Source organism: Humulus lupulus, chromosome 1 (genome assembly GCF_963169125.1).
Source record: "Humulus lupulus chromosome 1, drHumLupu1.1, whole genome shotgun sequence".
Taxonomy (NCBI): Eukaryota; Viridiplantae; Streptophyta; class Magnoliopsida; order Rosales; family Cannabaceae; genus Humulus; species Humulus lupulus.
This window is the reverse complement of record NC_084793.1, coordinates 307,303,815-307,375,903: the sequence shown is the minus strand read 5'-3', so window position 1 is coordinate 307,375,903 and position 72,089 is coordinate 307,303,815. Positions and strand designations below refer to the sequence as shown.

General features: G+C 32.9%; 4 protein-coding genes across 4 annotated transcripts; all 4 read left to right on the top strand.

Moving 5' to 3' along the window:
- Positions 1-7,667: 7,667 nt before the first annotated feature.
- Positions 7,668-9,092, top strand: LOC133781505 (protein rad9-like). Its single transcript, XM_062220536.1, has 4 exons — positions 7,668-8,013; positions 8,147-8,493; positions 8,565-8,642; positions 8,901-9,092. The coding sequence occupies exons 1-4, from the start codon at positions 7,668-7,670 to the stop codon at positions 9,090-9,092; spliced, it is 963 nt and encodes a 320-aa protein (XP_062076520.1).
- Positions 9,093-28,257: 19,165 nt separating this feature from the next.
- On the top strand, positions 28,258-29,322 carry LOC133812743 (histone H1). Its single transcript, XM_062246558.1, has 2 exons — positions 28,258-28,519; positions 28,657-29,322. The coding sequence occupies exons 1-2, from the start codon at positions 28,352-28,354 to the stop codon at positions 29,098-29,100; spliced, it is 612 nt and encodes a 203-aa protein (XP_062102542.1). The 5' UTR covers positions 28,258-28,351; the 3' UTR covers positions 29,101-29,322.
- Positions 29,323-52,181: 22,859 nt separating this feature from the next.
- On the top strand, positions 52,182-56,431 carry LOC133812742 (NAC domain-containing protein 37-like). Its single transcript, XM_062246557.1, has 4 exons — positions 52,182-52,415; positions 54,105-54,315; positions 54,444-54,715; positions 55,275-56,431. The coding sequence occupies exons 2-4, from the start codon at positions 54,150-54,152 to the stop codon at positions 55,992-55,994; spliced, it is 1,158 nt and encodes a 385-aa protein (XP_062102541.1). The 5' UTR covers positions 52,182-52,415; positions 54,105-54,149; the 3' UTR covers positions 55,995-56,431.
- Positions 56,432-67,809: 11,378 nt separating this feature from the next.
- LOC133812741 (V-type proton ATPase 16 kDa proteolipid subunit) lies at positions 67,810-70,391 on the top strand. The gene is made up of 3 exons (XM_062246556.1): positions 67,810-68,065; positions 68,176-68,461; positions 70,036-70,391. Exons 1-3 carry the CDS (start codon positions 67,987-67,989, stop codon positions 70,166-70,168), a joined length of 498 nt encoding a protein of 165 aa, XP_062102540.1. The 5' UTR covers positions 67,810-67,986; the 3' UTR covers positions 70,169-70,391.
- The last annotated feature ends 1,698 nt before the right edge of the window (positions 70,392-72,089 follow it).

Sequence of the window (72,089 nt, the reverse complement as noted above, 5' to 3'; positions counted from 1 at the left end):
CCCACTTAACCGGGTACTAGGTTCAACCCCGAGGCCTATGGCTTGAATCCCTAAGCTAAAAACATGATTTTGGTCAAAATGGCCTTAAGGGCCGCGGCCCTCCCCTGCTGCGCCGCGGCGCGCCCTCAAACAGAGACGGCTCCCCCTTGCCAGACGCCAAGGGCCGCGGCGCTCCCCTTCTGCGCCGCGGTGCCCAGCCCAAACCAGCCAAGTCGGCCACACGCACCAAAATTTTCCCCTGTGCGATATCTTCTCAAACCAGTCCTTCAAACCTTCATAAAACCTCTTCCTAACATACAATTAAACCCCTAGACAACACCCATAACCTCCCCTCATCAAAACCCAATCCTATAATCCATCAAAACCCCTTTGAATCCAAACTTTAAGTAAGAAATCAAAGCTGAAAAACCAAAGAAGAAAACAGAGCATCACCTGAGTTCAAAGGCTAAAACTCACCTCAAACACAGCTTTGAATCCCCTTTGATGGTTGTTACAGGTTCCCTAGTGCCACCTTTAATTCCCCTAGCTCAACACCTCCATTTGAGCTCTCAAAATTCAAAGAAGAGTGAGGGAAGAAGCTTGTACAGGATGGAAGGGAGAAAGAGAAGATAGGCTTTGTTTTAATATCAATCTACAGCCTTTATGTCATATATATCCTTAGGGTCAAAAGACCAAAATACCCCTAGGTCTTCTAAAGCTTCTAAAGCCACTTCAAGGGTAATTTTGGCACATTCCACTAATCCCGTTAATCATAATTAACGCTTCCCAGTTCCCGCTAATCTCAATATTCTCAAATACTAATAAATCATATCCCATTACCCTTTAATTCCCGGTAATGCTCTAATCATTAAATTCACCCCGAGACTCACCCCGAGCCCCGAACTTAAACCCGTTATGACTAGACCGAACACTTACATCTCATGATCGTCTCATGTCGAATAGCTCGAACCAATCCACCTTATAGTGTGGCTATATTAATTAATCACAATCATGCACCCAAAATATACAATTACGTCCACAATGGCCAAATTACCAAAATACCCTCACAATAATAAATTCTCCCATATGCATGCATTCACCATCATATAATAATATAATTCACGTAAATATGCATATAATCATTAAGTATTATAATAAATCAATAATGGCCCTCCCGGCCTCCTAATCAAGGTCCTAAACCTTATTAGGAAATTTGGGGCATTACAATATATCTGATACTCCCTTTGCTTTAATCCACATTAATATTTGGGGTCCATTTCAAGTCACTACTACTGAAGGGTATAGATATTTTCTCACCATTGTTGATGATCATACTAGATTTACATGGCTTTATATGTTAAAATTAAAATCTGATGTTCAAACAATAATTCCAGCCTTTTTTGCACTTATTTCCACTCAGTTTTCCACTACAATTAAAGCCACTCGTTCTGATAATGCTAAAGAATTCAATTTGACATCTTTTTATGCTACTAAGGGAATTCAACATTACCATTCATGTGTTGATAGACCTTAACAAAACTCAGTAGAAGAAAGAAAGCACCAACATAATTTGAATGTAGCTCGTGCCCTTGCTTTTCAATCAAATCTTCCACTATCATATTGGAATTATACTGTCATTACAGCTGCATATCTCATTAACAGGACACCATCTTTTCTTTTAAAATTCAAAACTCCATTTGAATTACTTCATAATAAAGTTCCTAACTATACACACCTTTGAAGTTTTGGTTGTCTTGCATATATGTCTACTCTTGACAGCAAAAGACAAATTCACCCCTCGATCTCAAGCTTGCATCTTCATCGGGTATCCTGCAGGTATGAAAGCTTACACTCTTCTTGGTATTGAAACAAAACAAGTTCACCATTCACGAGATGTTATTTTCAATGAGGATATTTTTCCTCTATATAAGTCTCACCATAATGTTGATATCACCAATTTTTTTCATAACTCCTTGCTGCCAAAATCAGAATCTGTTTCATACAGGCCTCCTCTCATGCCTTCCGCTTCATCTCCTCTGGCCAACAATAATCCTTCCCAGCAGGATGACACTTCACAAGCTTTACCTGTACACACAAAATCTGGCCGTCTTACTACTCGACCAAGTCATTTAAATGACTATATCTGTACTCATAGTGTTTCTACTTCATCTACTGCTCATCCATTACATAAATATCTCTCTTATGACAGATTTTCTCCTTCTTTTCGTGCAGCCATTCTTACTGCTCATACTACTCCATAACCCTCTACGTATGCCAAAGCTTCTACCATGCCTGAATGGTAACAAGCTATGATGGACGAACTTACTGCCCTTGAGCTTAATAATACTTGGCAAATAGTTTCTCTTCCTCACGGCAAACATACCATTGGAAGCAAATGGGTTTATAAAATAAAACATCAACCCAATGGAGCCATAGACAGATATAAAGCTAGACTCGTTGCAAAAGGATATACGCAACAACAAGGTATTGACTACATTGACACTTTTGCTCCTATTGCAAAATTCAATACTTTAAAACTTCTTCTAGCTCTTGCTGCCACTTTTAATTGGTCTTTACACCAAATGGATATTAATAATGCTTTTTTACATGGTGATTTAGAAGAGGAAATTTATATGAATATTCCCCAAGGATATATACCTAAGGTGAATCTTCCTTCTAATCCGGTATGTAAATTAAACAAAAGCCTATATGGCCTAAAACAAGCCTCTCGACAGTGGTATGCTAAACTCAGCTCCACTTTAATTGAAGATGGCTTCAAACAATCACATTCAGATCATTCTCTTTTCATTAAAAATATGTCAGGTGTTTTTATAGCAATTTTGATCTATGTTGATGACATTGTCATCGCCACTAACAATGATCAAGCTATTCATGACTTCAAAATTCACCTAGACTCAAAATACAAATTAAAAGACCTTGGTCCTCTTCGTTTTTTTCTTGGTCTTGAAATAGGCAGATCTAACTCTGGCATTTCTGTTTCTCAAAGACCCTTTCTCTTACAGCTCTTAAGTGATACAGGATATCTTGGCACTAAAGCTTCATCCACACCTATGGAGCCTAATCTAAAGTTAAGCAAAGATGAAGGAGATGCCCTTACCGATCCTACATCATACAGAAGCTTAATCGGCAAGTTGATTTATCTTACCATTACCCGGCCTGATATATCCTTTGATGTTAATCGGTTGAGTCAATTTTTATCTTTGCCTAGTGTTGACTGTGAATTTAGCCAACGACGTGAGAACGTCAACTACGACAACCTTCAAGAGAATTATAAACGACAACAGACAGTTTTTTATGAACGAAAGTAAATAACACGAGGTTTTTATAGTGGTTCAGCCCCGATGATCGGTAATAGCCTAATCCACTTAGAGATTTTATTACTGTATTCGCACTCAAGATCAGATGAACCGTGTCAACTGAGTTTCTTCAGTGTGAGATATTCCAGAACGCAAAAATGGGTTTTTCTCAAGAACAACACACTTTCTCTCTCCAGAATACAGATTCACTCTTGATTTTGCCAAAAGTCCTTTTACGATCCTCCCAAGTCCCTATTTATAGACCTGGGTTCTCAACTGATATCCCCTTTTGATAGGGATATTCTATTATTTACCTAATATTTATATTACAAAATAAACATTCAAAATATAACTGATCCCTAATTTCGAGTGAGGATTGAGTGATTCCCGGATGCTTGGACCAATTCTCACTGAAGTAGTTTCGGGCAGTTTGACGTAGCTTCTCATGCATGTTGACTATTCTTCAAGCTTTACGTAGGTCAAAGGTGGCATACGCATGGCTATCCTTGGACCAAAGGCCAACTACACTCGAGGTATACTTCTCCATTGTGTCCGATCGGACACAATGGTTGTCTTCTTTGGCTTAAGGTGGTTCAAACCATCTTATTTGACTCCTTCAATCAAGGTCCAATATGACCTTACACTTTGCTCCTCGGACCAAGATGGTCCGAGCCATCTTCTTCCTAGCATATCCTCGGACCAACATGGCCCAAGCGCTCCTGCAGGCGTCTTACGCGATCGGGGGAGGTCATGCGCGATCGGGGGAGGTCTTGTGCGATCGGGCATAATGCCCCTTGGACCTAAATGGTCCAAGCTTCCTTTGCTTAACCAAGGTCCGATCGAACCTTGGTTCTCTCTCTTCGGACCTAGGTGGTCTGAGCCACCACCTCTCCTTGGATCAAAATGGTCCAAGGTACTCATAAGTACCACGTCCGATCGGGCACACATCCTTCTCCTTGGGCCAACAAGGTTCGAACCTCTTCGCTCAACCAAACGCTCGATCGGGCATTAGGCTTTTCTCCTCGGACCAAGGTGGTCCGAGCCACCATCTACTTCTCCTTGACCTGAATGGTCCAAGGTACCTCCTATGTGTATGTTCGATCGGTCATAGTCATCCCTTTGGACCAAAATGGTCCAAAGTATCCACACGCATCATGTCCGATCGGACACCACCATTTCTACTCCTCACTTCATTCAAGCCCAAGTTCACTTCTTCCATATCATACCCGATCGGCCACTATGTGGCTTTCCCCTTGAGTAAAACTTGAGCCTTATTCTTTTTGAACTTATTCGAACCAAGCTTAACAAGAGGTCTCCTAAGCTTAGGTCCGATCGGACCTACTATTTTTATATCTTGAACTAAAATTCATACCTCCCCTTCACTTTCTTGGTCTTGGCACCAATTTAATTATATGGGTCTTTAAACTGAGGTCTGAGCCAAGCAACCCCCAGTCTAAATACTCTCTTCGATTGGGCGTATTTGGCTTGACTCTCTGTCCCATTCCTTAACTAATGTATTAGGCCATTACTAAGCCAGATCACCCTACTAACTCATGCCACGTGTCCATTTCACCGCCACGTCATTCTTTTCAAATTTTTGGGATAACATTTGCCCCCCAAGTTTATTATATGATTTATTCACGTAATAAACTTTTTCTCCGGCTGACGTCATTATAAAAAATAATAACTGTTCATCTTCATGCAGCAGACCCACGATCACTGCAAAAATCCACCCATGATCGTGGAGGAAAGATAACCCCAGAATACCAAAGGTCCAAAAGTAAATGAAAAATCCACTTTTTTCCCTTTAAATATCCCTACTCTACACTCTCTTCTTCACATATACAAAATCACTCTAAAAACCCTCCATATTCTCTCTTGGCCGAAATTCCCCACCTTGCCGACTTCACAAGCTTCAAAGGGAGTCCTTCATCTTCAAGCACCCTCCAAGCAAACTCAAAGTTCTCCAACCTTGGGTAAGCCTCCTTTCTCCATGCCTCTTAGATTGTTACATTTTTTTTTTTTAGAAATTCTAAAAAAAATCATGGCCGAAATGCTTGAGTGCCTTGAATGTTCTTGAAGTTCTTGAATATGTTTTGCCCAATGTGTTTGCTTATTGTTTTGATGAGGTTTGTGGCATGGGTAACCCGAATTTTCCCTTAATTTCATAGGAATTTCAAGACATTTTTGCTATTTTGACATGAACATGAACATGGGTTTTGAGGGTTTTGATATTGTAATGGGTTTTTAAGAACATGAAGAAAACCTTTCATTTTCATGTTTTGATCTTGTTTTTTGTTTGTGTAAATGATGGAATGTGTTTGAGGCTAGGGATTTTTAGGGCTGTCTATTTGGTTAGGATTCGGGGTAGGCAAAGTATGCCATTTAGGGACCATTTTTTACCTAGTTTTGCCCAGAAATTCTGGGCATAAGCGTGTGGTCCGATCGGACCACACTTTGTCTTCATCGTGAGCCCATGCTCGATCGGGGACGCTGGAGTGTGGTCGAGCTCGAGGTGTGCGTCCCTTCTGAACGAGGCGAGACAACCACCTCCGATCGGGCTCTGAAATACTTCAGATAAGTGTGTGGTCCGATCGGACCACACACTCTTCCCCTTGCTTTTTAGTGCCCAGATTTTTAATAGTTAAATCCGAACCTCCCTAGACACCAATGCCCGATCGAACCTAACTTGTTGCTGCTGGCTAGAAGCTTTGGAGGCACGAGGCACACCAGGCGAACTCTCGGGACCTGGGTGCACACCTCTCCTCGGGCACGCTACGCCCGATCGGACGTTCTGGAGGCTTGCGCGAGGCTCGTGCGGTGGCGAGGCAGGACGTCTCCTGGCTGGAATGTGTCCGATCGGACCAATTGTATTTTTTTTTCTGGGCTCGCGTGGATGCACGACTCTTTGACCCATAGGCTCTGAACATCTCTTTGGTCATGCCTCGTCCGATCGGGCGTGTCACAGGCGCTTTGGGGTTAGGCTCGCATGGAGGTAAGGTCGAATGCCCTCCCAGCCAAGCTATGTACGATCGGATGCATAGAACCTCCCTCCTGAGCTCAAAATGTGGTCCGATCGGACCATACATACTTTTCTTAGGCTTTGGCCTTTTTTCCTTCCAAACATGTAACCAACCTCTGTATGTTAACTGCGTACATAAGGAACCTAGCCTTATAGGAAAATCCCAAAAATGCCTCCTTCTACAAAGTTTAATAAGTTCAATACTTTAAGTGCCTTTTAGGCACTTTTGAGCATTAAAATTATTTTTTCCACATGCGCTATATTTTTATAACTTAGACAAAATTTTCCAAGTATAAAAATAAATCTTATTTTTGATGAATTTTTTCTGTTTGGTTACTCACCTCCCCATTTTTTATTCATTTTTGTAGATGAATCGCTCTGACTACAGGGGAGGTGACAATCATACGGACTCTGAATCATCTGCCCCGCAGACAATCGAAACTCCCTTGAATAGCGATTCCTCACCAGGCTCGTCTACCGGTTACACTCCAGAGGATCGTCTTCGCCGCTTCAAACAGATCCTCCCTCGCTCAGCCTTATATCTTCTCCACGAGGAACAGTTCCTTCGACAAACTTCTGAGTCGACGATGAGGGTGAAGCAATCTAACAGGCTCCCTCAGGAACACGATCCGCAGGTCGCCCGCAGAGCAGTATAGAAGGTGGTACAGCGCAATCAAACCCGCACTACCACAGCTTCAAGAAAGCCATCCCTGAAACTTGCTACCGCGATTCAGGATTTGGCTGTCCAGAAGCCACGTGATGAGGGAGAAGAAGAACCCTCCTGGTTCGTTGCCGAAGCTTCCAAACTTACTCCCGCGCTATTCCAGAAACATCTTGAAGCTTTAGGCTTGAGCGGGGCAAACGTGACATGTCCGGGCTCACATCAAAGAGCCAATAGGCCCGGTGGAAGGTACTGCGCCTGGTCCAGGCACCATGTACAAGCTGGAGCAACACTCCCGCTGCACATCTATTTCCGGTCCGTAGCAGACTACTTCAATATCTCCCCATTTCAGATCACGCCGAATGGGATACAGGCACTCTCTACGCTGTATATTCTTTATTTTCTGAATGGTTGGGATGAGCCCACCCCTCATGAGGTGCATTACCTGTTTGATCTTCGGACCAACCCTTCTCACAACAACTCAGGTTTCTTCCATTTCTATCACAGGCATAGGGGGGTTACATATCTCAATGGCATCTCCCATAAGTCAAACGCCGGGAAGTATCATAAGGAATACTTCCTCACATTGGATATTGAGGCCAACAACTTGGCTTTTACGCGCTCGGGTCCGTTTGAGCGACCATTGCCTACTGAAGGGATGTTTAGGCGGGCCAAGAAATTGGCTAACATGAGTCTTAAAGAGAAGGATGTAAAAAAGTTGGTCACGCTGGACCTTCTTCAGATGGTGAGTCTGGTGCCATGTGAGCAGGATCTGGTGGTGGAAAGTACCACCGGGGAGAACGACACGCCTGGTCAGTCTAACGAGGGCACAGAGCAAATGACTGATCGGCATTCTCTTGGGCCTTCTCCGCTTTCCCGTAGACCTGGCGACTTAGTCATTAGAGAGCCTGATCCTCAGCGTAGATCTACTATTCCCGCTCAACCTGGGAAAGGAAAAGCTATCCAGGTTGAAGGGGAACTTAGCTCATCCTCGGACGACGAGGATGAGTTCCTTGATCAGATCTTCAACGCAGGTAACACATGCCTAGTGAAAATAGGAATATTTTTGATAATTGGTAATTAGAGAGTATCACAATTGTAGTATACACTTGCATATGTTTCATTATGTTTATTTCTCTAACAATCTTGTTTTTTCATCCTTGGCAGATTCAGACATGTTCAGAGATTGCGTTGCTTCAAAGAGGAAAACTGGTGATGGAAGTGGCTCTATGCCTCCACAGAAGATTCAGAAGGTAGTACCGCCAAGTCAAGGGAGGCAACCTGGGGGACCGACTACACTTCCGCCATTGACCCCCTCTTCCCTTCCTCCTTCTGCGAGCCTAACTCCTACTCACCAGGGTAGTTCGAGTGAGCTTTTTCGTGCTGTTAGCGACCTGGGCAAGGGGCTTCTTGAGGATATTGGCCGTGATGCATCGACGCTTCAAAGCCTAGACTCCTACCCTCGACTTAGTGTCGAAGTTGTCTTGAAGAGAGGACTCGCTCAATTGATGAAGGTAAGCATTTTTCCTCGAGATACTTTGTTATTAGTATTTTTACTTGTATTAACTTTTTGTCTTCCATGCAGTCACTTGTCACCATTGGTCATGCTCAGCTTCGAGCCGTAGATTACAAGGAGCTGATCAAGGTGCAGGATGATCAACTGGTGGAGGCCAGGTCCAAGCTGGAGCAAGCAGAGAGAACTATAGCTGAACGGGACGAGTCTCTCAAAAAGCAGGCTCAAAACAATGCTTCCTTGACAACTCGATTGGAGAAGCAATCCCTTGATATTAAAGAGTTAGTTCGAGACAATGAGAGGTTGATTAGCGAGAACGAAAAGCTGAAGCAAGAAAAAGAGCTTGACTTGATTCGCTTTGAGGAGGCCAGTTTTGACTGCTTCTATAAGGTCTGGAAGCTGAACAAGCCTCTTAATCTTGATTATTTCCCCAAGGAGGCCCAAGCAGAGGATCTTGCCAGATGTGAAGCAAGAGCCGCTGAAGAAGCTGCCAACCCTCCTGCACTCGCCCCAACCTGCTCTGCTATATCATTTCGAGCGAGAGGAGCAGCTGATGCAGAGGAGGGAGTCGATCAACCCTCTAGAGGAGCTCGCCTGTGACTCCCTCTCATAGTTCATCACAGTCTACTTTACTTTGTATTTTGTTGCTCGAACTAGTGAGCTATTTTGACATTTAGCACTTTACTCTTTCCTTGCTGACAATTTCAAACTTTTAAGTTTTTATTGTGCATAGCAAAGTTTTTAGATGCCTTTAATTTCACATGAGAATTTAGTTTTTTAACTTAGAAATTTTTACCATTCCATAAGTTCACACCAAATATACTTCCTCATGCTCTTATTGCTCTAACTTTTTATGAGCGTAAATGTCTTGTTACACGAATATCAGTTTTTAACTTAGAATTTGAAAAATTCTAAGTTACTTAAGCTTTGTAAAACAAGTTAGCTTAACGGCTATTTTAGACTCCTAAACTTACAAGTCAGCCCAAAAACAAACATATTTGCTCGTGCTCTTATTGCCTGTGTTGAAATACATACCAGTATACCCTATGTGCCCCCCAAGTGATTGAGGGTGGATAAATCCTTGATCACTTACTACTTGATCGGATTTGTTCGAGTAGTTACTACTCGTGAAACACATGAAATATACGAAAATATATCAGTAGTTGACCACTACATAAATATTATCTAAACGTTGGTCCTCCATATTATGATACCGACCAGTTGAACACTGTCCAGTATATATTTACACTTAGTTTTTAAAAGACCTGTTTTGTTTAAATTATTATGACAGTTGAACACTGCCCAACAAAAATAATCAACACATATGCAAAGTTTGTAGCAAGGTACGACCACAATGCGTGTGGTCTCTTTTATTACTCGTAATAATAAATGACAAAACGTGTCTAACAACGAGTTCCAAACAAAATAACATTGTTCAAAATAATGCGACTGGGTAGCAAATAACCAGTTCACAAACAAAAAACTTAAATAACAAGTTAAGCACTTGATACAAAGCTACTACTCTGCAAGTAGTATTTATTGATAATATTTTCTCAAGTGCTCGCCATTCCAGTAGTTTCTGATCAGCTCCCCATTCAATCGAGCAAGCTTGTAAGTGCCGGGCGGTAAGACCTGTTCAATTTGATATGGTCCTTCCCAGTTCGGTCCTAGCACACCAGCTGCTGGGTCTCTAACAAACACCTTCCTTAGGACTAAATCTCCGACCTGGAACTTTCGATCTCGCACTCTGGAATTGAAGTAGCGTGCCACTTTTTGCTGATGAGCTGCTACTCTGAGGCTTGCCTCCTCTCTTCTCTCTTCGAGGAAGTCCAATGATTCTGCCAACAACTGATGGTTCTCCTCTTGGTTGTAAACGGTCCTTCTATGAGAGGGTGGATCTATCTCCACAGGTAACATGGCTTCATACCCATATGCTAAAGAGAATGGGGTATGGCCAGTTGCCGTCCGAGCGGTAGTCCTATACGACCAAAGGACCTCTGGTAACTCATCTGCCCAAGCACCCTTAGCTTGTTCCAGGCGCTTCTTCAAAGTGTCCTTCAATGTTTTGTTCACTGCTTCAACCTGCCCATTGGCCTGAGGATGGGCCACCGAGGAGAAACTTTTGGTGATGCCATGCCGAGTGCAAAAATCGGTAAATATGTCGCTGTCAAACTGGGTGCCATTGTCAGACACTATCTTTTTAGGTAGACCATAGCGACATATTATATTTTTAACAACAAAGTCCAACACTTTCTTCGATGTAATCGTGGCTAATGGTTCGGCCTCAGTCCATTTAGTAAAATAATCTACCGCGACCACAGCGAATTGCACTCCTCCCTTTCCTTTGGGTAACTTCCCGATCAAATCAATGCCCCATACTGCAAAAGGCCACGGACTTTGCATTTGCTTCAAAAGATTTGGTGGTGCTCTGGGTACCTTAGAAAATCTTTGGCATTTGTCACACCTTTTCACATATTCCATAGAGTCTTCGTTCATAGTAGGCCAGAAAAATCCTTGCCTCAAGATCTTTTTAGATAGACTCTGCCCCCCAGCATGATCTCCACAAAACCCCTCATGCACTTCAGCTAATAAGCTCTTTGACTGGTCGGGGGTTATGCACCTGAGGAGAGGTAAGGAGTATCCTCTCCTATATAACACTCCATCCACCATGGTGTACCTAGCAGCTTGCCTCATAACTTTCCTTGCTTCATTACGACCATCTGGGAGTGTCCCATGTTCAAGGTAAGCAATGATGGGAGTCATCCAGGTGTCGACTATCGTAATCGGCATGGCCTCTTCTCTATCAATACTTGGCTCTGCCAAGTACTCTACTGGAACTATATTCAGTGTTTCGGCATCTTTCGCACTTGCAAGCTTTGCCAGAGCATCAGCATTGGAATTCTGCTCCCTTGGTACTAGCTTGATGGTATACTCCTCGAACTGGGCTAGTAAATCTTTAGTTTTGTTTAAGTATGCCACCATGCGTAGGCCCCTCGCCTGGTACTCCCCTAATACTTGATAAACCACCAATTGGGAATCACTGTTTATCTCCACCGACCGGGCACGTACATCTCTAGCCAGTCGCAAGCCTGCTAAGAGGGCCTCATACTCTGCTTCGTTATTAGAAGCATTGAATCTGAACCTCAGTGCACAATGAATTCGGTGCTTCTCTGGTGTGACTAGTATAATCCCAGCTCCTGAATGGTGCTCGTTCGACGATCCATCAACGAAAAGTTGCCAAGCAGGAACTTCCTCTTTTAACCCAGTAACACTCTCCTATTGGTTAGGGACCTCAACGATTCCGGTACACTCAGCGATGAAATCCGCCAAGGCTTGACCCTTAATAGCAGTCCTTGGTTGGTACTTGATTTCAAACTGGCCTAGCTCGACCGCCCATTTAAGTAGCCGACCAGACAACTCCGGTTTTTGCAAAACTTGGCGAAGAGGCTGGTCAGTGAGGACCTTGATGGGGTGTGCTTGGAAATACGGCCTCAACTTTCGTGATGCAAGTACCAAGCAGTAAGCCAACTTCTCAATCATGGGGTATCGGGACTCCGCTCCTATCAAACGCTTGCTAACGTAATACACTGGGTGCTGCACCTTATCCTCCTCACGTACTAAAGCAGCACTAACAGCGTGTTCCGTGACTGCTAGATATACAAGTAGGTCCTCTCCATCAACTGGTTTAGAAAGAACAGGAGGTTGAGCCAAATGTTCCTTTATCGCCTGGAAAGCTTGTTCACACTCTGCGGTCCACTCGAACTTCTTGCCTCCTTTAAGCAGGTTAAAAAACGGGACGCACTTGTCCGTTGATTTTGAGACGAACCTGCTTAGAGCCGCAATCCGCCCAGTCAAGCTTTGCACATCCTTTATTCTTGTGGGAGACTTCATCTCTATGAGAGCCTTGATCTTTTCAGGGTTTGCTTCTATTCCTCGGGAGTTGACAATAAACCCAAGGAATTTCCCAGAACCCACTCCAAACGAACATTTGAGGGGGTTTAATTTCATGTTATACTTCCTCAAGATTGCAAAGCAATCCTCTAAGTCTCCCACGTGCCCCCCAGCTTCCTTCGACTTCACCAGCATATCATCTACGTATACCTCCATGCTTTTGCCGATTAAGTCACGAAACATGCCATTCACCAAGCGCTGGTAGGTAGCTCCTGCATTCTTTAACCCGAAGGGCATCACTCTATAGCAATAGAGCCCTATATCCGTTCGGAAGCTGGTATGTTCTTCATCAGGAGGATGCATGCTGATTTGGTTGTATCCCGAATATGCGTCCATGAAGGACAAGGTCTCGTGACCAGAGGTTGCATCCACCAACTGGTCTATTCTCGGTAAAGGGAAACAATCCTTCGGGCATGCTTTGTTTAGATCAGTAAAATCTACACAAGTCCTCCACTTTCCATTGGGTTTAGGCACCAAGACTGGGTTTGAAACCCAAGCTGGGTAGTATGCCTCTCTAATAAACCCGTTCTCCTTCAACCGCTCTACTTCCTCCTTAAGAGCCTTTGCTCGATCCTTGTCAAGTAACCTCCTCTTCTGCTGTACCGCTGGATACCTTTCATCTACGTTGAGCACGTGGCTGATCACAGTTGGTGAGATACCCACCATATCCTTGTGAGACCAGGCGAAGACATCCTGATTCCTTCGCAAGAACTCTATCAGCTGTGCTCTCACCTCAGCTTTCAATTTCTTCCCAATCTTGACCCCTCTTGTCGGGTCATTCTCATCTATAGGGACCTCCTCTAACTCCTCGGACGGTCCCACATCACTCTCATAATCCCCAAAGCGAGGATCAATATCTCTTTCCTCGCTTTGGGCAACGCCCTATTTGGTGACTTCATCACCTGATGGGGTCTTCTGCTCTTTCAAACTGGGAGTGCTCTCCTGGTCACACTCCTTCAACACCTCTTCATCGTTTACTACGACAAGACTCTGGTCTACGTCCATCTCATCCACTTCCCCTCCTTCAACACACACAACCATGTTGTTTTCCTTGGCACCTTTCTTTGCCTTAGCTATGGAGGCATTATAACACTCTCTAGCTTCCCTTTGGTCTCCTTGGACGCAGCCTACGCCAGCGCTGGTCGGGAACTTCATAGAGAGGTGCCAAATTGAAACTACCGCATGCAAGTTGGTGAGTAGTGGTCGACCAATAACCACATTGTAGGCAGACGGGCAGTCAACAATCAAAAATTCAGTCATCACGGTTTCATGCTTGGGAGCTTCCCCCGTGGTGACTGGTAACTTTATTGTTCCAGCTGGTGATAGTCCCTCTCCAGTAAACCCGTAAATGACGTGAGAGCATGGCTTCAAGTCATTGATGGATAGCTTCATTTTTTCAAAAGAGGACTTATAAATAATGTTTACGGAACTTCCCGTATCAACCAGACATCTTTTCACCTTCATGTTAGCTATTTGAACTGTCACTACAAGAGGGTCATTGTGAGGATACCTCACGTGTTTGGCATCCTCCTCAGTGAAGGTGAGGGACTCACTTTCATACCTTGGGTTCTTTGATGGTCTCTCCTCCACCGTCATAACCTCGGATGTGGACGCTGCCTCCAACTCATGACGAAGGGTGCGAGCATATCTTTCCCTCGCCTTGCTGCTATCACCCGCAAGATGTGGTCCTCCACATATTGTATCTAGTGTGAAGTCCACAGGTTCAGGTTGCAAAGGTGGGGACCGTTGTCGCTTGAACCCAGGATTATTGTTGCTTCCCTCTCCCTGGGTCTTCTCTGCCTTATATTTTTTTAGTTTCCCCGAACGGAGGAGAAACTCTATCTCATCCTTAAGGTGGTTACACTCGTTCGTGTCATGACCATAGTCTCCATGGAAACGACAGAACTTGTTCTTATCCCTCTTACTCATTTCCTTCTTGATTGGAGGGGGCCTTCGGTAAGGGACCTCCTGATGGCTGGCTAGATAGATCTCCGCTCGGGTTGCCGAAAGAGTAGTGTAGTTGGTGAATCGAGGTTCATACTTCGTAGGTTTGTCATTCGACCCAGACTTAGCTTTCTTCTCACTGCGGTGGTCAGACCCGTTATTCCCACGTTTCTTACTACCGCCTTGATCATTTCCGCTATCCTTTGGAGTATCCCCCGATCCACTTGGGTTGTTCAACCCGTTCTCTCCTTTCTCAATGGCATCGTCCAACTTCATGTACTTATCTGCACGGTCCAAGAACTGTTGTAAAGTTGAAATTGGATGGCGGTGAATGCTGTCCCACAAAGGACTTCGATAAATAATACCCGAGGAGATCGCAACCATCTTCCCTTCATCTCCAACAGCGGTAGCCCGATTGGCTTCTCTCATAAACCTCTGTATGTAGTTCTTGAGAGATTCATCTTTGCCTTGCCTAATATCCACCAAGTGGTTGGCATAAACTGGAGGGGTTCGGGCAGTGCTGAACTGCCTGCAGAACTCCTTCCTAAAGCTCTCCCAAGAGGTGATGGAGTCGGGTTTGAACTTCCAGTACCACTCTTGGGCAGTGTCTGACAAGGTGGTGGGGAAGACTCTACAGCGGTAATCGTCACTCACCCCAAGCAGCTCCATCTGATCTTCGAACTTTCCAACGTGTCTCACCGGGTCTGCCTTTTCTGTATAAACTGGCAATACCGGCGCCTTGTATTTCCTTGGTGGTTGGGCTGCTCTTATTCTAGCACAAAAAGGGCTACCACTTCTGTGGTCTACTGGATCAATAACTGGTTGTTTGGATAAACCTTGTACTGCCGCCGTCAAAGCATCAAGCTGGGCTTGGATGGCTGGGGCCACTGCTGGGGATGCACTTGATAACTCTACAAAATAGAGTTATTTTACCACATTTTATAAGCCAATTGTTGCTTAGTTCTTGAGTTTTAAATTAATTTATCAATTTTTTAAGTAATTTTGAATTTATTAGTTTTATTTTGATTTTATGTATTTTTATTTATTTTTTGTATTTATTTTGTTTAATTATGTTGTTACTAATTTATGTGTGTTTAATTTCTTTATGTAGGTGTATTTGTTGGGGCAAATGAAATGTTGATAAAATGTTGGTATAAAGAAATGAAGAAAGCAAGCCCAAAATGAAAGGCCCAATCCAATTCTTGACAATGCCATGTCATCAATCCATGTGCTTCTTTCTCCACCATTGGATTTGTAACTATAGGAAAAGATGACAATTTTGAGCATGAATCCATGTGCTTTTTTTTTAGACCAATAGGAGTGTTATCCTTTACCAAAGAATTTATCTATAAATAGGAGTCTCATTTCACCATTTCAAGCACACCTTCTCTTACACCACTTCTTCCATCTCTCTATTCTCTCCATCTTTTTCTTTTCTTAGATTAGTTTTTATGTATTTTTAGAGGAATAATTTGGAGGTTCCTCCTCCAAATTTTCCTATTTATGTTGTAATTTTTATTTTGTTTTTGATAGTTATGGGTTTCTAATCCACTTAAAATTATTAAGGTGGAGGATGAACCAAGATATAACTATATAGTGTTTATTTTATGTTGACCTCCCAAAATGAGCAATAAAGTTTATGATTTTTCTTCTTCTAAATATTTCTTTCATCTATAATATCATGTATTTTAGATTGTTAGAACATATTTTACTTGGTTCTTAATTGTGCAAAAACATAGTATTCTTTGATTAAGATGTGTCATTAAATTGTTCACATCCAATGCTTAGAACAAAAATACTATATTTTGCTTTAGAAATAACATTATTTGATTTTTTTGTAGTTTCATTAAATTGATTCACAACTAATGCTTTGAAGTTATACTATTGAAGTGAAGGAAAATGTAAAAATAATGTTTTGGAAAAGGTAATTAGATTAATTTCAATTATCACTAAAGATTGGGAAGTCAACATATTAATAAATATTATTATTTATATTTTGTGGATTCTAAAATCTTAATAATTTTATAAATAACTATTAAAAACAAATCTTTTTAGTTTATTTATTTTATTTATTTTTAGTATTTTCTTTCTTTATTTTAAAACAAAACACATTAATCTTTGGAACTAGGTTAGAAATTTATTTCACTTTGGTAAAAATAGTTTTCTCTTTTGATTTAAGTCAACTCCTTTGGGTTCGACCTCGTGCTTACACGAAAACTATTCTATAAATACGATTCGTGCGCTTGCGAGTTTAAATTTTAAAACATACCCGTTTTGGGTCCATCAGCACTTTCGGGACCGCTTGGTCGGGCACTCCTATCCAGCGTATCCACGTCAAGTATTTCTACTCGACTAGTAGGACGGATTGGCTCCTGCCCTTCGACCGGAGCGGTCCTCCTTCTGTCATCAATGATGTCCCTTAGGTCCTTCTGAGCAGTGTTCTTTCCCAACCGGTCGAACACCGTACTCCGAGTCTTTTCGGAGGGTCTACTAGGTGGAGCGTGCTCCTTGCCATTACGCTGGTTGGGATGTCGTGGTGGCTTCCCCGTTTGAGCTGGTTGATTATCTCCCCCTCGTCGGTTATTATTCTTCTCTTTCGACTGGTTGGTGTGGTAACTGTCACCTTCATCACGCCCATGTCCATCTTTGAAGTGTGAAGTTTCCTTGCCACGAGGGGCTTTGTTGTGCCCCTGCTCAGAAGGTGTTTTCTTACTGCCAGACTTATGACTTCCTGACCTGGAAGTCTCTGATCTATGGCTCCTTGAGGGGGTCTTAGAATTCCCCCTTTGGGTAGAGGCAGTGCGTGATCGTACTCCCTCCTCCTCATGACCAGGCGGGTTACCACCACCTCTTGCTGGTCTATCAGCTTTCTTTTGACCAGCCTTTGTGGTCCTTGCTTCTTGAGTGGGTATCACCCCAGGCACAGCTTGAGCATTGGCTCGGGTCAACTGCGCAGCTGCCTCCAGAGCAAGTGCAGCTTCGCGGTGTCGCCTGTCGGCCTCCTCCTGCTGTCGACGGATCTCCTCGCTCCTAGCGTCCATCTCTTGTCTCTGCTTGGCCATTTCCTCAGCAAAGGCCTCCTGCCTAGCATTGAACTGGGCCAACTCATCCTGGAACGCGCTCATGGTCTCCTGGAGCTCCTCAACTTCAGGAGCTACATCCTCAAGCACGACCCTAGGCTCATTCTCACGATCTTGAACGTTAGGATTTTCCGATCTAGCATGCTCCCTGGAGGTGCTTGCCCTCTTGGAGGCCGCGGTGGTGTTCTTAGGCGCCATATCGCTTTAGGGACTGTCTGTTTTCTCTTCAGGCTCTCAATGAAAGCACCAAAATGTTGACTGTGAATTTAGCCAACGACGTGAGAACGTCAACTACGACAACCTTCAAGAGAATTATAAACGACAACAGACAGTTTTTTATGAACGAAAGTAAATAACACGAGGTTTTTATAGTGGTTCAGCCCCGATGATCGGTAATAGCCTAATCCACTTAGAGATTTTATTACTGTATTCGCACTCAAGATCAGATGAACCGTGTCAACTGAGTTTCTTCAGTGTGAGATATTCCAGAACGCAAAAATGGGTTTTTCTCAAGAACAACACACTTTCTCTCTCTAGAATACAGATTCACTCTTGATTTTGCCAAAAGTCCTTTTACGATCCTCCCAAGTCCCTATTTATAGACCTGGGTTCTCAACTGATATCCCCTTTTGATAGGGATATTCTATTATTTACCTAATATTTATATTACAAAATAAACATTCAAAATATAACTGATCCCTAATTTCGAGTGAGGATTGAGTGATTCCCGGATGCTTGGACCAATTCTCACTGAAGTAGTTTCGGGCAGTTTGACGTAGCTTCTCATGCATGTTGACTATTCTTCAAGCTTTACGTAGGTCAAAGATGGCATACGCATGGCTATCCTTGGACCAAAGGCCAACTACACTCGAGGTATACTTCTCCATTGTGTCCGATCGGACACAATGGTTGTCTTCTTTGGCTTAAGGTGGTTCAAACCATCTTATTTGACTCCTTCAATCAAGGTCCAATATGACCTTACACTTTGCTCCTCGGACCAAGATGGTCCGAGCCATCTTCTTCCTAGCATATCCTCGGACCAACATGGCCCAAGCGCTCCTGCAGGCGTCTTACGCGATCGGGGGAGGTCATGCGCGATCGGGGGAGGTCTTGTGCGATCGGGCATAATGCCCCTTGGACCTAAATGGTCCAAGCTTCCTTTGCTTAACCAAGGTCCGATCGGACCTTGGTTCTCTCTCTTCGGACCTAGGTGGTCTGAGCCACCACCTCTCCTTGGATCAAAATGGTCCAAGGTACTCATAAGTACCACGTCCGATCGGGCACACATCCTTCTCCTTGGGCCAACAAGGTTCGAACCTCTTCGCTCAACCAAACGCTCGATCGGGCATTAGGCTTTTCTCCTCGGACCAAGGTGGTCCGAGCCACCATCTACTTCTCCTTGACCTGAATGGTCCAAGGTACCTCCTATGTGTATGTTCGATCGGTCATAGTCATCCCTTTGGACCAAAATGGTCCAAAGTATCCACACGCATCATGTCCGATCGGACACCACCATTTCTACTCCTCACTTCATTCAAGCCCAAGTTCACTTCTTCCATATCATACCCGATCGGCCACTATTCGAACCAAGCTTAACAAGAGGTCTCCTAAGCTTAGGTCCGATCGGACCTACTGTTTTTATATCTTGAACTAAAATTCATACCTCCCCTTCACTTTCTTGGTCTTGGCACCAATTTAATTATATGGGTCTTTAAACTGAGGTCTGAGCCAAGCAACCCCCAGTCTAAATACTCTCTTCGATTGGGCGTATTTGGCTTGACTCTCTGTCCCATTCCTTAACTAATGTATTAGGCCATTACTAAGCCAGATCACCCTACTAACTCATGCCACGTGTCCATTTCACCGCCACGTCATTCTTTTCAAATTTTTGGGATAACACCTAGATTACCTCATCTAAAGGCTGCCCAAAAGATTCTCCAATATTTGAAAGGAAGTCCTGGTCAAGGCCTTTTCTTCCCATCAAATAGTCAGCCTCAATTAACTGCTTATGCTGAATCCAATTTTACTGCTCATGATCTCCATCGTAAAGTTTTTTCAGATGCTGACTGGGGTTCTTGTTTAGATACTAGACGGTCTGTCACAGGCTATTGCATATTTCTTGGTAAATCTCTTATTTCCTGGAAATAAAAAAAACAAGTCACAGTATCTAGATCTTCAGCTGAAGCCGAATACAGGGCCATGGCAAACGCAACATGTGAGCTCACTTGGTTACTCAATATTCTCCAAGACTTCGTCATTCATCACAAACAACCTGCCATTCTCTTTTGCGACAACAACGCTGCCATTCACATCTCCGAAAATCCTGTCTTTCACGAGCGTACAAAGCATGTTGAAATAGACTGTCATATTGTCCGAGAGAAAGTTCACAATGGCTCCATCAAGCTCATTCATGTTCCATCCAAAAATAACATTGCTGATCTTCTCACAAAAGCTATGTTTCCAACTCACTTCAGGGAATTGTTATCCAAGATGAGTGTCAGAAATCTCTACACTTCATCTTGAGGGGGACTTTTAGAGTTATAACCATTATTGGTTAATTATTTATTGTAACAGTTTTATAACTTTTATGTTGTAACAGTCTCTTGTCTAAAACAAACTCTTGTTAGCTTATATATATATATATATGGCTAACTTTCTTCTTGTACTGATATATTGAGTGAAATACAAAGAACAGAGAGCTTTCTTCTAATATTAAGAGGTATATATTCATAGATTTCCTTCGTAGTTTTAAGTTTTCGATTTTTCAATTTCGTTTCTTAGGATGGTGTGAATTTATGGGTTGTTATGTATGGTTTTAATCAGCGTTTTAGGACTAGAGAACATCCTTAAGGTGTTGGGAAGGGTCTAATATAGTAGATCTTAAATTTTGGGGTGGCAAGGTGGTGGTTGTAGCCATGGCCGATGGTTGCATTGAGAGTTCCTTCACCGCCGGCGTTAATGGAGGTTGCAGGCGGTGATGATGTTTAAGGCCATGGGCTGGGTGTTCTTCCACACCCCTAAGAGTTCCAGAGGTGTATTAGAAGTTGCCTTGGGGTTGGGTTCCACCTTTGGTGGGTTTGGGAGTCACGGCTGAAACTTTGGAGTCATTGTTGACCGTTTGCTTCGATCAACCACCACCGGTGGTGGTGGTGGTGGTGGCCGGAGGTGAGGGTCATGGTGGTTCTGGGATGAGGCAGTGAACGTTGTAGAAGGTACCTATGGCTCGAAACTGGACTTGAAGAGTGCTTGCCATTCTTGGCCGTGCACAAGGAGCCATTGATGAAGGCTTTGTGCACGTGAGCATGCATGCATGGTTTGTTGTTTCTTTTGGTAACTAATGGTTACCAATTTGTAACCAAAGGGGACAAAAAATGGTATTTGGTCCCAAAACTTTAGAAAGTTACTCCAAGGCTTGGGATTAGGTATTCTAAGATCAAAATCTGATTATTGAGAATTAAGGATGAAAATTCCCTAGTTAATTGTCCAAGTATAATAATTTACAAGCTAGGCTCGGGAATTATTATGTAAACTTCAAGAAAAATTCTAGGTTTGGGAGTTAGTTTCAAAGTTTAGATTTGATGACTTAGAATCTATGAAATATTTTCAAGGACTTAGAAAATATTTTAGGAAGTACAATATTACCGATTTTAAGTCTTAAGGTCAAGAGGTGGGCTCGGGGCTCGTGAATTGGACTCGAGCATCGGAAAACATAATTTTAAGAAATAATTGGAGTTTTGACTTGAAATTTCAAACATGGCCTAGGATAAAATTATTATTAGAAATAATAATTTTCTAAGTTGAGTTTGAGATTATGAGAGGGGTATTATGGTCATTTTACCCCAAGGGCTCGAGTTTGGGCCAGGGTCGGGAATTTCAGTTTTGTTTTTTTAAATTCCCTAATATATTTTAGAATCTTAGTAAGCATAAACTAAGATATATTGTCCCAATATGATTATAGGGTCTAAACGCGATCAGAAATACTCACAAAGACATAATTCGCGAAAGCTAAGGACAAGAGGTAAGGAAGTATACACCAAGAGGAACTTAGCTTGTTGTGATCTTAGTGAATTGTTTGCATGTTTGTATACTGCCGGATAAATTCTAGTGGCTATATATGTGTGATTATATGGTTGGATGCGCATGATAGTACCCATCTATCCGGTTTGAATGTGCTTAGTGCAGTAAAGTTATCATGAATACATGTGCAATGTTTGTGACTGTCAAGGGAAACCTTGTGAGGGTGGACCCCATGCAGCCGTGTAGTGGGGTTAGCCGCCAAGTCAGTAAAGTCATCGGGTTTTAGCGGAGTATACCCCTTTGGCACGTGAGGTGAGTATTCTCTGGGCCGCGGAGGCCACCCGGGGATCATGACCCCACAGATAACTCGATGGCTCAGTACAAGGGAAACCTTGTTAGGGCGGATCCCCATGCAGCAGTACAGCGGGGTTATCCGCCAAGTCAGTAAAGTCATCGTGTTTTAGCGGAGTGTACCCCTTTTGTACAGGAGGTGAGTATTCTCTGGGCCGTGGAGGCCACACGGGGATTAAGACCCCATAGATAACATGATGGCTCAGTTATATGATTTCAGTATGTTACGCAACACTTTGACTTATGTGAATATGCTAGACGTGTTGCTCAGTTTGTAGTTTCTAGATATGCATTTCTGTTATGCAAAGTTTGTTTTGGATAGTAGAATCATGAGTTGTAGCTAGCTTCCTTACTGAGCGTTATAGCTCATCAGTTACTCTGTGTGCGTAGGTAAGGGCAAAGCTTAAGGAGCAGTGCAATGAGCTGGAGGGGATTCTGTCTGAAGTATGCATACTGTGAACAACCGACCTGCAGGGTTGTCAGGGTTCTCTTAAGTTTTCCGCTAAGTCCAGTAACAGTTTTATCAATTTCATGTTTACTAGTTTATTTAAAGAAAGCCATGTGGCTACAAACTATTTCTTAAGTTACGTTTAACTACATTTTGTTTTTAAAACTTCCCATCCAAATACTATTTTATTTCAAAGAACTCCAATGTAAAATTTTCTAAAGTTTACTTTAAAGTTTATTTAGTTTTTAACGTCCCATTTTTACCAAAGTTGACCGCAAGAGTCTAGTTGACCACAGATAGTCATAGTCGCGTTTCAGTGGGTCTAGTTAAGAAAACTCGGGTCGTTACAAAAACAAAAGAAATGATGAAGAAAAAAACTGATGAATAAATAAAAATAAAAAGAAGAAAAATAATGGAAAAATGAAAAGAAAAAAATATGAATGAAAAAATTGGTAGAAAAAAAAAGAAAAAAAAATGAAGAAATGAAGAAAAAATGAAAATGAAAGAAAAAAAATAGATAGATGAATAAAAATGAGAAGAAGAAGAATAATAGAAAAATGGAAAGAAAAAAGGATGATGGAAAATTGGTAGAAAAAATAGAATAAAATTACTTTCATAATCAAATAAAACATAACTATGATAAAATATGAAATTTTCATAATTTAGTTAGCTACTAATTGTGTTTCTCGTACTTTTAACTTTTCTTTAATAAATTTTTCCACACAAATTAAAAAAATTATAATTCCCATAAAACTTTAATAATCTATTTAGTCAAACTTACAAGCTTAATATCCATCTAAAAAAACACTTCCAACTTTAATAAATAAATAATAATAAAGAAAAATGACTATAGATACTTTCTAGTCTATACTAAAAACACTAAAACATGAAAGAAAAAAATTACTAAATGGAGTCTTTGCTTAGGTTGACTAATGCAAAACAGGGACTCGCATTGATCTTGTAGAATTATGTGTGTTTAGTTTTTTAGTGGTGAGTTTATACCATGTTCATGAGTGAATACACATTGTAATTCGAACACAACGTTTATAGTCTTCGGGAGAAGATTTTTACAAGCCTTGCGTCGGGAGGATGCAAGCACTCACTAGCCATTGAAGGGAGTTCAAGTGGTTGAGCGTTTCAATCAAGATCAGATTAGTGAAGAGAAGTACAACAAGTTGTGGCAAATCTCAAGAGGGAGTCTTGTTTTGTTTAAGTCAATGTTTTTGTACTTGTGATTCTTTATTAATTGGTTTTATTCTCTGGGCGTGGCCCCAAGGAGTAGGTTATCCGAAAGGGTTTCTGAACCTTGTAAAAATTCGTTGTGTTCTTTATTGTTTTGCACTGTCTTTTTATTGTGTTCAGTTTCTGTCCCGACAGAACTGTATTCTGTGTAAACAGTTAATTACCATTCCGCACTTTAATTAATTCACTTGGTTTAATTAATTTGGTAATTACTAAAAACGGAATTTCAGTATATACTATGCTAACAAAATTATATACTATCATTAAAATGTATATACCATGATACAAAATTATATACTACCACTATGTATAATAAAATAGAAATTAAATATCACAAAAAAAAAATTATATACCATATCACAAAAAACATATACACTAATTGAAAAATAATATACCAACAACCTATAAAAAACTTAAAAAATCAATATAACTTTAAAATAAAAACTAATTAAACAAAACTAATATACATATACCACTATATTAAAGTCATACAGTCATACAGTCATAAATAAATAAATAAATTATAAAAAAGGGTAATTTAGGTAATCAACAATGTAAAAGGGTTATTTATCTACAATTTTAAAAATGAGGACTGTTTAACGCCCAAAATGTGACTACACTAAGCGATAGTTGTAGTAAGATCGGGCGGTCGATCCACAAGGAGGTAACCTAAAATCAAAAGGTTAGTAGGAAATAGCACAAAAAGTTAGTAACAAGAAGTAAATAAAATTGTAAATGGAAATATGTTTGAGATTTTGGTATTGTATTTTGATAAAGTGATGAAATGAGATAAGTGAAATAAAGGTAAGATGTAATCAAGAGTGTGAGAAAATGAAAGGTTTCAAGAATCATCCATATGCTCGTTTAGTTACTTGGTTACTTGATTTACAAAAATACACAAGTAAATAGTTCACATCCCAACATTTACTTGGAAAATCTAACATTAAAGTCCATAGTTTTTCTAACAAAAGTTCATTTGAGTTATAAAGTTCTTCACTTTAAAAGCACAATGTTAATCTTATGAAAAATCTAAAAATGACAAAATACCCAAGGGCAATAATGCAATAGAAGATTAGACATAAAATTATGTATCAATATTACTTTTACTAATTAGAAGCACATAGAAAGAGCATGACTAATCCTATATACTATTAGCATAAGTAAATAAAGATAACAAAATAAAGATAGAGATGAAAGAACATAAATAACTCAAATATATTACATTAAGAACATAGTAAATCAAAGTAGCAAAATAACATCACTTGCATATGGAATCATCCCTAACCTTCCTAGGAAGATTAGGCCATTATGCTCATGATTCTCACAAAATTCTAAGAAGAAAATATGAGAAGAAAGTGAGTGGAAATTTTGCTATTTCTCTACTCTAAAAATTACATCCCTAATGTGAAGAAAGTGTCCCTATTTATAGATGGAGAAAATGACTAAAAAGAAATTAAACAACAAAATGGGGTTTACAAAATAAATCTGAAATATTAATAATAAGATATGATTTTGAAAAATCAAATCTTATTATTAATATTACCCTAGCTATTTTTGTGTATAGTCAAAATGCTTTTTTTCTAAAATACCACAAAAAAGATAAGTTTTAAGCTCAAAATAGGAGGTCCAAGGCCCAAAGAGCACACAAAATGGGCTGGTGGCAGCTGGTCCATTGACCAGCCGCAACCAATCACAGGCGGACACCTGGCGGCTGGCTGTGCATGTGGACAAAAGAGTGGCAGCTGGGTCTCTTGGGCATCACTTGACCTTTGGGCGTTGGGAGCAAGGCTTGAGGATGTGTTGGCTTTGCATGTGGGGAAGCTTCAGGGGCGTGAGATTGAAGGGGTGCAAATGGAGCTGTTGGCGGCGACGTGGCAGGGCGTGGTTGGCTGGCAGGGAGGCTGGCAGGCGGCTGACAGGCGGGTGGCAGGCGGTGGCTCGTCAGCTCGGCTCGGCGGCTCGACTCGCGTGGCTTGAGCTGGCTGCAGTGGCTGGAGAGAACAGTGGGCCTGGGCCGAATTCTGGGCCTAATTCCTCAAAATTACCACTTTCTTCATTTTCCTTTTCAATTTTAGCCATTCTTTGTCCTCTTTTTTTTTATTAATGTCCAAATGCAATTTATTTCCTGAAAATTAAACATAAATTAAATTAAAATTAATATTTTCAATTATAAAACTATATTACAATAAATTCATGAAAATATTAATTAAAACATAATTTATATTACACTTTAAAGCTAATAAATTTGCATTTTTTTAGCACTAATCAATGACATTAGCTTCTTGATGGCTTTATTTTGGGTCATTTCCTATAATTTCTCATTTCTATATGCGAGCCCAAATTTTGGCCCACTTTATTATTGCAAAAAAATGTGAGGAAAAAGAATTAAACCCTCCACCTCCTCTTTAACCATCAATGGACTTACCACCAAACCAAATACATTTCTTTGTTTAAATTATAATTTTAGATATTTTTATATACTTTTTAACAATATTTTACACAAAATTATATCAAAAATAATTATTAGAATTTTAATACCTACTAATAAATGCTAACAAATTTAACTCGCAAATCTTAAAATAAATTAATATAATTATAAAAATTGAGAGTTCGTGCTTTCGTGTCGTGCCTTCGGGCTTGTCGTGCCGTGCTTAGGCCCATGTCGTGTTGTGCCAATTTTCAATTCGTATTGTGCCTGGCCCAGGCCCATATTTTTTCGTGCCGTGTCGTGCTCGTGCCGGTTTCGTGTCGTGCTAGAAAGTTCGGCCCGTATTTACAGCTCTAACCACAGAATAATAATCTAATGACATGTTTACTAATCATAAATGAGAATCACATGTGTTGTAATCATTATCATTTATGTGTTTACTTTTATTTAGTAATAGAAATACTTTACATGACTACACGAATTTGAAAAAAAAAAACAATGGGATTACGTCCCTTCCCATTTTCTTAAGTAATGACATTACTAGTAATGAATTTTTATTTATTTTATTTTAGATTTTATTATTAAAAATTAAAAAACAAATTTACTTAAAAAATATTCACTTTAAAAATATTATTAATGAAAATTTAGTTAAATTAAAATATTTTGAAATAATTCTGATTTTTTAATGTTTTATATTTATTCATTTCTTATATTGATTTATTTCGATCATGAGGTTTTGGTTGTCTTAGTTTAATTAAACACTTTTAGCCTAAAAATATTTAAAAGCCATTTTTAATGCTTGATTGGATTTATTATCCACTTTATCTTTTTAGTGGAAAAATTCTTCGCTACTCTTTAGAGCTTCTCCAAAAAGATTTTTTTGACAAATCCAAAACGAAAGCATAAGGGGCTGATTGGTAGTTAATTCAAAATTATAGTTTTAGAAAATTATTTTCAAATAAAATGATTTGAAAATATTGAATTTAAAAATAAATTATAAGTTTTTGAGATCTTGAATGGTTTAGTGTTTTTTAAATTTGAAATTCATGAAATACAAAGAAAACAACAAATTATTGTTTTCTATTTTGTTGAAGGATTTTAACTCAGTTTTCAAAAATAGTTTTTTTTTATTTTCTAAAACAAGTGTGCCAATCAAATTTTCATGGGAGGTTTCATTTTTTAAGTTTTGAAAATGATAAAATTATTTTTGAAACCCTTACCAATCAAACCCTAAGTAATGCCAACCAAAGTCTTAATAACGATTGATAAATGTACCATAAAAGCTAAAATTAATGTAATAATAAGTAGAATGAGTACTAATTTATATATTATTCGTAAAAAAACAAAATAAAAAGATGTGTAATAGATAATCTACTATCTAGTAGGGGAAATTGTACATTTGAAAAAAAAAAGACTAAGAAAAATTGAAAAGGAAAAAGTAGAAAAGAAATAGAGGGTGTAAATTTCCTCAAAATAAATAAATAATGAGATCTTTTTAGTGTTTAAATATACAAATCATATGAAGAAAATTATTAAAAGACTGAAAACAGTGTGTCAATTTGTCTATGGACTAATTTACTTGGGGCGATTTAATTTTTAAATTTATTATTAAAACTTTTCACAAATATAATTAAAGCTTTAGGTGCCAATATCATATATCTTTAAGCTAAAAATGTACATAGATTCTTTGAAAATCATACTCACTAATTCATTGTTCTTTTTCTCATAACTAATAATCAAATTTAATAAAAAATACATGATTCATAAATTTTTACATATATATATTTTTTGTCAGGATTAATTTTTGCATATTAAATAAATGTAAAATAAAAAATAATAATAATTTTCTATATTGCTATTAAAAAAATACTTCTTTTTGTTCTTCTGCCCAAAGAAGTTAATTGCTACACTAATGTGTGACACAAATTAAAACCATTACTAATCATTTAACCAACATTAGAATCCTCACTTTCTCAGCTTCAAATATATAAAAAAAATTAGATTGAAATCCGAAAAAATTGTCACAAAATTGAATATCAAAATCACCAAAAGAAACACATATAGTTACTATTACAAAGTCAAGAAAGAATGAAAGAAGAAAAAAAGGAAAACAAAAAAGCCATGCTGGAAATCTCATCAGAACAACTTCCCAATCAGATGGCTACAATTCATCTTACGTGGACGTTCCAGATTATTCGCTTAACAAGCTGGCGATCCGTTCTGTTCGATACCAACCAATCAGAACTCGCCACGTCATTATGGCAGAGATCGTCTACTCGCTATAAAAGCCGTCAACGGCGAGTTTAACAGCGTCAGAAACATTCGCTCTGTTTTCGAGTAGATTTTCCAATCCCATCTTTACTCTGTTTTTGTCTTTGTTTCGTTTCTTCATTTCGCGATGACAACCGCCGCTGAAACTAAAGCTCCGGCCGTCGAGGTTGCTCCGGCTACGGTGCCGGTAGAGAGTAAGAAGGCAGCGAAGCCTGTGAAGGAGAAGAAGCCTAAGGTCCCTAAGGAAAAGAAGCCGAAGCAGTCCAAGACGGCTTCGCACCCTCCATACTTTCAGGTACTGATTTCTTACGTAATCGATCGATTTAGGTTTCAATTATTGTAAGTTCAATTGTGATTATCGTCTTTTTCGATCGACGATGAGGAATTCAGTTTGTGATTCATTCGATCGTTGTTGTAAATCTATATTCGCAGATGATCAAGGAAGCTGTGCTGGCTCTGAAAGAGAAGAGCGGATCGAGTCCGTACGCGATCGCCAAATACATGGAGGAGAAGCACAAGGCGGTGCTTCCAGCGAATTTCAAGAAGATGTTGGGTCTTCAACTGAAGAACTCTACTTCCAAAGGAAAGTTGATTAAGATCAAGGCCTCGTACAAATTATCCGAGGCAGGGAAGAAGGAAAAGCTCGCAACTAAGGTTACAAAAGCCAAGGCGGTGAAGAAGACCAAAGTTGCCAAAACGAAATCAGTCGCTGCTCCAAAAACCAGGGCAACACAGAAACCCAAAGCCGAGAAAGTTAAGAAAGCTACTAACGTGGCGAAGAAGAAGAAGGCCAAGAAATCGACCCCTATGAAACCAAAACAGCCCAAGTCGATCAAATCTCCGGCTGCTAAGAGGGTCAAGAAGGCCGCTGCCTGAACAAATTAATGTTTTAAATAAATAAAATTAGCATGAAAATTAAATATTAGTTTTCTTTTTTTCTAATTAGGTATCTTATGTAAATGATGAAGTTCTAGTTTTTCTTTTTCTTTTTCTTTTAGAAGGTTCTGCAGATGTTTGATTATATATATATATATGGTTGTCTCTGCAATCTGCGTTTTTCGGTACCTTTCGAATGAAATGGAAAATTTAGCTTTGTAATTTTGGTGCTGCTTATTTCTCAATCACGGCTTTCTTGTTTTCTGATATTTTTCTTAATCGTACGTGTGATCGATTGAATGTGTGATAATAAAAGGATTAAGAGGCTCTTAACCGCGAAAATTGGGTCCCCCGTCCCCATGCATTGTATATGCAATGCAGGTATCATAATGTGATTACATCAGCACCTTTCACTTTCTCGATTATTCTTCTATTATATTATTTATTATTTTGGATTTCACCTAAATTACTCAATTTTGCTTTTTCAATTTTAAGATTTTAAGGGAATTTTTAGGGTTTAATCCTTTTTTCTTTTTTTTTGTTATTTTTAGGTTGTTTGGTTGTAAGTTTTTTTTTTTTTAAATATAATTTTTTATTTAGGAAACTTCGAAAATTGTATTATTTAGTGTATATTTTTTAAGAATAAAAATGTAGGAATCTTAGAAAGATAAAAAAAAAAATATATGTATATAAGAAAAAATGTCTTTACTTTTTTTGGGTGGTATGGAAGGTATATATGTATATGTTTGGGCCCCTATATGTTTTCCTAATAAGCCCACAATATGGAGAGCAGACTAGTTTGGGCCAGGCAAAGCACACTACTAGTTTGGGCCTGACAAAGGAGACTAGTTTGGGTGAGTATGGCCCACATATGAGCCTAACGTGATACAAGAGGGAAAACAACAACAGACTACAGTTGATAACAAACCAAGACTTTTGAGTCAGCAGCACAAATTATTGGTGTAAGATCCACAACACTGGGATTTTATCATCGTTTTTTGTAGATTTTGTCTACTAATAAAAGAAATTTTGATTCATTTTTTTACATATTAATACTGTGTTTGTATAACAATAAAAGCCTTACTAATTTAAATTTAAGCGTTTGAAGACTCTTTTCGCGGATATCTCAAATAATAGTCACATCAACATTCAAGCAAGAGAATACAACAGGTTTAGTCAAGCTGTTGTTTCAGCAAAAGGAAAAACAAATTATGAATTGATTGGTTTCAATAATTAAATCATTCTAATTATAGAAATAAATTAATATGTTAAATTTTGACTACATTGCAAATCAATAATATTTAATTATAAAAAATTTGTATTTTTTTTGGGGAAAAATAATCTCGTCATTATGAGAAAATAAATATGTAAGTCTTGAAATTTAGGTGTTAAAAAAAGTAGGGTTATTTACAGCAATAATGCATATGTAGTTAAGTTTGTTGTACTTAAATGTTTATGTAAAAAATTTGGCAGTAATAATGCCTACTGTTACAAATTTGGTGCAACCGTTGGTCATTGAACTGTTAAATGTATAAAGAGGTATACGTGGCAGTACCTGATTGGGTCAAATTAATTTTATTTTATTAAATATTTTAAAAATCCTTAAAAATTATTTTAAAAAAAATCTAATTTAAACATTTTTTTATTTTCTTTTTCTCCCCTTCTTCCTCCCTCTTGTTCATCCCGAATCCTAATCCTAATCCTCGTTTTCGTTTTCTTCTTTTCATTCTCTTCTCCCCATTGTCCCACACAAACTAGAAGCTTGAACCCGAAAACTCAAGATCTTTTTCTTCTTCTTGCTTGTTGTTTGGGTTCGTTTTTCTTTGTCTAGATCTGAAGGTCTTATGCTTGGACGAGCAGGGCTGCGAGGGAAGGGACCGGAGAAGAAGGCCTGGGCGAGATGAGGGACGGGGCTGGAGAAGAACGCCTGGGTGAGATGAGGGATGGGGCCAAAGAAGAAGTCCTGGGCAAGATGAGGGACGGGGCCAGAGAAGAAGGCCTAGGCGAGATGAGGGACGGGGCTGGAGGTTCATACACGGTGAGGTTTTCTTCTTGCGCTTGGGCGAGCAGGGCTACCATGGTTTTCTTCTTGTTTTTTTTCCCAGTCGGTTCATACACAATGAGGTTGGGCTAAATCTGAAGATGAGATCGAGGTTGGCAGAGAGAAGAAATTTCAGTTCTAGTTTTTTGTATTTGTTTTATTATTTTCAATGAACACAAGTTTGAGAAAAAAAAAAGACACAAATCTGGGTTTTGTATTGTTCTTTGCAAAGACACTAACGGTATTGTTTTGGGTTTGGATTTTGTATTTTGATGGCATTTTCTGGGTTTGGTTTTTGTATTTTGACGAAATTTTTTGGGTTTGAGTTCATGCCTACAGATTCATTAATTTTTCTTTTATTATTCTTAGATGTTAGATGTTAAATTTTAGAATGTTTAATTGATTTCAATTAACTCTTGAGGGACTACTTCTTATGGGTCACCACTCCCAAAGGCCTATAGTATCAATGTTGAAGTTAAACAGGTTGTTTTTTCAACATTCCTCGGCCCTTAGAGCAACTCCAAGGGTGGCTACCTCATTAGTTGTTTAACATGTCCAAATCATCTCAAAATATAATTTTTTATTTTCTCTCTCATCCATATCATTTTTGTACACTTTTTTCATAAAAATGCTCAAATGCTAAGCCACCCCAAAAGTTATTAACTATAGCCCCACACATTATTATTTCATATATTATTTTGTAATTATAAATATTGTCACACTAAATTTTTTAAATATATATATTAATATAAATAAATATTACATGAAATTTAAATTAGACGCAATTTAAAGGGCTTATAAAATGATATAATCATAATTAATCAATCTAACATAATTAAATTGAGAATATTGAAATTTTGGATTTTGGGGATTAGTAGGAGTATTTTGAAAATTTTGATTGAAATGAGAATATTGAAAATTTAGATTTTGGGAATTGGTATGTGGAGAATATGATGAATTTTGAAAATTTTGAGAATATTGAAAATTTTGGATTTTGGTTGTTGGTATTTGGAGAATTTTGTGAATCTATGGGTAAGAAAAGAAATTTTGTGATATTGATAATTTGGAAGAAAAATGTATGAAATTGTGTGAAAATTGAATGAAATAGATGATTATTTATAGAAGACTTTTTTTTTTAAAATATTGAGAATAATATAAACGGTAATAACTTATACCGTTTTTTACATCAAAGGTAATATTTTATTACATATAATATATATATGTATAATTTTTTTTTTAAAAAAAAGATAGCACCGTCGTCTCTGTGAGGCAACGGTTGCTTCAAAATTGAAAAGCCACCCTTCACTCCAATGCTAAGCCATCAACCAATTATGTAGCATGTCAAAAAACTACTTTTTTGACCACGGGGTTAGAGCTGCTCTTAGGATCCTCTTGAATGACATCAGCACACCAGAGCTGTCTTGTCTGAACTTCGTTACTCATCTCTTTTTGACTTCCGGTGAAATCATCTTAGAATTAATGCTATATATATACCAAATGTAAATCCAACAACAAATAGATACTAAATGTTTGCACATCTCTTTTTGTTTTCTTAGAAATGAAAATACTATCTACTAGGAAATTTATGAAACTACAAATTGGTCATTGATAAAAAACAAAAACTAAATATTCAATACATGTATGATTTTAAAACTTTATTCATTCATGAATATACAAGTTTCAATTCGTTCTAATCCATATCTGTGAATTTTGTTTTTATATGAAGAGACGACGAAGATGGATAATTTTTAAATTGAGATATATCTAATGTTATTGAAAATATTTAGTTATAAAAATTAAATCAGAATTGTTGTTTAAATATTATAATAATATAAGCACCTGAATCCAATCTGATTACAGCTGAATAGTTTGCTACTATTTTGAGAAACGAAATTTTTTCTGGAAAGACGACAATTGTTGCAATAAACCACAATAATATTAGAAAACGACAAATTTTATGAAAAACGACAGTATCCTTTGAAAACGACAATATTAATATAAAACGACAACGTTCTTTAAAAGCGACAATTTACATTAAAACGACACAATTCTTGAAAACGACAATCTTTTGAGAAACGACAATTTTGTGAAAAAACAACTCTAGAGAAAATGCGTATTTAATGGAGGAGTTTGGAGAAAAATTAAAGAATAAAAGAAAATATAATACTACAGAAAGATGTTAAAAACATAAAGAAGTATAAAATAAAACTAATAAAATAATTAAAAAACAGGTAATATTTAAAAAAAAAAATTAAATGACAATTTTAGTTTAAAAACGGTAAATATCACTTTGATTTAACTTTAATAGGTAGAATCTAAGCCCAAGGGCCAGGTCTATATATTATCATGGAATACCCAAGTCCAGAATTAGATTTGGGGTGAGGATTTTATATAGATTATGACTTTTTTTTTTCTTTCAAAGTTTTAATTTATATTAGATTTTGGAATTGTTAATATTTTTATGTTATGTTAACTATTTAATCAAAATCATGGAAATATTACAAAAATAAATATTATCTACCTTGTACGTGCAAAAAAATAATGTCTTTATATTACAATATATGAAAAATGATGGAATCCAATCTAATAGTTTAATTATTAAAAATTGTATATCTTATTACAACTTAATATTATATATATCTTTTTGGTAACCAATATATTATATACACTAGTTATAATAACGTGTAAGGGAAGTTTCCTTAGTTTTATTTAAAAATTATTATATTTTTTAGTTATCTTTTAAATTTTAAATAAATAAACAATATCATATATTATAAAAAATAACACAAATATATTTAAAAAAATCAAGCCAAAACACTGTTTATAGTCTTAAAAAAAAAAAAATCATAATTTTTATTTAAAAATATCGCTAAACCAAGAATCTGTTAGAAACATAATTTTTACGTAAAAAATAGGATGCATTCTAGTTTTAAAGTAAATTATTTGATGTTGTTTATTAGTTTTAAATTTAGTGTTCATAATAATTTAAATTTTGGTATTTTTATGTTTTGATTTATATATTATATGTGGTAATTTTAATTTTAAAATTAAATTTTTTTTTTCTAATTTTATTTTTAAAAAAATTCAATGTAATAAAATATTAAGAAATTCTAAATTAAAAGTATGAATTTAAAAATTTTATTTGATCAAATTTTAACTATTTAATTAAAAAATTTAAAGCCAACAAAAATTTACATATAAATATATATTATTCAATTAATTGCTAGAACTATTAAAATAAGTAATTTCTCATTAAAAAACTAAAGGACAAAATAAGAAATTTATATATTTATGTCTTATGTCACTATTACATATATATTTGGATAAACAAAATATATTAAGTGTCAAAATAAATAATTAAGAAAATAAATTTAAACACATAAATATTTTTTGGTTAATTTTTTTTAATCTATTTATCTTATATAGATGACTTTAAAACCAACGGTGTTAAAAAACAATAAAACAAAGTATTAAATCTAAAGGAAGCCAATAATTTCTATTAAACTCACATTTATAATATTATAAAGATATAATTATCACAGTTAGCAACCGACGTTTTAATTTATTTTATTATGTCATATGTTTTTCATGTCGAGTGAAGACCAACTGAAAAACTTTACTTCACATAGGGATATAAATGGGGCTAGTCGGCCCCGCTTTGCTAAAGATCCGCCCCTACTCGCTAAGCTTCTGCCCCGACCTGACCCGCCCCGTTAAGACTTTTGATGCGGGTCGGGTTAGACCTGACCCGGTAAGGATTTTTTTTCTTTAATAAAAGTAAGACTAATTTTTTAAAAAAATAATTAGCAAAAAAATCTGTCATACTAGACCTAAATGAGTTGCTTAAATTTTTTTATAAATGGTCTTGCATACTAAAATAAATAAAATTTAATATACTTCAAAGCAAGACATCAATTTTCTCCTCTATCTCTCTTAAATATTATGTCTTATATATATATATATATATTTGATCATGGATCACCCTAAATAGTTGTAGTAATTAGTTTTAAAAAAAAAAATCTTTATTACAAAAAAACAACAACAACAACAACCGGGTCAGGTCGGATCTCGACCCGCCTCGATTTCGCCCCGCTTATATTAGGATCATAGGTCACCCCATCGGGTCGAGGCTCCACCCCGCCCCAATCCACTAGGTTTTTTTGCCATCCCTAACTTCATATAATGAAATTTAAATGCAATTAGTTGGTTTTATAATAAATTGAAATGTTCATGTTCTAACCTCTACATACATATGAAACCACTTGAGGCAAGCTCAAATGGCAGTAGAATGTGTTGGGGGCTAGGGTTCGAACCCGAACCCTATATGTAACAATTAAGAAAAAAAAAACTCATGAATAACAATAAACTTATAAAATTTTAAGTTATAAACAATAAAAAAAAATGGAACACCATGAGGATAAGGAAGATCACAATTGGACATTGACTACACTATAAATTAGTGACTTTATTTATGGTGTGTTTGTTTGTACATGTTGAAATGTAGTAAAAATTAGAAAATATTGAGAAATCAAGAACAAATAAAGGCAGAAAAATTGATGAGGGAGAACTCTAAATTTTTTAATATACATATATAAATATATATATATATATATAATTAAAGGGTATTGGACATTGTTATAAAAGATGAACCAAATGACAAAATATAGGTGGGTTTGGGGAAAAAATAGAAATTAAATTAAATTTTGGGATCAGTAATGTATAGCTTGACAACACATCGTAGTACTATTTAAGAAAGAGTATAATGATAAAACTAACTGATCTTTTGTAAAACTTTTAACGATTCAATTTCAAGTAGTCATTTTATGTTGATCCCACCATTGTTACGATCATGATATATAAGTACTACTAAATATAATTACCACTAACTTTTCTTTTAGACATATACATATATTTATGGTAGTAATTAATTTTATTTTTAATTTTTATTAATTAATTACGTAATTGTTTCTTCACTGACATCAAACTGGAGAGAAAACGAGTAAGATTCCACTCAATGTAAAATAATTATGATATGAGCCGTTTGATGGAGAGTACTTCATCACAAACGTGTGGGATTCTTAACATTTAATATACACTGTGATTATTATGAATATCATCAACCTTGTCACAAAACAAATTTAAAAACCAAAAAAAAAGTCTCATAATAGACAATCATCTAATTGATTTATTTTGCTTTAATAATCATTCCATTTTGTTAAAAATTTAAGTTGTAGTGCAATATCCTCTCAAAAAAGTGGACTACAGATTTGCCGGTTTCTTTGATTATGCTTATTGGGGATTGTTTTCATATAATGAAGAATTGAGATATATATGATTAATTCCTTAGTTTGCCTCATGAAAATTGTTGATCATGCCTCTATTTAAGTAGTAATTTTGGATGTAATTTTGTAAAGGGGCATAATTTTATCAACATAATTAATGATGTAATTATATATATATGGGTACATTCTTAATGGTTACTACCATGGGTGGTTACTTTAATATTAACTATTGGATTAATATCAATGATCCATATTTGTAGTTGTTAATTAATATTTCTAAAAATAAATTTTGATTTTTTCAAATTTTTGAAAGGGTTACCTGGTGAAAAACGTGTATTCATTATGAAAATATAATATTGTAAACTTTTCATTTTTCAAATGCATGTCAATTTTTAAATATAGCTAGTGTTTCTCATTGGTTGGAAACACCATTAATTATAGCAAAAAAAAATTCAAAATTAATGTAGAAAAAAAATATTTACCTGTTGGTGATTTGCTATACCAAGTCATTATGTAGTCATATCATCATAATTGTTAGTACTCATCTATGAGTAGTAACTATTGAGAAGTCTTCCATATATATATATATATAGGCATTTTGTAAAAAAAAAAATGCAACTTATTATTATGTATTGTATTGTACTATTGAAGTTAAACAGGAAGTTTTTTCAACATTCCCCATCCTTTAGGGTCCTCTTGAATAACATCAACACACCAAGGCCGTCTTGTCTAAACTTCGTTGCTCATCTCTTTGACTTCCGATGAAATCAAGATGAGTTGAGCTGGGGATGCACTACTACAAAAAATGTTTTTTAGGACTAGCATTGCGAGTCCTAAAAAAGTTTTTATGACTCGCGGGGCACGAGTCTTTTATTTGAGAGCCTTAAAAACTAAGGTTTTTTGCGAGTCCTAAAAGAATATTTTTAGGACTCGCAAATGTTTTTAGGACTCGCAAAGTCTTATTTTTAATTTTTAAAAAATTAATTGATAGCCAAAGCTCACGCCGGAGCTTCGACATTAACGGCGGTGCCACCACCCCACGGTGGTAGTTTGGGAAAATGATGAATCATTTAGTGGGTTTTGATTCCCAAAGCAGAAGGAATGCATTGGTGGTGTTCGTTTGAGTCGGGGTGGCTCGAGGCGTTCGGAAAATACTTGGAAGAGTTTGGGAAAAATAGCACCACCGCGACTTCGAATGACTTTAGGCGGCGTGTGAGGGGCTGGGCTCACGGGGGTCGAAGGTCACCGACCTTCTGCGTCCATTGCGCCGGCGCATGTAAGAGAGGGGTGGCTGGAGTGCCGCCGTCCGTGGCTTGGTTGTGGAGTTCGTGAGAGAGAGAGATATAGAGAGAAATGGGGGAATAGAGCAAGGAGAGAGAGAAAGAGAATGGGCTGTTGTGTTTTATTTTTCTTTGTGAAATAATAAATAGTAAAATTTTAGTTAAAAAAAAGGAGGGAATTTGAAAATTTTAAAATTCAAACTTTTAGGACACACATAAGTTTTTAGGACTCGCAATGCGAGTCCTAAAAACATTATCGTAATTTTAGTTAAAAAAATTGGAGGGAATTTAAATTTTTTTAAAATTCAAATTTTTAGAACACACATAAGCTTGCGAGTCCTAAAAACATTATCGTAATTTTAGTTAAAACAATTGGAGGGAATTTGAAATTTTTTAAAATTCAAATTTTTAGAACAGACATAAGTTTTTAGGACTCGCAATGTGAGTCCTAAAATCATTCTTCGAGTCCTAAAAACATAATTGTAATTTTAGTTAAAAAAATTGGAGGGAATTTGAAATTTTTTAAAATTCAAAATTTAGAACACACTAAGTTTTTAGGACTCGCAATGCGAGTTCTAAAAACATTATCGTAATTTTAGTTAAAAAAATTGGAAGGAATTTGAAATTTTTTTAAATTCAAAATTTTAAAACACACATAAGTTTTTAGGACTCGCAATGCGAGTCCTAAATACATTATCGTAATTTTAGTTAAAAAAATTGGAGGGAATTTGAAATTTTTTAAAATTTAAACTTTTAGGACACACATAGTTTTTAGGACTCGTGTTCTTTGCGAGTCCTAAAAAGTCCAGGAGTTTGTTTTTAGGACTCTCATCTAGGTGAATGCCCTAAAAAAGTGTCATAAAATAGTGTTTTTGTAGTAGTGACGCTTTCAGTTTCTCTGATCACTTATGTCGTTTCATCGTGTTATAGTCCTTCTAACGCATCGTGTGATTGGAAGAAACTTGTAACAGGAAAGGGAGTACTATACCTAAGGCTGTGAATTGAGTTAAAGCAATGAAACAAGTGAGTAAACTACGGGTGTAGGACACGAACGATAGGGGTTCGGGGGATGAGCCCCCTGAAACCAAGCTGGGAATGAAGGAATGTACTCTGTGGGCTCTCCCATAGCACCTAAAGTGGAGGGAGAGACTCAGAGAGGGAGTGACTGAATGACCTAGTGTATCGCAGACCGAGGGACTCATGGGTATGAGTCCCGAGGGACATTTCTAAGACTTGCACTTTAGTATTTGATACCGTTACATCTCTTAATTGCTTCTTTTGTTACTAATACTTGCCTTTTTTGTACTGAATGATCAATTCAACTATTGATCTGACGATTCTGAGATGAACAGAATATACATATATATACATGTAAAATCATACCTAATTAGTACAATTACATAATATAAAATATATTTATACCATATAATGCAACAAGATTTGTCTGAGATGAGGATTACATCCTACCCCATATAATAGTACTAGTTCATAAAATTGTGTTGAAGAAGATGTGTGTGTTGATCATGCCACACGTTTGTCTGGGATATGCATGTTGGTACGTATGGGGCCAGGCTGGGCCAAGAAATATTGATATATATGTATACATATGATTCATGTGTGTGAAGGAAACCCTAGGAAGCATCACTGAAAAATAATTATAAGCCAAGGGGGTTGTGGACATTGCCTTTAATAATCGAAATGAAATCATTCTATATGATATTGCTCTCCATACTTTTTATGATGAGTTGCAATATTTTAAATGAGTGATATTTGATAGCAGTATAGTCTTTTGGGTTCGATCGATCCATTTCTCATTTCTTTGAAATGGGTCGATTTCGATTATATACTTGTCAAGTAGTTAATAATGTAATGTAAAATATTTACTATTTTCCCATGAACAAAACCAATTGAAAGTAATAAGATCATTATGAGATCATATAATAATCATCATATCATATATATATATATAAATATATTTTTCTACTTCCTAATCACGGCAGTGGCAGTCATTGTAAACATGACAATACCATTTTGATGAAGGAGCCAAAGAGAGAAAAGTATAAGTTGATTGACTAGCTAAGATCGAAAAGAAAACTGCTTTGTTATGAAAAAGGTAAAATAATAAAGAGAGAATAATAATATTCAGACAAACTTTTTGACAAACTAACACAAAGAACGTGTCTAATCAGACCCCAAAAATTTATGTATATCTAGAAACCAAAAAAAGAAAAGAAAAGAAAAGAAGAAGGATAGTAGTAGCTAGGCATGTCACTATTTGCATCACAATAAGCAACAAAACAGATCTAACAAGTCAATTCGACGCGCTCTCTATATCATCAAAAATTATTCCATTTTGGACCCCTCTTCACTCATCAAAATCTATTTCAAACACTTAAAAAAAATCATATAATATATATATATAATAATAATATTGTTGTTTACGGCTAGGTAAGAGCCAACGCATACAAAACCCACCAATCCATCTCCTTCTTCTGGTTTCTGCTTTAGGACCCAATGCTCATCATCTTTACTTATTCTATCTATCTATATAATAATAATAATAATAATAATTCTATAGTAAGGGTGTGACTTTAACCCTATAGATAAAATTATTTCTGTTTTCGGCACTTTATAATCTTAATTTTTTAATATGTCGATCTACATTGTAATTATAACAGACATACTATCAGTTTTTGAAAAATTTTCAATAATTTACGGTGTCGAAATCAGGATTAAAATAGTCTATTTTATATGAATATAAAAAAAAAACATACACGCATGTAACTTACTATTTGAACTCTGATTTCAGCACTGTAAATTATTCAAAAAAATTTGAAAACTGGTAGGATATATACCTGCTATAAGCACATTAATGTACTACACTATCATATTTAAAAAATTAAGTTATAATTTATCTACTTGTAAAAAATAAAGAAAGTCATAACGATAAATGTTAAAGTACCGAAATATATATCTCTTCTATATAATAAGTATGTAGATAACAGAAATTCTTGATTTTAACGGTTTTTTATTTTTTTAATGTTAATTTTAACAGAATATTCTTATATTTAACAGAATATTCTTATACTTAACGGTAGTTTGTATAAACAAACATAAACTTAAACAAAAATAAATAAATTATTTAATTAAAATATGATATTTATTTAAAATTTATATGACACTAGTATAAATTTAATAAAAATAATTAATAAATTCTATAAATTTAACTAAACAAACGTGCATACTGCACGTTGTTTGTATCTAGTTATATATAAGAATTTATATATTTTTAGACCATGTGTTTTGTCCAATTACCTGTTTAGATCCTGTGTTTTGATAAATGACTTTTTGGACCATGTGTTTTGTAAAATAGTTCAAATAGAACCCTAAACTCGATTTCAGTCAAAATTTTCCGAGCTAAAATTATAAATAATTCATCAAACTAATAATTTAAAACAAAAATAAACTCATTTTTCCTAACAACTGTATTGTTATATTCAATTTTTCTTCATAAAAATTGGGTTTAAATGTCTATTTGAATCATTTTACAAGGCACAATGTCCAAAAAAGAATTTGTCAAAATATAGAGTCCAAACAGATAATAGAACAAAACACAAAATCCAAAATATATGTACATATATATCTCTTTTATTATATAATAAGTGTGTAGATAACGGAAATTCTTGGTTTTAACGGTTTTTTATTTTTTTAATGTTAATTTTAGCAGAATATTTTTATATTTAACAGAATATTCTTATATTTAACGTTAATTTGTAAACACTTAAACCTAAATAAAATAAAATAAATATTTAAAAAAATTAAAATAGGATATTTTTGATATATTTTACAATAATAATTATTTAAAAATAATAAATAATTAAACAAATTAAAATATGATATTTTTCAGATATTTTACAATAATAATTATTTTAAAATAATAAATTATTAAAAAATTAAAATAAGATATTTTTGAGATATTTTAAAATGATAATTATTTAAAAATAATAAAATTGTACATTTTATAACTTAAATAAAATTTATTTAAACTTAAACTCACTTATTAGAATAATATCATACTAAACATATAATATAATCTATTGTCAAATAACAACAAATTGTTTTTTTTTAAAGTAGCAAGAAACTTAAATATAAAATCCATGTATAGTATTTAATATTATATTAAACATATAATATATAATCTCTTGTTGTTACTCTCAAATTAAGAAACTAGAACAAACATAAACTTAAATAAAAATATATAAATTATTTAATTAAAATATGATATTTATTTAAAATTTATATGACATTAATATAAATTTAATAAAAATAATTAATAAATTCTATAAATAAAGTAGCATACTTGTATCTATTATATATAAATATATAAACATCATGGCATCAAATACTGCCCCATCTTAGTTTTACACCTATAGAGCTCCTATTGAGCTTCAATAGTATCTATCTTTCTATCACTATCATATTAATCTTTAAGTTAGTGTACTGCCCAATAATCTATGATTATTTACACCCCCAATTGAAATATGACGCACATATATGTATTTATATATATATAAATATATAAAAAGTGAGAGAGAATGATAGAGTATATATATATATAATACATATTGAACAACACATGCATGCGCCTAAATAATTTTCGTCATTGAATTATGAAAATCGTAGGCAATTGTTAGTGTTATGTCCCAATTGTGTATTGCCTTCTGGATTGTATATCCAATTCAGTAATCCAAGGCATCATATACATAGAAAGTTCTACCTTTCATTTCATTGCTTTGTTATTCTTTTCACATTTTATTGCAACTAATTCCATTCATTGATGATGTACCATAATAATTAATGAGTACACACCTAGCTATAGGTACAACCTCCAAGACACTTCTCTAACTTTTTTTTCCTAGCTATCTATATATAAATATACATATATTTCTCACTTAATAATAATAATGATTCTAATAAATAAAGAGGTCCATATATATAGTGGATAATTCTTTTACAAAAGCTTCATTTTAATTCTTGTCAGTGGAGCTTTTAGTGTTTTTGATCTTTGAATAATTTCCGGCGAGATTTTTTTTTTATGACCGTGTATATTGTAGTTATTTAGAGTATCGGTACGATTTTCAGAAAATTCCGAATAGTTTACAATACCGAAAACTATGTTTAAATATGTTTTTGTATGCATGACTAATTTTTTTTATGCGCGTGGAAAACAACATGATTGAACCTAGTTTTCGGTACTGTAATTTATTTGGAATTTTTTGAAAATTTACAAGAAGCTCTAAATAACTATAATATATATACGGTCATAAAAAAATCGCACCAAAAATTATTCACGGGTCGAGAACACTAAAGAGCTCCACGAGTAAAGCTTAAAGTGAAATACCTATATGAAAATTTTCATATACATATATATACAAGTTTTCTAGGGTTTGTAGTGATAATATGTATTACACCCATTTGAGAATATGCATATATTATATTTAGTTTCAATCAATTCCAACTTTTCTAAATTTTTGATCATATATATATAGATATAGATTAGACACTGGGGGGTATCCACTCTAAGTGTCAAATGATGAACAATCATCATCACCTCATAGAACGACAAATTTTTTAGATGTAATTAATATATATAGTTTTCTTATAATAATATATTTCTCCCAACAAATCTAGAAAAGACACAGAAATTATCCATCAAATAGTTACAACTTAAAATAAATTTTTCTTCATATCTTTAATAAGATCATAATATATAATAATGATCATAGTTTGTTCGGTGAAATACATAGGGGGCTAGAAAAGTAACATAATATATATATAGTGAACAAAATGTTAAAATTAGTATACCTATAGAATATGAGGTGCAATTATAGTGTATATATTATAGTGCATGGCCGGCCCTTTTGAAAGAAGCTTATGCTTCACATTTCACTCTAAAAGAAAAGACTTTGATCAGTATGATCAGTACTATATATATATATATATATATATATATATAGGGAGAGTGAAGCTCAAGAGTTGTCCAGTTAAAAAAAAAACCATTAATTGAGTCAACAAATTCATGGTGATTAATTTCTCTCCACCACCAACCACCATCAAACCCTTGATATTATATATTATTGGATTTATACCTTATTATATATATATATATATATATCTATATATCAAACCCTTGTTATTATATGGATTTATATTTTTTTGGATGTTGTATTTTTTTTTATATATTTGGACCTGTATTTTAAAAAACTTATTTTTGGATCATATATTTTGTAAAATAGTTCAAATAGATTCATAAATTCAAATTTGATGAAGAAAAAATTGAATATAACAAAACAGATTTTAAGTAGAAATAATTTTATTTTTGTTCTGAATTGTTAGTTTGGTGAATTATTTGTAATTTTTGTTGAGAAAATTTTGACCAAAATCTGATTTAGGGTTCTATTTAAACTATTTTACAAAATATAAAATCTAAAAAATAATTTATCAAAACACAAAATCCAAACAGATAATAAAACAAAATACAATATCTAAAAAAATATAAAACTTATAATATTTAAACTAAAAAAAACTATAAATACATGAATTAATTCTTAAAATGTAATTAGATTGTAATTTTTATTAATTAGAGAAAGAGAGAGAGTTTGGAGAAGGGTCCGTGTCAAAAGGGTTAAGATCCTAATAGGACCCTCAATGGATCTCCTTTTGCTGGTTACGCTAACACAGTCTGGTCCATCTCCAAATATTTATTTATATAAATAAATATATATATTTTTTAAAAATTTATTTATCGAATTTATGATAATAATATTTTTGAGAGAAAGAGAGAGAGAGGGGTTCACCGCCCCAGCTATGAGAGAGAAGTGGGGTGGGGACCACAGTCAATGATGCGGTCCGCCGCATGATTGGCGACCCCGGCCGACCACCACCGTCCTACGTGGACTGCGCGTCCACATCACTACTATATACTACGACCCATTTTATAATAAAATTATAACCTGTTCTGTATTACCGGTTACGACGTCGTATTTGGTCACCAGTTAGTTATAATATCTAAGTGTATGTACAGTGCCACGTCGTTTTCTCTCTCTCTCTTTCGGTCTGTCAAAGTTGAATTTAATAAACCAAAACCGTAAATATTAAAACTTTTAATTTATAAGTCATTGTCCAAGTCATATTGAGAATTTTTAGGATATTCTTATTTTAATGTTTTATATTTATATTTATATATACATAATATTATAAAAAGAAAAAAATCAAATAAGGGAGAGGGTTTTTTACATCCCCATGTTCATGACTTGTTCAACCGTGCATATCCTTTTCATATAATTATAAATATGGAAAGTATACACTGCTTATAATAATACAAAACAAAACAATATTGTTTATATTACTATATTTATGCAGCAGTATTATTTGTTTTTATAATATTATATGGTAGCATATATATATATACTAGATACAAAAAACGTGAAATATACAAGTTTGTTTAGTTTTATTTATAAAATTTATTAATTATTTTTATTAAATTTATATTAATGTTATATAAATTTTAAATAAATATCTTATTTTAATTAAATAATTTATTTATTTTTGTTTAAGTATATGTTTGTTCTAGTTTTTGAATTTGAGAATAACAATAAAAGATTATATATTACATGTTTAATGTAATATTAAATATTATACGTGGATTTTAAATTTAAGTTTCATATTAGTTTTTTTAAAAAAAGCAATTTGTTGCTAATTGACAGTATATTATATTATTTACAGTAGATTATATTATATGTTTAATATAATATTATTCTAATAAGTGAGTTTAAGTTTAATTAACTTTTATTTAAGTTATAAAATGTATGATTTTATTATTTTTAAATAATTATCATTGTAAAATATCTCAAAATATCATATTTTAATTTGTTTAATTATTTATTATTTTTAAATAATTATCATTGTAAAATATTTTAAAAAAATATCTTACTTTAATTTGTTTAATTATTTATTATTTATAAATAATTATAACTGTAAAATATCTCAAAAATATCATATTTTAATTTTTTTAATTATTTATTTTATTTTATTTAAGTTTAAGTGTTTACAAACTACCGTAAAATATAAGAATATTCCATTAAAGTTAACATTAAAAAAATAAAAAACCGTTAAAACAAAAAAATTCCGTTATATACATACTTATTATATAGAAGAGATATATAATAGACACAAGTAAAATACAATGCATGTTTGCTTAGTATTATTTATAGAATTTGTTGATTATTTTTATTAAATTCATATCATTGTCTTATAAATTTTAAATAAATAAATAATATTATATATAAAAGAATGACATAAACATATTAAATGAAAAATTAAACAAAAAATATTGTTTATGATTTTTAAAAATATATATAGAATAATATGATAATTTTTTTTAAATATACATAATAATTTTTTTTAATAAAAATTAAGATTATGTATTATATATTATTATAATGATATTTTATAATATTTAAATTTATATTATTATAAGTATTAAATATCTAGTCTTCTATGGAATATTATTGTAATATGTGAAGTCATATAAATATAATTAGTAAAAAATTAGGATTATATATTATTATCATACTAATATTTTATAATATTTAAATTTATATTAATATAATTATTAAATATCTAGCCTTATATTATATATTATTATAATAATTATACTTTATAATATTTGAATTTATAAAAATATAATTATTATATATGTAGTCTTATATTAAATATTATTATAATAATGATATTTTATAATATTTAAATTTATATTAATATAATTAATAAATATCTATTTTAATTAGTTTTAAATGTATATTCCATTAAATATTTATAATATTCTATTAAAGTTAACCAAACAACCCATTAAAATCAAGAATTTCTGTTATCTACACAGTTTTTATACAGATGATATATATATATCTTTTATATAAAAAGTGTGTAGATAATAGAAATTTTTTGTTTTAATAATTTTTTGTTAATTTAAAAGGAATATACATTTAAAAATTATTAAAAATAGTTATTTATTTATTATATTAATATAAATTTAAATTTTATAAATATATGTATTATAATAATATTTAATATAAAACTAAATATTTAATAATTATATTTATATAAATTCAAATATTATAAAATATCATTATTAAAATAATATATAATACATATTCTTAATTTTTATTAAAAAAAATATTATTTAAATTTATAAAAAAAAACATGTAACTACATAAGAAATTAGAATAATATTTATATCTTCTATCAAGAATAAACAAGCTTCTTCTTCAATTATAAATGTGTGATTTGAATAATATCATTAATGTTTTATACATTAAATAGTGTAGTTTATTATCTAAAATGTTATCACAAATGTATTTTTTTTTTTAAAACCATAAGCATTGTTTAGGTTAAATTATTCATTTAATATGTCAATGTCATTATTTTATATATATAATATTATTTGTTTATTTAAAATTTATATCACAATCATAAAAATTTAATATATGAAAAAAAATATCTACATTATTGTTAAAAATTCTCACAACATGCATGAAAAGTAGATGACACATATAAATGCATTTATATATAAATTTATGTATATAGGCCAAAGTTAGTATTTCTTTTCAAACTTAGATTCGATAGGACATGTAACCATGTTTCGCTAACTTATTCAATTTGTTCATGATTTGCAAAGAAAGCATGCGACTTTCACTTTTTGTTTTTCTTTGTGTTTATTGTGATAAAAATAAATAAATTTAGTATGCTACCCAAATTTATATATGAGAAGTTGGTGAGAATGATCTTATTTTTTAAGTAATTTTGCACAATGATACTTTTAATAATTTTTTGCAAAATGATCTCTGTCTAGAAATTTGATTAATTGTCTAAATTTTTTTACTAACTGTCTAAATTGTTGGAGACAATTTAGCACAGAATTATCAAACGCTAGCTAGAGTACACAATAATTTAAAAAAGTAAGTCATTTTACCAAGATACTCTTTACATATAAATATATCGTAGCTAAAATCTATAAGTTTATACTTATATGAAATGTGACTTTATTAAAGCTAAACTTTAATAATAATATACTTAATTTTAAGGGAAAATAAAAATAAAAATGTGTGTTAGAGTGTATTCTTAATTAATTAGTCCATTTCTTTGGTACCTACTAATATCTTCCAAATAACTCAAATCAATTTTAAGGTATCTCAATGTGTGCAAACAAAAGAAAAAAATTATATATACATATATATATAAAAGAATCTCTAATATGAATTCACCAACATCATTTATATACGATAAAATATGTGAAATCTGATATAAGAAATTACACCAACTTCTAAGATATAGCAATTTTTGTTTTTGCTCGTATTGTAACGTTTCACATCACTATGACTGCTTCCTGGAATGACGACTGGTCCTACAAACCAATACGAGTCTTTCCAACGTACTTTGTCATCACTCGCACAATTCCTGGCAAAACTTCCCAGGAGGTCACACATCTTAAAACTATTATCAGGTCAAACACGCTTAACTTTGGAGTTCTCAAGTGATGGGCTACCAAAAAGAAGATACATCTTGTTGGCATAGGTAGTACTCATCAATCCATTTAAGTCATCCTCAATTGTGTAGTCACATACCTACACAGTCTTAGAATCATCACACTTGACTTTCCTCAGACAATGTGAAATTGCACAGTTTTTACCTAGTTTTTCCCCTCACAGATCACGAGATTCTGACTGTGACACGTATGATACTTGTTACAAGTCTCCAAAGCCCCCATTATTTCCAAGAATCGTTCAACATACATGTTAGGTATATCGAATAAAATTTAGAAGAAAATGACTAGTTGGTCTTGTCGCATTATAATTATCTTTCAAGTAGCTTAGCAGATCACGTATGTATTTATATATATATTTATGTGTGTATACGTGTGTGGATGTGTGTGTTTTTACTTTTCATTTTTAGGTTATAATCTCCGCCACTCCATTTGAGTGTTTCGATCAAGCACACACATATATATATATATATATATTTATATAGTCTATTCTTCATATGATTGCAAGCTTGGGAAGAAATGAGTGGACCACTTTGAATATCGATCTAAGAATTTTATTAATTAACCTTTGCAACCTAATCAAGGTCATATATACAATACAACTATATATATATATATATATATATGGCAAGCGAGGCTGTGATAATAATGACAATTACAATTAAGTCAGAGATATTTATGTATCAACACACTCCCTCATTAGTACATATAACTCCAACTTAACCACTTTTTACCAGAAATATATATATTATTAATGCATATCAGCATGTGTATATTTATATATATAAATTAATTTGATGAGATTAGATCATGGCTTTATTAAATTATTTCTCTCCATTTGCCGCACAAAAACTGAGTCATTAATTTTAGCTTTTTCTATGTTGTGTAGGTATATCGGCTTACATATAAAAAAGCATTAATACATGTTATCCTAGGGCTATTAGTGTATGGGTTCTAGTGTATACTGTAGTTATAGTAGGCATATCACACATTTTAAAAAAAAATTGAATTTTTTACATGTCGAAAACAAAAGTGCAGAATGATTAGGTGCAAGCGTATAAAAGAAACACGAGTACAATAGTCTATTTTGAATTTTAAATTTAGGCATCTTAAATTATTTGTAATTTTTTGAAAACAAGTGGTATGTGTACTGTAACTACAATGTGTTATATAAAAAATTTGGTTATAATTTATCTATGTATCAATTTACCCGAGTATACGGGAGTTAAACTGACACCTGTACTATAGCATTTCCGTATATATTTATATAATGGAGCTGAAAAAAGGATAGCTTAACCGACCATCATCTATCTGTTATGATAGTTAATAATAATATCCATTATTAAAGAGTACTATTAGCATGATATATTCGTATCAAAGCTACCATGCACTACAATATGGATGTAAATTAAATTCATGCACTGCTAAAGAGTAAAGAGACTAAAAAGCAAATTTAAAGAGGAGATGTTTTTATTATTAGTATTATTCTCGAAGAAAAAAATCCATTATTATTTGGGTTACATATAGTACAAATATTTTATGGGGTCTAAAAATTGATCTGAAAAGGTCCTCAATGGATATATATATAATTATATATATAGTAAAGAGAATCAAAGAAGAGGCCTTTTGTTTGTGAGATATTTTTTTATGAATCTTTGCTTTGTTTATCATCTACGTAAAGTAATATCTATACCAACCCAGGCTTCCTTCCCCGTTGAGTCTACGTTTTCCTCTGCTTTTTTCTACTTATTACAGTTCCTTCACCAAAATACTTGTCCACAAATCATTCGGAGCCTGTAAATGGAGCTCAAATTTACCAAAATACCCCCACATAAGAGAAAGCCAAAATGTAGTAAAAACTAAAAATGAGCTTTAACAACAATAAATTTTATATATATATATATTTGTTTTTACTGCTCTCTCCGGTGGGAGGGCAATTTGGTAATTACACCAGGGAATGAATGAGCCATGTGAGCCGCGAGTAATGCCGCAGCGGGACGGAGGAGCTAGCTCGGCTCCGAAAACGGGCTGTCGTTTTTTCCGTAATGTCGTCGTTTTTGGCCAGCGTGGCAGGTGTTTGAAAACGAAAAGTTGAAAGTGCAAGGAGAAGAGATGGGAAAATTTTGTATGTCGCGAGATTTTGGTGAGATTTTGATTTTGGGATTAACAATATTTAAGTTCATGAGGAGCTTTCAGTTAGGGGAGCTTCTTATGAACTAGGGCCAGGGAAGGTGGCAGATCGACTAGCAGTCAAAGTCAAAGTATAACACTAACATGCATTAATTAGTCAAATAATTAAAGTTAATTTAATTTAATTATTATTAGTAGAAAAGAAATTAGAGGTTGATCAGTCTCTTGAATACCAAACTAGATTGATGATCCCTAATGAGTTTCATCATAATAATATTGTCTATCTAGTCTTAGTCCTATAATTATGATATATACCCATCCAATTAAATAGGACCTAATACCATTTTAATTAGTAGCATATATTGTATTTTACATTTAAGAAAAAGAAACTTAGGTAAGACAATAATGCTATAAAGAAAATAATGACCCATTAGAAAGTGATTGAGGAATAAATCTTACCTCACTGAGAAGGTTTCTAAATATTAATTGTGACATATATTTTTGTTTTTCTGATCACTAAAGGGCATGCAACAATATAATATATTAAAAAATATATCATATATAAACAAGGGTCTTCAATCGGTTAAACTCGTGACAATATTTAGGGTTTTTTTAGCAAAATGATTTATTCTTTAAAAATATTTTTTATTCTAGTCTAGTTTTAATAATTATTTGTAAAATAGTCTCTTATAATTTAGACATAGCTAGTCGAAAATTTAGATCGGTAGTCGAAAAATTCAAACAATCGGTTGAAAATTTTAGATACCTAGGGTTAAAAAATTTAGATAAACTGGTCGAATTTTAGACAGAAATTATTTTGCAAAAAAATATTAAAAGTGAGTCAAAGTGTAAAATCACTTAAGAAAATAGATCATTTTCATAAATTTAGTAAATAATAATCTTGAAATATTGCCCTATCTATCTTTAATTTGAATTTTCTTATATATTGTCGAGAAAAGAATATGCAAACTAAGTTAAGAATGTACTTATTTCGTACTTATCCATAAAGGTTAATTACTTTATCATATTAGTCCCTAAAATATTAAAATATCGAATTTTTAGTTATAGGCTTAAAAATGAAAAAATCTAAAACTTTAGAGAGTATTAGTGACCATACCCAAAAAAGAAAAATTAAAAAAAAAAATCTAGAAAGTTTGAGACATATATAATCACTAGAACATTGAAAATAGTACTACTATTATTAATTACTTAATTACAACTTCAAATTAATTAGACATTGACGTACAGATTTGATAAAACATCAATGTCGATGATCAATGTAATCATACAGTCTTAAAAATATATAAACTAATAAATTTGGTCGAAATATCGATTTCATCTACAATTAATTACTAGAAATTATTACATATATATATCACGAAAAAGGGGTTATATAAATAAAAGGAATTGGACTACCCACCTCTTATTAGCTAGTGATTAATTATGATATATAGCACTAGTAGTAGCAGTAGTACTATATTACTACAAAATTAACAAAGTTATAATGTGGGTTCTTAATAATTATGCTTTCAATAATTAATTAAATTCAAATTCTCGTGAGAAAAGAAAATATAAGAAAATTTAAGTACATATATATATAGAGAGAGGGAATGACATCAGCTACTGGGGACAACCTTTAACCCATGCGCAATCGAGCGGTCCTCCCCCTTCCTCCTTTATATTCTCTCATTCTCTCACCTCTTAACGGAATTTTCTTATCTATACCTCTCTCAAACTCTCTCTCTCTCTCTCTTATATAAATATTCTTTTATATATCCTTATATATATATATATATTAAAATTTTCTATAATATATACACATGATCATCATCATCATCTTCTAGCTTGGCTCTATATACTAATTGTTCTTGTTTTTTCTTCTCCTTGAGCTTTCTTTGTCTTCTTCTTCTTCTTCTTCTTCGTTATATATATATAATTACAAGCCAAACAGTGGTACTGTACCACACCTGAAGTAGTCGCAGGTAAGGCGTTCGATCATGAATTTATTATTATTCTATTTAATTGCATGTGCATGGATAATATAAGAAACTTAATTACCACAATATATACATAGTTTTTAATTAGTTTTAATTTACAAACAAATAATTATTAAAATCAATACTGTTTGTTTGTTTTCTCTTCTTCCAAATTATCCCAAACTCCCTCGTCTCTGATATGCTTGATTTGCCTATAATTTCAATGAACCAAGTTCTCAAAATGGTTGAGCTAGAATCGGTATATTACCAACAAAGAAAAAACTAATATTTTTTCTTCTTCTTCAGATGTTTGATCTGTGCATATTAAATTGCAGTGTATATGCTTAATTTGTCCATATATATATATATAACATAGCTAGGAATTTCACTATCCTTCTATTATCTCTGAACCTTTTCTTCAGTTTATTATCTTTCCTTGGTTTTTAGGGTAATAAAAACAAGACTAATTAGCAGGGTCCAAGTTTGACCCTGATGGTATAGCCTAGGCAGCTACAAACATGAGAGACTGAGCTGAGAAAGAGAAAGGTTCAGAAAATCCAGTCACTGAAGGAGTATAGTTAATAAAAAGAATAAGTAATATGAGCCAAAAATGCATGTTATTATAGTATAGCTATATAGCCTAAGTGTTATCCTGTTCTGTTCTATAGTGGGGGTCAGCAGCAGCAGCATTTTTATTCTCTTTCTCTCCTACGATCGAGTCGAGTCGAGTTTAGTTTATCATCGATCGAAGCAACTCGAAAAAGGAGCGATGAGATCACATACTGTGCCATGAAAATTCTCGACAAAGAGACAAAAGAGTCAGAAGAGTCCCCCGTTTCAACAATGAGACACTGCTCTCAGACTCAGAGTCATTTCCCTTTCTCATCAACCCCTTTTCGTTTTCTTTTTTCCCTTATTATTATTATTATTCTCTCCTCTCTAATCTATACACACTAAAAACTCCAATTCCATAACTTTTCCCCTTTCGAACAAACGCGTGCTAATTTATGATTACGTCATCCACCTCTCATCAAAATCATTTTTTTTTTTTTAAATTAAGCATATATAAGATTTATATTATATGAAATATTTTTGTGTAAATATATATATGTATTTATATTTAATTAGAACCCCGTTCTTGGTGCATCATTTCCACCATTCACCAACACAAGACAACATCATTAGCACAAACCTCTAGTTGTCCGTTTCTCAGGCTATAGACTAAGCTTAATTCCACCTCTCTCTCTCTTCTCTTGGTTTTTATCAAAAAAAAAAAAAAAAATTCATCATTTGGTTTCTCTCTTCACCTTTTCACCTTTTTTTTTAATAAAAATATATTTTTTTTACACCAAATAATGGGTCTTGTTTATAACACGCGCTTATATACTATGAGAGGGACCAAAAAAAAGAAAATAAGAGGGTGTTGTTCACCACCAAATGAGCTTATGATTATCTCTGATAACACTTGTCACCTACATAATAATTTGGAAGGTTCATATTATTCCTTTTTATTAGAACTTTTTTTTTTTTTTAACCTATTTCCCAAGTCTTTCTTTTTTTCTTTTTTTTTTGTTTCCTTCTCTCTTCTCTTCTTCGTGTGTCTTTATAAGCTTCACATCGTTATGATTTAAAGATGATGAAAGTAAAGCTTAGTAGTGTTGATGAGTGTTAATTTTGGTGGTGAATTTGATGCAGTTGCAGTAATAGTATTATTATTAATAAGTACCAGAGTACCCTACAATGGAGTCCATGGAGTCCAGTAGTGTCCCACCCGGATTCAGGTTCCATCCCACTGATGAAGAGCTCGTTGGGTATTATCTCAGGAAGAAGGTCGCTTCCCAGAAGATCGATCTTGATGTTATCAGAGATATTGATCTTTACAGAATCGAACCATGGGATCTACAAGGTATATAAATATATATATAAATACTAGGGTTTCTTCTTCTTGTACTGTCAACAGAAAGATCAGATCATATATATATGTATACATTTCTTCTTGTTATATAATGATCGATAATGATTATATATATACAGAGAGATGTCGGATCGGGTATGAAGAGCAAAACGAGTGGTACTTCTTTAGCCACAAGGATAAGAAGTATCCAACTGGAACAAGAACTAATAGAGCTACCATGGCCGGGTTTTGGAAAGCAACAGGAAGAGACAAAGCGGTTTATGATAAGGCAAGGCTCATTGGAATGAGGAAAACCCTTGTTTTCTATAAAGGAAGAGCCCCAAATGGACAGAAAACTGACTGGATTATGCATGAATACAGACTTGAATCCGACGAGAATGGTCCTCCACAGGCAAGTATAAATACATATATATTTGAATCACTTAATGTTGGTAGTATTGGATGATTATTATAAAGTATATCAATCTGATGATCCATATCAATTTGATATTTTGGAATACTTTTTTTCATGTTGAAAAAGGTGGGGTGTCGTAACTTATTTTTGCTCTCTTATAGTTGACTAAGCTACATGAACATATATAATATTTCACACCTTTGATTTGAACATATGTAGAGTACTTGTTAACCACTAGTATGTCCGCGTTTCGAGTCTCTCAAGTCAAAAAAGTAATTGCTTTCGATCGATATTTCTTTCCCTTTTCAGTATTAGGTTTTCTTTTCTTTTCTTTATTCACTCATTTTTTGTCAAAAGATAAAATCACTTTGACAATCTCTACTTCGTATTAACTCTTCTTTACCAAACCCACAGAAACATTATTGTTGACCAACTTTCAAATTTAAAAGCCAAATTTAAAGAAGTTTGGAACTGTTATCTCTACTCACCTTTTTCCTATACATGTCTCGATTTTTCTCACGTAATGAAATTTATTATATTTTTAATTTAATTTCAGGAAGAAGGGTGGGTGGTGTGCAGAGCATTCAAGAAACGGTCAACTAGCACTGGTCAAACCAAAACCATAGAAGGGTGGGAACCAGGTTACTTGTACGACGAACCAAGCGCCGGAGTGAGCTCAGTGGCCGAACAAATCGATTATATCTCAAGGCACAACAACAATCCTCATCGCCACAACTTCTTGTCACCACCACAGAGCTTCATGTGTAAACAAGAGTTAGAAGCCGATAGCTTATTAAGCTTCAATAATCTTCTGCAAAACAATAGCACTAATAATAACAATAATCCAGCTGATCATCTTCTTCTTCATCATCATCATCATCATCAATTTGTTCAACAACTTCCTCAGCTTGAGAGCCCCTCTCTCCCCCTGAAGAGGCCCAGTTCGGTTTCTGCTTTGGTATCAGAAGTAGTCAACGAAGAAGAAGACCAAAGTATTAGTCATATTGCCAAGAAAGCAGTGACTACGACTGATTGGAGAGCACTGGACAAGTTTGTGGCTTCGCAGTTGAGTCAAGATGATCAAGAACACGGCGATCATCGTAACAGTAATCAGTCGTCGTCGTCAATCTTTGGAGGTAGTCATGTTCAAGACCCAGAAACGACGGCGTTTATGTTGTTGGCGCAGAGTAGCGTAGATGAAGGGAACAGGTTGAACGCGTTCTTGAACTCGAGCTCGGCTGACTGTGACTTTGGGATATGCGTATTTGAGAAATGAAGGAATTTGTTAAGATCAAAGTGATGACTACTGATGATGAGATATATTGGATAAGGGATATCGAGCTCGATCGATCGAGAGAAGATGAGGGGCTTTAGTATTGCTACGTATACGTATATATACGTATATATACGTATACTGTAGTTTGTTATGAGGAGTTGATATTTATGGATATATATATATCAACATATATTTTTCGTAAAAATATGGTTATATTGTGAATGAGTGAAAGAACTCAGCTCTCTCTAAACTATGCATTAATTCTCTCTTAGTCTTCTCTATCTCAGCTGGTGATGAGATTATTATATATGTATGAGTACTGTATTTGTGGCAATATTACAAAATTGGCACATGAACAAAAAAGAGAAAAGAAAAGAAGACGCTACTTTATTTATCGCTATATATTAATAATATATATATATGAGATTATTTGTATTGATCATAGGTATTTATATATAATAAATATTTATATTGCATTTGTTTTACTAATTAAACAAGATCAATCCCATTGAAATTATGGGTGAAACTTATTTTTTACTAATTTTACCAGAAATTTAAATGATGGTATATCATGATATTATAGAGTGCTGATTGCTTAATTATATATATTAATATTTATTTTTACTCCATTATAATAAAAAGTAAAAACTTTGAAGGTGAGGATTTATTAAAGTCTAGTTCGCATTTGTGTGTGATTGTTACTAAATTATGCCAATATAATTAAGTAGTTGTTTTCCTTTCTCTATCATCTTCAAGAGAATCAGAAAAGATAAGTTCTTTTTTTTTAAATATATATATATATATATATATGAACTTGAGAAAATTAAATTTAAGGTATGTAACTTATCCATGGATTTGTAGTATACATATAAAATATATGTATATAATATATTGGATTTAACGGTATATTATAAATATCTAATATAAAACTCTTAATTATTATATATATGCTAGAAGATATAAGTAAAACTTCGTGCTTAAGCTTATAGCATTCAAATCACTCGTATCTCTTTTATATAAAAAGTGGGTAGATAAAGTAAATTTTTTGTTTTAACGGTTTTTTAATTTTTTCTTGTTAATTTTAATAGGATATTCTTGTATTTAACATAATATTTTTATATTTAGTAGTAGATTGTAAACATGACTTAAACTTAAATAAATAAATAATTAAACAAATTAAAATAAAATATTTGTGAGATATTTTACAATGATAATTATTTAAAAATAATAAAATCATATATTTTATAACTTAAATAAAATTTAATTAAACTTAATATTATATTAAACATATAATATATAATCTTTTATTGTCACTGCCTAATTCAAAAACTAGAACAAGCATAAACTTAAACAAAAATAAATAAATTAAAATATAATATTTTAAAGATATCTAATGATAATTTAAATAATTAAATCATATTTCTTTAAAAATAATAAAGGCATACATATCGTTTTTTTATCTTATAAATTTATATGATAGTTTTTTTTATCAAGTGATTAAAGCTCTTTTTCTTCATCAAATTCGCCAAAGGACATTGCAAGACATATTAGAAACTAAAAATACTTGATGCATATATACTAATATCTACACTATTACTTTTTTATTCTTATTTTATTTCTATTATTAATTTCTTTTTAATTATTATTGTATTTTATATATATATCATGTAGTCATGTAAATATATATATGTATATATATATATATAAATATATATATATGTCAACATTGTGTTTAAATGTTATATATGTAGAGATTATTGATATAAATACGTATATATACTATAGAATTATAATTCATTCTATTACATATATTTTTTTAAATAGCGAACCGGTTTTTATTATAATTATAGACAATATTTATAACTTTAAAACTAAGCAAACGTGCATTGCACATTGCTTATAACTAGTATAAATATAAAAATGTAAAATGCATATTTGTTTAGTTTTATTTAAAAAATATATTAAATATATTTATTAATTTTTTATGATTGTCATATAAATTTTAAATAAATAAATAATATTATATATATTTATATAGAATAATAACATAAACATATTAAAAGAAAAATTCAACCTAACCTAAATATTGTTTATGATTTTTTAAAAAAAATATATGATAACATTTTAAAATAACATAAACTATTTAATGTATAAAACATATGACACGTATATATAATACATTTATAATATTTATTGTTATTTAATATGATTATATATGTTTTCTTTATAAATATAAATATAAATAATAAAAATTATATAGTATATATTATATATTATTATAATAATGATGTTTTATAATATTTTAATCTATATCAATAAAATTATTAAACATCTAGTTTTTTGTATTGAGTATTATTATAATAATAATATTGAAATTTATATTAATATAATTAATAAATATACATTTTCAAAAACTTTTAAATGTATATTCTGTTAAATATTTATAATATTCCGTTAAAGTAAACAAAAATTCCGTTAAAATAAAAAAAAATTGTTATCTACACACTTTTTATATATACATCATAGCTTAGTATGACCACATACGTAACTATATCTACTAATTCAACGCGATAATAAACTTGCATGACTTATATATATGAGTGTTGTTATTTGGACATTAAGGTGTCCAACACCACATGAGATGTCATCATATAATTAATTAACTATATCTCATAATAGTTATTAAATTAAAATGCATGTGTGAGACCCAATATAAGATATAGGATTACACCAATAGTGGTATGACACCTCTTTGTGGTGTTGGGCACAAGTGGTATCCTTTAGAAGTTATCTATATATAGGCACAAAATTTTGAGCTATTAATTATAAGCACTAATTATTAATTATAGATTAATCCGATGGATCGAATAGGATAAATTAAGCACTAATTATAGTCAATTACTAGACAAAACATAATTTATTTTTGTGGGATTATCTAAAAAAATATATAATTAGCCTGCAGAAGCGTTTTTGGGATGTCGAACCGTTAACAAAAAAAGCAGTGACCATCTCGAATAATTAATCATCGCCTCTCACTCTTCTGAGCTTCTAATTATAATCACCCCATTCTTTTTATTTATATATATATATATATATATTACTACATAGAATTTTCCCTATACTTAATTATTATTATTAGTCTCGGAAAAACACATCTCTTCTACTGATTTCAAGATGAATCGACAAAAGCTAACCCGACAAAAGAATGAAAATCATTAATCTCTTACAATGCTATTAATTCCTATTTCTGGTATAGGTTCTCTTTTATATCAAGAATGAAGTTCGAATTCCATATATACATATATAAAAATATACACATTTTCTTTTATATCAAAATAAAACCACACCCTTTTCAAAAAAATATATATATTAGAAAAGAATAATGGTCTTGGGAGCATGCATGGATATATATATTTACTATTCGCTATTTGATGATCTATTTATTAACACACACACATGATGAGAGATTGAGTTTGTGATCAAAATCAGTAGTGAAAAGAAAGAGGAAAAAACACACTTATACATACTAAAATTTGGCGAAAAGGAGGGGGAAAAGTATGCACTTGACCCTTGAAAACGAGACAACATGAACACAATTGGCCGAATATGGTTAGTTCTTGCCTTCTCTCCCAATGGCAAACTAAGTATCACTTTCTATTAAAGACATTAATATGTTATATTAGATATGTGGTGATCTTTGGTCATGGGGAGCCAAATCATGAACAAAAACCCATCACCCCCGGCCAAGATGTGACTAACATATAAATAGTTCCAACCAAAAAGACAACAATACAACCAAAAACATATAATTAAGATCGGTGTTGCTATAAGACATTGTGGTGATGGCATTTTATGTTTGATTTAGGTAAACTATATATAATCAATGAGACCCCCCAATATATACCACTTTATGTGATAGGGCACCATGGGTTCTAATACTCTACTTAATTATGATTGGTGTAATTTAATATCTGGTCTTTGAATATTTTGTTTTAAATTAAAATATGTAGGTCAATCACAATATGCCGGGTCGAGTGGCGTTGGCTACCATTATACAGTGTGCATAGAAACCGTGTGATATATATTAATATAGAGTGTTGCAACTGTGCATATAGCAACCGTGTGGTATTGGGCACCTTATGGTTAATTAGCGATACCATGTATTGAATTGCACCAATAGCAGTGAGAATTGCTAAGGGGTTCCATTGGTGCCCAACACCACAAAGAGGTAGTATATCGTTATTAGTGAAATTCAATATCGGGTCCCACACATTTTAATTTAATAATTATTATGGAGTATTGCTAACCAATTATAGAGTGCCAACTTTTGTGATGTTAGACACATAAATGTGTCAAATAGCAATACTCAATAACAATATGTCATCTCCTTGTGGTATCGAGCATTACTAATGTCCCTTAGCAATACTCGTTGATATATTAGTAGTTAATTAAAAAAAAAGTAAAATTATAAAAATATATACATCTATATGGGAGAAGTAGATAGCATTTAGGAATAGAAGAGAGAATGTGATTAAATTAAGGTTAGGTTAAGTGGTCGTAGTCATCAGCATGGGCGCATCTCTTGGGGGTGTGGGTCTTGGTGGGCCCATGGGCTGTCTAGCATGCGCTGTGCACCGTGTGGCTCTTGTTGGGCATGCTTTGTCCTTGTTGACATTTTGACCACCCACGCTGTCCACTCTCTCTTCTCTATATACTCTTCTCTTCTCTATACATATATATTTATGACTCTTATACCCTTTCACAGGTCTTCTCATGCCACACATCACTGATCTCGTTGTTTTATAAAGAGAATTGTTAAGTTCCTTCTTCACTGGTTACCAAATAAAACCAACTAAAATTGAGTCTCACTTATTTGAATTTAATAAGTATTATGAGTTATCGGCTGATCTTAGCAACACGCTTTTATAAATTAATTTGTTTAACGTAGTTTAATGGTTAAAGAAGTTATGTACATACAAAAGAAGATTGATCAAATCAAAACTTTTCAAAAGCCATGATCATATTATAAGTATATATATAATTTCACACAATCCCAACATCAAATAATATGTTTTTTTCGTAATGTTATAAGTTTGTGCAAAAGCCAATTGTGTGTGCCTATAGCTTGATTGGACTAACTGAAAATAATTTTAATGTGCCTTTTATTTTATTGGCCTACCATGTCCAGGTGGACCAGTATTCATGGTACGTGACAAATTATATATATACATGCCTTGATCTTTAACCTATATATATATATATATATATATGAGATAAGATTTACTACTTACGCAAGTCTTTTTTGTTTGCTGCCTTTCTACTGGTCCTAGATTCCATAGTTATTTAAACTTATAATGTTCCTATAACCCAAGCTAATTTTGAAAGCCTGGTTTTGATGTTTTTGTTCTTAAGTTACACATGGTTTTATTAACATCGATGCTCTCTTTTAGGTCATTGATAACGAAAGTTGAACTGTTGTAGAAAACTACACTCACTTTCAATTACAATTTCTAGACTTTTTGAAAATTAGTATATTCTCAACCCATTTCAACCAGTGTTCAATTTCATCTCAATTAAAGAAAGAAAAAAACAGATTATGTTGTAAAAATAAAAAATTGAATATCTACGGGCCTATTTGGTAAAAAATTTGTTTTTGAATTTTTTAAACGCAAAAATATAAATATTATTTTATTTTTGTTTCTTTATTTTTAAAAAATAAAATTATGTTTGGTAATTATTTTTGTTTTTTGTTTTTAAAAATAAAAAATAATAAACACGTTTGATAACTTTTATTTTTATTTTTTGTTTAACATATGAGATGTTGATTTGAAGGATAGAAGAAAAAAAAGAAATGAAAAATTGAAAACTGTTTAAAAAAAAAGTTGAAAGTAAAAAAATTCTATTTTCAAAATTTAATAAATTTTAATTAAAATTTAAAAAAATAATAAATAAAAATAGAGTTACCAAACACATTTTATGTTTAATTGTCAAATTTTTAATTAACTAAATAAAAAACAATTTTTTTAAGTGTTACCAAACAATATCTATATTTTTGAAAGTATACTAGGCTCCTGGTTTAAAAAAATCCCCTTAATTTTTTATTCTATATTGTTATGCCATGTAATTTTGAAAAAAAAAATGTTATAAATATATGTATAAATTTGTTTTGGGCCCCTCTAAAATTAAAAAAAAAAATCATACATTTATATATTTTGTATATATATTATTATAATCTTTATCAAAAAAAAAAAATTTAGCCCCTTCTATATTTTAGTCTTGCTTCTTCTTCACTGTCTAATCCAAAAAACAAACTCGATTATTCCTCTTAACTATATACTTTTGAATAATACTAATAGTGCAAAAGATACAATGATCATAATTTTCCTTAATATTTAACAACACAAAACGTACTTACATTAGCAATATTAGCTATCCATGTCACACACAAATAATAATAATAATTACAAAAATAAAACAAAAATCATCTCGCAGCATGAGACAATTCACCGCCATTTTTGTCTTGACCAAGAAAATTATTGAGATCGATGGAATATTATAATTACAACATACAACTTATATATCTGTATATAATGGGATGTTCTTAATGGTTACTGCACATAGATGGTTACTTTAATATTAATTATTAGATTAATATCAATGGTTCATATTTATAGTTATTATTTAATATTTCTAAATATAAATTTGATTTTTTTAAATTTTTGGAAATGCTACATGGTTACATGACGGTCACATATTTATTAAATTAAATAATTAAAAAAAATCTCATTTAAGCATTATATATTAAAATTCGAAATTAATGTAAAAAAAAATATATTTACATGTTGGTGACTTGTTATACTAAGTCACTATATTGTCATATCATCATAATTGTCAGTACTCATCTATGGGTAGTAACTATTGAGAAGTCTTCCATATATATATATATGAATAATGATATATGTATTAAAATTGAGTGTGGTTATTTGTCACTTTAAGGTGCCCAACACACCACATGAAGTGATATTTTATGGTTAGTTAGCGATACTCTATAATACTTATTAAATTCTAATATATGAAACTCAATATTGGATTGCACCAATAGCGATATGTCACACTTTCTGGTGTTGGGCACCAATAATACCCTTTAGCAATTCTCCATTAAAATTATATATCAAAATATTATATCAATTAATGTGGTACTACTTTTTAAAATAATATCTCATCTAAAATAAATATAATTTATTAAAATAAACTATTATGTCAGTTGATGAAATATTTTGTTCCATAATTTTATTACACGTATCATATATATATATATATATATGTAGGGCACCGCATTACTACTATTGCTGCTTTTTAGTTCCCTTAATTTTGTTTTATTATGTCTTTTATTTTTTCCTTTTTCAATGAGCTTCAAAAATTGTCACGTTACTACTATATAAAGTATTGGCTTTTGTTTTTAAAATAGTACCACCACCACTTGGACAAAGTCTTATCTTTTTACTATTTACCCCTTTCCTTTTTATTATATAAATATAAATATATATATATATATAACGTACATGATCCACATGTTGCATGACAAGATTCGAAATTGAGTAATTAAAATACGATTCCAAAATTAATTACTGCAAAATCTCACTTTTAATATTCGGATGACCAAGTGTGTTTAGGGTATTAATCAACATGTTCCACGTTATTTGGCTCAACAGCCAATGGCGTAATGCCACGTGTGCATGCAAAAATGTCAAATATATAATCATAATGGTAGCATTACAAATATATTGGGATGATTGCATTATTAGTGATCCAAAGTTATTCCATTTCTATACCATGAAGTGGTTTGCGGCGATTGCTTAATTAAAGTTTTAAATCAAACTAATATCATAATATACATGTATATATATAATGTGTAATTAACATTAATTATCATTCGAGTTAATAAAGAGGGAAAAAGTGCTATTAAATGAATTAATTAAGAACCATACAATTTCTTATTGGTCCACATGGACGATTTATAATAAAAGCTTTACTAAAACTTAAAAAGTACTCTTCTTCTCAATGAAACTACTATAATTCTAAATAGTATGCTAAATATTTATTGGTTAACAAAAAAAAGTTAAAAAGATACATGTGTTTATAATAATTGATTCATAGTATATATAATCATACTTGAAAATGCATTCCAATAGTGGTGCCGGATTAGAGTTATTCACTTGGTATTTCTTCCCACTTTGTTGCTTTAGACTATTTAGCAGTTGTGACTGCTTTCTCTTAGAGATTTTTATTTTTCAATAACTTCATGTTTTTGTTAGAGAATTTTGCAAATTTGTTGTCCAATTTTTGAAGAGTATCATTAATTCATGTTCATCTTCATGGATTAACTATGCAATCTCCTTGAGTAGAAGATTTCATTTCTTTCTTCAGGCTGCTTAGTTTTATAAAATGTATAATATTATGAATTTTTTCAATAAATAAATTTCATTGCCAAAAAAATACAGTCCATTTAGGCTTCATCGCTAAAAAAACGAGTGTTGTTATTTGGCACATTAAGGTGTCAAACGCCACATGAGATTGCACTCCATGATTGGTTAGTGATACCCCATAATACTTATTAAATTCAAATAAGTGGGACCCGATATTGGATTGCACCAATAACGATATGTCACATATACTTGTGGTGTTGGACACCAATAATACCCTTTAGCGATTCTAAAAATGGTTTATACCTTTTTAGACCATGTTTTGTCTCATTACTTGTTTGGACCCTGTGTTTTCTAAAATAGTTCAAATAGACCCCTAAACCCGATTTTCATCAAAGTTTTTTAAACTAAAATCACAAATAATTCATCAAACTAACAATTCAGAATAAAAATATAGTCATTCTGCCTAAGAACTGTATTGTTATACTTAATTTTTTGTTCATTAAAATCATATTTAGGAGCCTATTTGAACTATTTTACAAAATACAGGGTCCAAAAAATAATTTATCAAACACATAATCCAAACAGGTAATGAAGCAAATCACATGGTGTAAAAATATATAAACCCTTCTAAAAAAAATTAAGTCCAACAATTTCAAACACGTGGCATGGTGATTTTTATTTTTTTATCTTTTACATTTATATAAATACCAATAAAAAAAACTCTCTCTCTGCCGACTCTAACTATGGCCCTATTAAAAGAAAAGTGTTATTAAGTTCACCCATGAGCTAGCTACTCGACCTATCACGTTCCATGAAATGAGTGCAGTGAAAACCATGTTGTATACATATCAATATCAGTTCTAGTCTTTACATATATTATTAATTACTATTCATATATTCTTTTCAAAAAACAATTGATCATATTGTATATTTAGTCTGGTTTCATTGGGTCACACACACAAATATAGCTAGCTAGGGTTATGGGCCAACCAAAAGTTCCCACATAACATGGTTTTATATATATATATATATATGCTTTTGAAAAATGAGAGATGATGAAGATGAATAGAAAGAGTAATTAGTATAATAGTTGACCAAAACAAAGGCTCCTTTTTATAGAACAATGATACCTATGATGGCACGCAACAAAATGCAACACAGCCCATTCTTGATGAACTTTTCATGCAATTGAAAAAAGATAAGGTTTGAGAGCCTCCAAAAGGGATTTTTTTTTGTGAAAAAGAAAATTGATATTAATTCCCAATTTTGGCCTTTTAATTCCATTATCATCTTTATTTGTAATAATGTCAATATTTGGAAATGAGTGATTATGAGCTATATATCTATAGTAGTAGTATATAGTTAGTGATGAAGAATAATATATATATATATGCACAATGTGTATGTCTAGAAAGTATTACAATCATTTTAGAATTCCACTTAAGAGATATATATGACATAATATATATATATATGTGTATGTAATGAATAGAGTTGTTCCAATAACAATTCAGCATTTAAATGTGAAAGGGACCTTTGAATATCTTGCATTTTCTCATTGAAAATGTATGGAGAAACTTCAATGTCATGATTTGGCACTTGCACCAATGTCCCCTAAAAGAATTAAAAAAAATTGTAAATTAGTAATATGCATTTGATTATTATCTTCTTTTTTTTCTTTATATACTGAATTTTAAACCTTTCTAATTCTCTTTTTGGCTTGAAGTTTGAACTAGTAAGGTTTAGCACATGATGAAGAGCACTTCAATTTTTCTGGCTAAAATCCCTGCTGTTATTGAATTATATATAATTAACTTATTGTTGAACATAACAAAGTTTCATTTTTCAAAAATTAATAATATAAAAGGAATAATATTTGGTACAATTGGTGAAGCGTAGTATTAAGTCATATATGTTCATGTGGTTCTTTTCATGACATTCCTACTTATCACTGTTCTAATTTATATATAAACGCTAGTTTCTCAAGATTACACAAAAAAATTACTTTGAGTTGTTGATTTATCGCCAGAGATAGCTTAGAATCAATAGTTCATCATCTAATGAATATTTCCCATGGTTAGACACAATATAGAAAAATATGTTATTGTGTGTGTAAGAGTTTTAGTTCTTAGATAACATATAGAATGCAATTTCAATATATGACATATAATTTTAAAAAAATTATGAGTAATTAAATGATAGATAGAATGTACCTGATTAATTCATTAAGATAATATGTTTGGTGGTACAATATTAACCTATTAAATCATCCTCTCTAATCTCTATAATAAAGATTGCAACTAGACAATATGTATTTATAAAGTTAGAAAACTAATATTTTTGATTCAATTAGACATGCTAAGCCCATTAATTATAATTAGCTAATAATTATTTATCAGATCATTTTTTAATAAAATAATTTAAATGTTAATCTAAACTATAATAGAGACTAACACTCTTCCACTTCATACGCACTCACACACCTAACTACTTAAACCAATTTTATGTGGCCGAACAATCAATTAGGACAGTCATAAAATGAAATTCTTTAATTTATTTTCAAATTCCCAAAAAATAGTTGAGTTGCAGTGTTTAGTATTGTTCCTATTGTATTCAATGAATATTAAGGCCCAAAATTTTCACCCTTTACCGAAAGGGATTTCAGGTTAAGTGATCTGTGAAGCTACTAACCACTGGGCCTGTCCGGCCCAAACAAGAATGAGGGACAGTTTTATAAGAATACCATTAAATAAAATCACTTTCTATTCTCTAAGTATGGAAATTGTAGTTCCTATAATGTTTTTTTCTCAATGAGAAAAAGGGAAAAATAAAAATGGAACTCGAAATGGTATTGTCTAAGTAAGATGAACACCAATAAATATTATGGTATTTTTAAAAATTATATTAACATAATATGGTATACATAATATAAATATTAATGTAATTAAGAATAAATGTAATAAGCACTCTTAATTCATACACAATATTGATCTGCTTGATTTTTTTTAATTTAAAAATGAAAATACTCTTTTGTTTTTGTTTTTAGATTTTTGCAAGCAAAAATTTTGTTGACGACAAAAAACAACTTTAGAAACACAAAATTATCAAAAATACGATTTCAATTTTTTTTTCTTTCTTTTCTTTATTTCATTTGTCAAAAAAAAAAAGAACACGATTTCAGATATAAAAATTATGGTTTCAAACCCGTGACTTCATTTAAATAGTATTTCCTATTTTGTGTACATATGTAATGTCCCCAAATTAAAATGTAAAATTCGTTAAAAAGTGTAAAAATTTATTGTGTTTGGTGGATCCATATTTAGGCCCAATCAAGGCCCATTTAATTAGAAGAGAACAATTATTATGAAGAGAGTAGAGCCAAGCACGAACCTTCCTGCCATTGCCAGCACCACATCTGTCCTATTCGACCTTCTCTCTCTCAACGATCTCTGAAGAGAGAAAAATCCAATCTTTCTGAACTTTCTCTCTCACTCCCTCCATTGATTCAACCTAATAGACTTCCAAAGAGACCTAATCGTATTCGAGATCAAATCGCTTAATCAACAATGTCTTCTACTTTCAGTGGCGATGAAACTGCTCCTTTCTTCGGCTTTCTCGGCGCCGCAGCTGCCCTAGTCTTCTCATGTAAGTCGATTGTTATGATTTTTCGTTTGTTTCCCGAGAAAATGGGAGTTAGATGTTGTAATTGTATTTTTTTTAAAACAATTTTGATGAATTTTTGTTTGTTTGATTAGGTATGGGAGCGGCTTATGGCACAGCGAAGAGTGGAGTGGGCGTGGCGTCCATGGGTGTGATGAGGCCTGAACTTGTGATGAAATCCATTGTTCCTGTTGTTATGGCTGGAGTGTTAGGTATTTATGGGTTGATTATTGCTGTTATTATCAGTACTGGGATTAACCCTAAAGCCAAATCCTATTATCTCTTTGATGGTTATGCCCATCTATCTTCTGGTCTCGCTTGTGGTTTGGCTGGTCTTTCTGCTGGTATGGCTATTGGTATCGTCGGTGATGCCGGTGTTAGGTGTGTTATCTTCCATTTCTCCATTTTTATATTTGCTTTTATGCTTTTGAAGTTTGATTTTTTATTAGGTATTATTTTGAATTTGGTTTCTTCCTATTTGTTTGGAATTTTCAACTGCTCAATGTTGGTTCTTTTGGATTTTTGTGATCTAAACAATATAGTTGAATCTATTGTCTCAAACATCAATGGTGTACTTTGTTGTTGGCTTTGCAATGTTTAACGTTATATATTGACTTTGATTTGATGAAGTGGAATGCTGTGTCTGCAAAATGTCTATTCAAGTTTATCTCTTTGAGAGTTTCTTCACTAGAGTATTTTATCAAGCTTAATTGTGTTTTTCTTTTTGGTTTTATATATTTTGACAGCTTTTTTTTTTTTAAGATTTATCTGTTTGTAATTGTGATTACTTCATTGAATTTGACTTGATACGACAGTGTTAGTCTTTTATTTATTGAATCCTTATGACATTCTTAGACAACATGAAGGCGAAGGTGCTTGCCTGCTTTGATTTTTGTTGCTGATTCAAATTTGTAGTGTTCTAGTTGTTTTTTTATCGTTTGTCATTCTACCTGAGAAAATTATGTCATTATCTTTTTTAACTATTTGTTAGTGTCGAAGTTGCTTTGCTTTATCAGAATAATGAATGACGGGACCTTTTTAATCATAAGTTTTATTTTCTTTTGGATGGTGATTGATTTGTGAAGAATAAGAAGTCTTTGGTTGTTGATTAGTCAACTTCTTGAGTTTATAAGATCTTTGGTCTTGGCATAAAATCTTCACCAAGGCTTTATGCCTAGGGAGAAATTACTTAAAGTCTCATAACTGGCCATTGAAATGGAAAAAGGAGAAAAAGGAATTTGATTGTGACATGTTGGTCCCTAGCAGCAATATTTTGCAGAGAATTGAAATTGATGTTAAGATGTGTTTTGAGACATATAGGATGCCCTTTTCTTTTACTTGCCAATATATTGATTTATGTATTATTAACTATGTTTTCTTTAGCAAAATGTCCATATACTATTAGACGTGACGATAATTCTTTAGTTCGTTTTGGCCTGATATAGTCCTTAATGATTTAAAAAAACTTGAATTACAAAGTTTCAATAAAAGGAGGAACAAAATAGTCCAGGTCATGTATTACCTTACAATAGCGCCAAACCTATTGAGTTTTGTTGTATAGGAATACCACCAAACTAATCAAGACATGCTGTTAATTTCACTAACTTTTATTAAATGCCGATACACGGGTGTTGATGTATAGCCAAAAAAATATAGAAAATTAAAAGAGAATAAAATGGATGCTGATACTGCTGAAATGACTTATAAAGGTCTAATTTCTTTGTTTGCTGATGAGAAGTAATTATTATGTTGTGCCTTGATGAATTTTGCTTAGCCTTGCTACGTTGTTAGAGCTTTAATGGTTTAGTTTAACAGGTTAGTCAAGATTTTGGCTACCATATTCGCTGATTTATTCCTGCTCATCTGTATAAGCTATGCAACTGACATTTGATTTTACAGATGATGCCACTTGTATAAGTAATGTTCTTTGCTGATTTTTTTTTTGGGTGGTGCAGAGCTAACGCACAGCAGCCAAAACTCTTTGTTGGTATGATCTTGATTCTCATCTTTGCTGAAGCTTTGGCTTTGTATGGTCTTATTGTTGGTATCATTCTATCATCACGAGCTGGCCAATCAAGAGCAGAATAGAAAAGCATTCGTTCAAATGTTCTAGCCTGAACTTTGTTGAAATTAGATTGCCCCTTTAAGGACCTGAATACTGACATCGAAAATGGTGGTGCCATTTTTTTTTTATAAATTTCGCATAATCTTGTGATTGCTTCATCTAAAAAGTCAAATTCTTCTGCTGGGTGTTGAATTTAGAATGAGTTGTCGTTGAATAAAGCTTGCTAAGCTGTACATTTAATTACTATTTCTGTATCTACACATAAATTCAACGTAGCGTAGAAGCCATTATCATGGCATCTCCCTGCATTTTTCAAGCGATTACTGATTCAGTCTTTATATGTGAGTGTTTGTGTTTGTGTCAGTTGCAGGTTATGCATTTGTGTACAATACAATGTCACATTACAATACAATGTTAGGTTAGGATTGTAATTGTCCCACATGGAGAAAGATTAGTGGTAGAGTGATTTTAACCAAATATAAAATAATAATTATAAGTGCAATCTTTACAGAAAATTTTATTTAAAAAAAAAAAAATTGGAAGTATATACTGTTCAACATTACAATCGCACAAAATCACACAAATGTAAGTAGTCAATGTATTTTTTCTAAAATATTTATTGAATTTAATAAATTATTGTTATTCATAAATACTTATATTTAATTTATATCCCTGTGAAAATCTAATATATATTCACTTAATCTACTAGTAAAAATATTTTTAATTTTGGTCCACCCTGACATTAAAAAAACACATAGGTATATTAACTAAAATCATCTATAAAAGTAAGAAAACACATTTTATCACTTTTAGTTAAATCATTTAATTTACAAATATCACTATAGATTAATTCAAGTAAATTATATGATCTTTCTACACTAGGAAAATGTTTCTTTATCATCTTAACCTTAACACATGTTTCACATTTTTCATAGTTTTTAATATTGGATGCAATCATACCACATTTAACTACTATTTTCATGGTTGAAAAACCTATATGTGATAATCTAAGAAGCCATAAAAATAAAGAACCATACTCAACAATATAAGCAGAATTAGCAGCTTTATTAATAACATTGAAAATTACATCATTGGTACGAAACTTAACCATACTGTCACAAGAGTACCATTTTCCAAAAAATACATTTGATTTGGTAAGAATAAGTTTACCGAACTCAAAAACGGCTTTAATGTCAGGTTGGCCTAGCAAATCTCCACTTACATACTTATTTCGGGAACATAAAGCATATTCACTAATGTGACTTTCTTGCCAGAGGTGAAAAGACTTCAAGGGTACATTTGCCAAGTACCTTGGATTTTCCCCCATTGCCCATTTGAATCTCATGGTTGGACTTTAACTCTTCAAATATCTAAAACAATGATTTGTCATGAGTGACATGGACGGTGACACATGTGTTATACTACCACCCCATCACCTTTTCTTAGACCGCATTCACCTCACTAAGGGTAGCAACAATGTTCTCCTCTTGAGTTGCATTCACCTTAGGTCCTTGTTGGTCTTTTCTATGCATACACTCTCTAGCATAGTGACCATTTTTCCCACACATAAAGCAACGACATTTCTCGTCCTTAAACTTATTTGGGTTAATTCTTGGACCCAAAGGATTCTCATTACCCTTCTTGCCTTTCCCTTTCTTTTTGGGGTGTTTTGGTTGTGACACCGCATTTGCTTTGGAAGTCTATCCATTATACTCATCCACAAGTTTGTCTCTACATATCAATTCCTCATCGATTCAAATATGCTTTTGGACTTCCTCCAAAGAATAATCATCATTTTCATGAAGGATTTTTTTTCTATATCTCCTCCAAGTTGGTGGTAATTTTGCCACTATAGCACCAACTTGAAAGACCTCGGGAAGCTCTTTCAAGAACTTTTTGGTACCTTCCTCTTCTGCCATGAATTTGGTCTCATAAGCATCCCAA

What these genes read in the sequence shown, in the direction of transcription:
- LOC133781505 (XM_062220536.1), top strand. Translation starts at nt 7,668, where the DNA reads ATGAGTCTTAAAGAGAAGGATGTAAAAAAGTTGGTCACGCTGGACCTT. An exon ending in TGATCAGATCTTCAACGCAG is followed by an intron (nt 8,014 to 8,146) that starts GTAACACATGCC and finishes CATCCTTGGCAG; the next exon opens with ATTCAGACATGTTCAGAGAT. An exon ending in AGGTGCAGGATGATCAACTG is followed by an intron (nt 8,643 to 8,900) that starts GTGGAGGCCAGG and finishes AAGCTGAACAAG; the next exon opens with CCTCTTAATCTTGATTATTT.
- LOC133812743 (XM_062246558.1), top strand. Translation starts at nt 28,352, where the DNA reads ATGACAACCGCCGCTGAAACTAAAGCTCCGGCCGTCGAGGTTGCTCCG. An exon ending in CGCACCCTCCATACTTTCAG is followed by an intron (nt 28,520 to 28,656) that starts GTACTGATTTCT and finishes CTATATTCGCAG; the next exon opens with ATGATCAAGGAAGCTGTGCT.
- LOC133812741 (XM_062246556.1), top strand. Translation starts at nt 67,987, where the DNA reads ATGTCTTCTACTTTCAGTGGCGATGAAACTGCTCCTTTCTTCGGCTTT. An exon ending in AGCTGCCCTAGTCTTCTCAT is followed by an intron (nt 68,066 to 68,175) that starts GTAAGTCGATTG and finishes TTGTTTGATTAG; the next exon opens with GTATGGGAGCGGCTTATGGC. An exon ending in GTCGGTGATGCCGGTGTTAG is followed by an intron (nt 68,462 to 70,035) that starts GTGTGTTATCTT and finishes TGGGTGGTGCAG; the next exon opens with AGCTAACGCACAGCAGCCAA.
- LOC133812742 (XM_062246557.1), top strand. Translation starts at nt 54,150, where the DNA reads ATGGAGTCCATGGAGTCCAGTAGTGTCCCACCCGGATTCAGGTTCCAT. An exon ending in CGAACCATGGGATCTACAAG is followed by an intron (nt 54,316 to 54,443) that starts GTATATAAATAT and finishes ATATATATACAG; the next exon opens with AGAGATGTCGGATCGGGTAT. An exon ending in ACGAGAATGGTCCTCCACAG is followed by an intron (nt 54,716 to 55,274) that starts GCAAGTATAAAT and finishes ATTTAATTTCAG; the next exon opens with GAAGAAGGGTGGGTGGTGTG.